Below are 72,089 nucleotides of genomic sequence, written 5' to 3'. Positions count from 1 at the left end.
ATGGGAATGAAGACTAAACGTGTATTTCTTATAAATCACAACATCGGGGCACCTTGGTGGCTCTGTCGGTTAGGCATCATGATCTCAAGGTCCTGGGATCAAACCCCATGTTTCAGCGGGATCCCTGCTCAGCAAGGAGTCTGCTTCTCCCTCTCCGTCTGCCCCTTCCCCCCATCTCTCTCAAATAAATAAATAAAATCTTTAAAAATCAATCAATCAATCAATCTCAATATCACAGTCCACCCTCTGGTCTTTGAACATGGACCCTTGACGCAAAATAATCATAAATGTCAAAAGATAATGCCACATTATTAGAATCTCATTCAGTCATTAGTAACTATCCAGTCCATCATCATATCACGTGAAAATGGCTCCCAGGGTGAAACCACTCAGATATGCAGGTGAGGGGGAGCAGAATATGTGACCCCAAAACGTGCCACTTTGGCACATGGGTTATTTTGAACCGAAGGCAATCAAGACCCAGCAGACTCCAGAAAAACTTTTAAGTCTCCCTTAACTACCTAAAATAATTTAGATGGCCGGGGCCTGACTCAGAGAAAGATCTATTACCAGAGATAACTTTTATCTGAATGACCTGTCTGTATGGCAGGGCAAATATCTCCTTACCAAACTTGTGATTTTCTTATTGTCCTGCGATTTACCATCCTCCCCTTTGAAGCCCCAGCTCTCTATGTTATTCTTAGCTCAGGATGGCATATAAGCCTCAACTGACCAACTTGCCCTTGAGTCATAGTTTTGAGGCCCCTGTACTTATGTAATTAAATTTGTTTTTCTCCCGTTAATCTGTCTTATGTTAATTTAATTATTAAACCAGCCAAAGAAACTAGAAGGGTAGAAATAAAATTTTTCCTTCCCTACACAGGCTTCCATTTCATCTTGTCAGTTTCCAAAAGCAGGAGTGATGTCAGCAAACTTAGGGCTTCACCCTTTCAGGCATTTGGTATAATCAAGCTTAGAGAGTATCATCTCTTGCTCTGAGCCTCTTTAAAGGTGTGAATGTAATATTGGGTTTCTCTCATTACATAACATAAACCATTTACTCATCCCCTTATTCTCATCTACTATTTTTCCTTCTTTCCAATTGTACCCAAGCGTTTCCACCTTTGGAGGGGACATTAGGTTCTACCAGTACAATGGTCTAGATTGCAGGCAGCAATACTGGTCTAGCGAATGCCTCCCCCTCCGTGACTCCCGTTCACATAGAGAAAGGTTACCTAGGTGCATCGCCTGGTGGGCTATCTCTACCCCCAGGCAATAGAGCTACATTCACTGTTAATCCACTTTTGCCAATTGGTGTAAAGGCAAATCCTGCCCCATCAAGCCCTTAGGAATCCTGACATAAAAGTTAAAAACACAGTTACATTTCTCGCTTAGGAATCATCCCTGCTTCCAGCCCTTGTAGTCGCAGCCCTGGTGCTCTGACCACGGCATCAAGCAGGGAAAAAAAAAAGTTCAGGTGGATGTGGGGAAGAAAAAATACCAGCACATTCCCCACCACCTCTTCCCCAGATCCACCAGAAAACCAGAAGAATCTATCCAAATGGCAACACTCCTGTAATCCTCATCATGTTGTCGCTGAGTGTGAGCACACATTTATGAACGCGTGTAAGCCAGCCCTTCAGGCTTTTTTATCTCCTCCTCCCCCTTCGTCACCCCTTCTAGTTTTAGACAACCTCCGTTTTAATTACCCGATCCATTCCCTGTTAGACTAGTCCTCTGAGGAGGATATCTTGCCCATTGATACCATGTTGGACGTGATCAGTTGTAAAGTGTATTCCTTGGTTTGAAGAAATGACGGTGGGCTGCCCAAGGTAGTGTAATATGTTCTATTCTGGTTCTTTCTCAGCACTCTAAGCATCTGCCCCTCCCACAGGGTAAGCAAAGCCCAGTCTAGAGTCAAGGACAATTCCTGTCAGGACCCACTTACAGCTCCCATTGCTGCCAGCATCGGTCTCACTTGCCGGCTATGTTCGGGCCCTTCCCACCAGGGAATCTGCCACACAGCCATCTGCAGTCTCCGTCTCCTTTGCTAACAGAACAGTTCTTGTTGACATTTTGTGCCTCAGAAGGTGCCAGGAGAATAGGTCTGGTAGCTCATCTCTGCCTTGCTGCAGACCCCCAGTGTCCACTCATCTCATGGACCCAGGAGGCCACCTCAAGGGAGCACGTGGGGATATCTGTTTGTTTGTTCCAATCACCTTCCAAACCCGGAAGGGAGTTCTTCTGATGGGTGTTGACATGTCCTACTTTAATGCACCCCTCAAATTTCCGTAGGGTTGGGGCCCCTGGTTGGCTCAGTCCGCAGAGCACGGGACTCTTAATCTCAGGGTCACTAGTGCGAGCTCCACACTGGGTGCAGAGATTACTTACAAAAAAATTTCCAGAGGGCTACGCCCCGCATGGGCATCCCTTTAAGAGGCCACATTTCCGTCGCTCTCTTGCTGATCATGTGGCCAGGCCATTGGCCACTGCCCACGAGTCAGTCAAAAGTCAAACATACAGGCTCTTATCACTGTTCAATTCTTCCATCACTGCTAGCAAAAGAGCATGCAATCGGACCACTGAGCTGATTGGTTTTTTAACTTATTCAGAGTGGTGGCCTTCCAAACAGGAGGCTTTCCACTCACAGAGGACTACCATCCACGACCCAAGCAGCTCTTTGTCGGTCAGTTGAGAGCTGTGGATAGGGCATTGTCCAGGTGACAATAGAGTCCAGCAAATTCTTCACACAGTTCCAGAGTCAATCCTAGGGAAAAGGGAAAAGGTGCTCCCTGCTCTTGAGTATCTTCTCTTTGCGCATTGCTTAGGCAGCACGATCCTGTATAAACCATTCCATTTTATTATGGAATTCTTCTGGGCTCTCCCATACCCATTAGGGCATTTCTCCAACACCATCCTAGACATTGTGGGTATTTCATGGTTTTTTTTTTTATTTAATAAAGTTTTACTTTTCAAAATGTACAGTTGGTAGGATCTGTTCATGCATCTTCACCAGCCGCTGGGGCATCACCATTCTTGGTGTTTCTGATGTAAATTACTTGAGCTCGGTGCTTTTTTAAAAATCTTAATTCCAGGGCGCCTGGGTGGCTCAGTCAGTTAAGCATCTGCCTTTGGCTCAGGTCATGATCTCAGGGTCCAGGGATCAAGCCCTGTGTTGGGCTCCCTGCTCAGTAGGGATCCTGCTTCTCCCTCTCCCTCTGCTGCTCCCCCTGCTAGTTCTCTCTCTCTCAAATAAATAAATAAAATCTTCAAAAAAATTTTAATTCCAGTATAGTTAACATACAGCATTATATTAGTTTCAGGTGTACAATATAATGATTCGGCAAGTCCATACATCACCCGGTGCTTATCATGACCCGTGCACTCCTTAATCCCCATCACCCATTTCATCCATCGCCCCCACTTACCTCCCCTCTGGTAACTATCAGTTTGTTCTCTATAGTTAAGAGTGTTTCGTGGTTTGTCTCTCTCTCTCTCTCACCCTCTCTTTTCCTTTGCTTGTTTGTTTTGTTTCTTAAATTCCACATGGGAGTGAAATCATATGGTATTTGTCTTTCTGACTTATTTCACTCAGCATTACACTCTCTAGCACTATTCATGTCATTGCAAATGGCAAGATTTCACTCTTTTTTATGGCTGAATCATATTCCATTGTATATATACCACATCTTTTTAATCTATTTATCTATCGATGGACACATGGGCTGCTTCCATAATATGGCTATTATAAATGAGGCTGTTGTAAACACAGGGGTGCATGTATTCCTTTGAATGAGTGTTTTTGTATTTTTTTGGGTAAATACCCAGTAGTGCGGTTGCTGGATTATAGGGTTGCTCTATTTTTAACTTTGTGGGGAACCTCCACACTGTTTTCCACAGTGGCTGCACCAGTTTGCATTCCCACCAACAGTGTAAGAGGGTTCCCCTTTCTCCACATCCTCATCAACACCTTTTGTTTCTTGTGTTTTTGATTTTAGCCATTCTGACAGGTGTGAGGTGGTATCTCATAGTTTGATTTGTGTTTCCCTGATGCTGAGTGATGGTGAGCATCTTTTCATGTGTCTGTTGGCCATCTGGATGTCTCCATTGGAGAAATATCTGTTCATGTCTTCTACCCATTTTTAAATTGGACTATTTGTTTTTTGGGTGTTGATTTGTATAAGTTCCTTATATATTTTGGATACTAACCCTTTATCAGACGTGTCACTTGCAAATATCTTCTCTCATTCCGTAGGCTGCCTTTTAGTTTTGTTAATTGTTTCCTTTGCTGTGAAGAGGCTTTTTATTTTGATGTAGTCCCAATAGCTTATTTTTGCTTTTATTTCCCTTGCTTCAGGAGTCCTATCTAGAAAAATGTTGCTATAGCTCATATCGGAGACTTTACTGCCTGGGCTGTCTTCTAGGATTTTTATGGTTTCAGGTTTCACATTTAGGTCTTTAATCCATTTTGAATTTTTTTGGTGCATGGTGTAAGAAAGTGGTCCAGTTTTATCCTTTTGCATGTAGCTGACCAGTTTTCCCAACACAGTTTATTGAAGAGACTGTCTTCCTTCCACTGGATATTCTTTCCTGGTTTGTTGAAGATTAATTGACCATGTAATGGGGCATTTATTTCTGGGTTTTCTTTCTTCTTCCGTTGATCTGTGTGTCTATCTTTGCGCCAGTACCATACTGTTTTGGTAACTACAGCTTTGTGATATCACTTGAAGTCTGGAATCGTGGTGCCTCCAGCTTTGCTTTGCTTTTTCAAAATTGCTTTGGCTATTTGGGGTCTTTTGTGGTTCCATACAAATGTTAGGATTCTTTGTTCTAGTTCTTTGAAAAATGGTATTGGTATTTTGATAGGGATTGCATTAAATGTATAGATTGCTCTGGGTAGCATAGACATTTTAACAAAATTTGTTCTTCCAATCCATGAGCATGGAATATCTTTCCATTTTTTTGTATTGTCTTTAATTTCTTTCATCAATGTTTTATAGTTTTTAGAGTACAGGTCTTTGACCTTTTTGGTTAGGTTTATTCCTAGGTATCTTACTCTTTTTGGTGCATTTCTAAATGGGATTTTTCTCTTAATTTCTCTTTCTGCTGCTTCATTATTAGTGTACAGAAATGCCACAGATTTTTGTACATTGATTTTGTGACCTGTGACCTTACTGAATTCATTTATCAGTTCTAGTAGTCTTTTGATGGATTCTTTTGGGTTTTCTATATATAGTATTATATCGTCTGCAAATAATGAAAATTTTACTTCTTCCTTCCGAATTTGGATGCCTTTTATTTCTTTTTCTTGTCTAATAGCTGTGACTAGGACTTCCAGTACTACGTTGAATAAAAATGATGAGAGTAGACATCCTTGTCTTGTTCCTGACCTTAAGGAGAAAGCTTTCACTTTTTCCCCATTGAGTTTGATCTTTGTTGTGGATTTTTCATATGTGGCCTTTATTATGTTGAGGTATGTTCCCTCTAAACCTACTTTGTTGAGGGCTTTTATCATGAATGGGTGTTGTAGTTTGTCAGATACTTTTTCTGTGTCTGTTGAAATGATCATGTGGTTTTTATTCTTTCTCCTATTGATGTGATGTATCACATTGATTTTTTTGTGAATGTTGAACCATACTTGCATCCCAAGGATAAATCCCATTTGATTGTGGTAAATCATCTGTTTTTAAAAAAGATAGAACTTTATTGAATATACCACAAGGGAGCGGCAGGTGGGACAGCAAAGCGGAGACTGTCTGCCAGTGAATGATTTTTTTTTTTTAAATATGTTGTTGGAATCAGTTTAATAGTATTTTGTTGAGGATTTTTGCATCTATGTTTATGAAAGATACTGGCCTATAGTTCTCTCTTTGTGTTTTTTTTTTTCTTAATCTGGTTTTGGTATCAGGGTGGTACTGTCCTCATAGAATGAATTTGAAGTTTTCCTTCCTTTTCTATTTTTTTGTAATAGTTTGAAAAGAATAAATATTAACTTTTCTTTAAATGTTTGGTAGACGGGCACCTGGGTGGCTCAGTCAGTTAAGCGTCTGCCTTCAGCTCAGGTCGTGATCCCAGGGTCCTGGGATCGAGCCCCACACCAGGCTCTCTGCTCAGCAGGGAACCTGCTTCTCCCTCTCCCTCTGTCTATTGCTCTGCCTACTTGTGCTCTCTCTCTGTCAAATAAATAAAATCTTTTAAAAGAAACTGACATAAAGGTTTGGTAGAATTTTTCTGTGCTCTGTCTGGTCCTGGATTTTTGTTTGTGGGAAGTTTTTTTGATTACTGACTCAACCTCATTGCTGGTAATTGGTCTGCTCAGATTTTCTATTTCTTTCTGTTTCAGTTTTGGTAGGTTATATGTTTCTAGGAATTTATCCATTTCTTCTGGGCTGTCCAATTTGTTGGCATATAATTTTCTATAATATTATTTTACAATTGCATTTCTGTGGTGTTGGTTGTTATTTCTCCTCTTTCATTTGTGATTTTGTGTATTTGTGTGTGTGTGTGTGTGTGTGTGTGTTGATGAGTCTGGCTAGAGGTTTATCAATTTTTGTTGATCTTTTCAAAGAACCAGCTCCTGGTTTTGCTGATCTGTTCTATTGTTTTTAAAGTTTCTATATCATTTATTTCTGCTCTAATCTTCATTATTTCCTTCCTTTGGGGTTTTGTTTGTCATTCTTTTTCTACCTTCTTTAAGCGTAAGATTAGGTTGTTTATTTGAGATTTTTCTTCCTTCTTGAGGCAGGCTGTTATTGCTGTAAACTTCACCCTTAGAACCGCTTTTGCTGCATATCAATGGTTTTAGACCGTAGTGTTTTCATTTTTGTTTGTTTCCTTGTACTTTTTAAAAGGTTTCTTCTTTGAATTCTTGGTTGACCCAGTCATTGTTTAGTACTATGTTCTTCAGCCTCCTCGTATTTGTGGTCTTTCCAGATTTTTTTCTTGTGGTTGATTTCTAGTTTCATAGCTTTGTGATCAGAAAAGATGCATGGTATGACTTCGATCTTTTTGAATTTGCTGAGACTACCGCTCGCTTCAGCAGCACATATACTAAAATTGAATTTGCTGAGACTTGCTGTGGCTTAATATGTCATCTATCCTGGAGAATGTTCCATGGGCACTTGAAAAGAATGTTCCATGGGCACTTGTTTTAGGATGGAGTGTTTTGAATATATCTGTGAAGTCCATCTGGTCCAGTGTGTCATTCAAAGCCATTGTTTCCTTGTTGATTTTGTTTGGATGATCTGTCTCTCAATGTGAGTGGTGTGTTAAAGTCCCCTACTACTGTATTACTATCGATCAGTTTCTTTATGTTGGTTATTAACTATTTTATATATGTGGGTGCTCGCATGTTGGGTGTGTAAGTACTTACAATTGTCTTATCTTCTTGTTGGATTTTCCCCTTACTATTATATAGGGTCCTTCTTTGTCTCTTGTTACAGTCTTTGTTGTTGTTGTTTTTAACGTTCTTTCTCGTGATTCACTTTTATTCTTTTTTAAAAAATATTTTATTTACTTATTTTTAAAATTTATTTTATTTTTTTATTTATTTATTTTTTAAAGATTTTATTTATTTATTCGACAGAGATAGAGACAGCCAGCGAGAGAGGGAACACAAGCAGGGGGAGTGGGAGAGGAAGAAGCAGGCTCATAGCGGAAGAGCCTGATGTGGGGCTCGATCCCAGAACGCCAGGATCACGCCCTGAGCTGAAGGCAGACGCTTAACCGCTGTGCCACCCAGGCACCCCTTAAAATTTATTTTAGAGAGAGGGAGAGACAAAGTGCATGAGTGTGAGCAGGGGGAGGAGCAGAGGGGGAGAAAGGGGAAAGAATCTTGAGCAGACTCTGCACTGAGCATGGAGCTTGACAAGGGACTCAATCTCACGACCCTGAGATCATAACCTGAGCCAAAACTAAGAGTCAGATGCTTAACTGACTGAGCCACCCAGGCACCCCCAGTCTGTTTTAAAGCCTATTTTGTCTGAAAAAAGTATTGCTACTCTAGCTTTCTTTTGACATCCATTTGCAAGATAGATGTTTCTCCACTCTCTCACTTTCAATCTGCAGGTGTCTTTAGGTCTAAAATGAGTCTCTTGTAGGCAGCATGTAGATAGGTCTTTCTTTTTTAATCCACTCTGTGACCTTACTTTTTTTTTTTTAAGTAGGCACCATGCCCAGTGTGGAGCCCAATGCAGGGTGTGAACTCATAACCCTGAGATCAAGACCTGAGCTGAGATCAAGAGTTGAATGTTTGGGGCGCCTGGGTGGCTCAGTTGGTTAATCGTCTACCTTTGGCTCAGGTCATGATCCCAGGGTCCTGGGATCGAGCCCCACATTGCATCAGGCTTAGCAGGGAGCCTGCTTCTCTCTCTCCCTCTGCCCCTCCCCCTGCTCATGCTCTCTCTCTCTCTCTCTCTCTCAAATAAATAAATAAAATCTTCAGGAAAAAAAAAAAGTTGGATGCTTAACTTACTGAGACACCCAGGCACCCGACACCCCATGTCTTTTGATTGGAATGTGTAGTCCATTTACATTCAAAGTAATTATTATTATTCTTTTTCAAAGATTTTATTTATTTATTTGACAGAGAGAGAGCACAAGCAGGGGGAGCGGCAGGAAGAGGGAGAGGGAGAAGCAGGCTCCCCACTGAGCAGGGAGCCTGATGCCGATGCCGGGGCTCTATCCCAGGACCCTGGGATCATGACCGGAGCCAAAGGCAGATGCTTAACCGACTGAGTCACCCAGATGCTCCCACGGTAATTATTGATAGGTATGTATTTATTATTATTTCGTTACTTGTTTTGTGGTTGTTTGTCCCTGATCCTTTCTTCTTTCTCTGTTTCATGGTTTGCTCGTTTTCTTTAGTCATACATTTGGGTGTCTTTCTCTTTATTCTTTCCCTATCTTTTAGTGATTTTTGATTCGTGATTACCCTTAGGTTTGTATATTAATATTCTGCATAAAGCAGCCTACATTAAGTCAACGGTTGTTTAAGTTTGAGCTCTATATTTTGAAACCACTTTAATAAGTCCTTTACTAAGGAGCCCCTGAAGGGCTTCCCCGGCCTGGGAACCTCAAATCTTTAATCTCTCAGAGACAACAGCTGGGGTTATAAACCTATAGGTGGGAACTTTCTTACGGAGTTTGATCTTAAAATCACTTTATGTCTTTCGGTCATAGAGGTAGCTTCAATTAATAATGTCTAATAGCAGGGTATTAAGTGCCCTTCAAGTGGAAATTCTCTAGTTCAAGGTCCTAGAAGTAGTGGCTGGGAGGCATTCGCAGGGTTTTGCCATAAGGCCCAATCTAAGCTCCCTGTGGGCTATCGCGTCTCTGTCCCTAGCAGCACTTGTGGACTAAGAAAGAATTCACTGAAAATTTAAACAAATAGGCATTTATTTGAGCAATCAGAATCGCAATTCGGGAGACACAGATTTAGGTAGAAACCGAAATTGTGTTCTGAGGAAAACAAAGAGAGGGCGGATTTATACAGACAAAAGCCTATAGTGTGGTTCTCTTTCAGGTCGTCTATGCAAAGCGGGGACTGAAACTAGGTTAACTGGGATTAGTTGGGTTAACATGCACAGGAGGGATTGGAACTTCTTAAATCACACTGGCTCCCTTCAAAGTGAAGTTGGGGATGATTAGGGTGTATGTGGTGAAGGGAAGTTAAGTCCAGGCTGAGGGCTTGCAGCTGGCTGAAAAGTTCAAAAGAAGTTCATGGTTTCTTCAATGAGTATGTGCATGAATTCCTCCTCCTTGATGGCCTCCTGACCCTGTTTTTACAAGAGGCTCTTATCTAGGCTGGCTTGCTCTATTTTGAAATCCTTTACACGCTCCAGCTCTTGTTCTGCACTGCGGGCTCAGGCAATCTTACTGATCCCCATTGAGCATGTGCAATTAACATTGCTTTGCAGGGCACACGGACGTGCCTTCTGGTTACAGTGTTGGGCAGGGGACACATTCCCCCGTCAGATACCATGTTCATCCCTGTAATACAATTAGATTAAAAAAAAAAAGATGGAACCACTTCCCAAAAAGCCTGTTCAAACATACCAATTCCTCTGCAAACTTCGACCTTAATTTTATCAACCCTTAGGTAGGTGTGGAAAAGTTTTCCCTTCTTCCCTTCTAGCTTCTTTGGCTGGGCTAATAATTAAATTAATATAAGACCAATCAAAAGGAGAAAAACCTAAGTTTAATCGCGGGTGCGTAAATTCCCTTCCACACGGGAAAGACCCAGGAAAACTGAGCAACTCCCCCAAAAGGTCAAAGTAATCTAGTAATCCCCTTAAATACCGTCTTCGGCTAAAGACAAAAGAAGCAAAGCTCAGTAAACCAGGGTAGGGCTGTCATGCAGATTCAAGTCAGCGTCTTCGGGGGGGGGGGGGGGGCGGGGATAAGAGTTTCTAGAGACTGAGTCATGCCCTCTTCCTGGTATGGCGAGGAAGACACTTTGACAAATGGAGATTCCCTTACACATGTAAATCTCTCTCTCTCTTTTTTTAATAAAATTTTTTATTATGTTATGTTAGTCACTATACAGTACCTCCTAAGTTTTTGATGTAAAGTTCCATGATTCATTACTTGCGTATAACATGTAAATGTCTCTTACCAAACCTAACTTCTGGTCAGTTTTCAGGCTTCACCTGTTTTCTTGAAAATGAGTGGCTTTAAATAATCCCCGTGCCCAAGAAGCACATTTTGGGGTGGCAAAGTGTGCTCCCCTTCACTTACATTTCTAAATGTAGCCTCCATTAAGACGCCATCAACAGGTTTTGGTACTACAGTTCACGGGGCTTCTGTATCAAGGAGTTCTGGAAACTTCTCCACCCCCCTGACCAATTTTATCTACTCTGGTGCAAAAGGCTTTTCAGGCCTCAGAGAGAGATCGAACCAAGGAACTCTGGCCCTTTTGTCAACTTTTTTTTTTTTTAAGATGTTATTTTTAAGTAATTTCTATGCCCAACATGGGGCTCGAGCCCACAAACCCCAGGTCAAGAGTCGCCGTCTCCATTGACTGAGCCAGCCGGACGTTTCCCCCTGGCCTCCGGGCTTTTGTCAAATTTTAACTTGATTAATCTGTCTAACCATTGATCCATGGGATTGCTGGTCAGGTTTCTTAATAGTAATCTCTACCGCCTGACTTTTAAAATTGCTTCCAACTGGGGTAAATAAAGCAGAATTGTTTGGGGCCCTTTAATATTGGGGCACCTGCAGGGGGGCGGTCCCTTCAGCCCACCCGACCTTTGGTAGTGCTGTATTAAAACCTTTGTTTTAACCCCATCAATGTCTGTTTTATTCATCCCATTTCTTAATAACCATCTAAAGATTTCCACCCTGCTGGGACAAGTCCCGAGACTCTCCCCAGTTTTGCTCCTAAATTATTTGCTTTATTCACTTGACTTCTAAACAACTGTTAAAAAATTTTCCACCTAGTCGGGGGGAGTCCTCGGATTCTGCCCTCAGAATCTCCCCATTCACTTGTTAATGAACCTAATGTTTCCATTAGCATCTGTAAGACCCAGGAATGGAAGCCGAGACTGCAAATTCAATAAGGCTTCCGGAGCTGTTTTCAGTTTTGCAACAATAAGGTTGTCTGGGGTGCTCTGTGAAAGGGGGCCCCTTAATCACAGGATTTATCTTGACCTGGGCAGTGAGCTGTGAGTCCTGTCTCAACCCAAACATGCTCTTGCACTCGCAGCGCTCAAAAACCACGGACACACCCCCATACCCCCCGTCCCCCCAGTTTCAATCGTTTCCTGGCTTTGCCCTTCCCCCACCTTGATTTTTACCTTGGGGGCGGCTTTGAGGCCAGTGGCTGAAGCTTAGACCTGAAACCTGAGCTTGGACTAGCATCAAAGTCTGACCCTGCGTTCTCGTTTACTTTTTGTCCAGATGACAATAACCGAGGGGCTGAGTATTTTGCCTTTTTTGAATTTGCTTTCTTCTTCGTTTCTCTTTCCTTCATGCAGTCAGTGAAGCAACTGCCCAGGAGTTGGATGCCTTTCTAAATTTCATTGGTAATTTTTATCTTTAGTAACTGAGCACAGCACAGCTGCGGCTCCAAACATTAGGTGACCACGTGGCCACCCAGGAATCAAACGTTCCTCCTCACCCCCCCCCCCTTTTATCCTTCCCGTTCCAAACCACTTGTTTCCAGGAGCCAAGGGCCATTCTTAGCAAATCCCACTTATCTAATACCAACTGTGTTGGGTTCCTGGACCCGATTCCAATGTGTGTGTGTGTGGGGGGGGGGGGCTTCTGACACAACACCAAGCAATTCTGATTCGATTTACCCAGAGATAGCCCCAGATTGTACAGATTAAGGGTTCAGTTCTACAAGACTGCCCCCCACCCCGGCCCTGGCCACATACACACTTCAGATGGCACTCACAAGCTCAGATTACCTGTGCTTCTGACCAACTGGCTATAAACCAGAAGTTCCCAGACCCTCCTTAGGCTCCATGAATTTGCTAGAGCAGGTCACATAACTCAGGAACATTTTACTTACTAGATTACGGGTGTTAAAAAGAAATCCACCGGCCCCAAATTGTATCGCATAGGGTTAAGGCCCCAAGTCAGTAAACCAAGACTTAATACCTAACCTAACTGCAGTTTCGACCCCCTAGTAATGTAACCTTTAACTGGTCAACATGGGAATTTCCTGGTCAGTAATAGGAAATTGACTGATAGACCCTTTCCATTCCCCTAAGGAGGGTGACCTTGCCTAAAACAATGGATTCTCTGCTAATAATGTCCTTTTTCCCCACTCCCTCTCAGCCTTTAAAAACTTTTCCCTTTCTGTAGTCCCCTTGGAGCTCCCATCTACTTGCTACACAGCATGCTGCCCGATTCATGAATCAATTAATAAAGCCAATTAGATCTTTAAAATGTACTCGGTTGAAATTTTTAAAAAATTTTTTGTTACGATTTTTAAAAGATTTTATTTATTTATTTGAGAGAGAGAGAAAATGAACTGGGAGAGAGTAGAGGGAGAGGGAGAGGCAGGCTCCCCGCTGGGCAGGGAGCCCAAAGTGAGCCCAGGGCCCCAGGGATCGGGACCAGAGCCGAAGGCAGATGCTTAACCGATTGAGGCACCCAGGCCCCTAGGCTGTCATTTTTTACTGAAAGGTTGTGGTTTTTTTTTTTCTTTCCCATTTTAAAAATTGAAATATACTTGACATTTAACATTATGTAAGTTTAAGGCGTATCCTGTGTTGATTTGATACATTTATATACTGCAGTCTGATTACCACCATAGCATCAGCTCACACCTCCATCCTGTCACACAGTTACCATTTCTTTTTTGTGGTGTGGGAACAAAGGCAAACAAACAAACAAACAAAATAAATGTCCTTACTACTTACAGCCCACTGACAAGTCCATGCGACAGGCAGAGGGACCTTCCTCTAGGAACTCAGCTGCCTCCATGTTAATGCTTTGCTAAGGGCAAAAGCAACCTTAGCTTAACATTATCCCGGCCCCCAGGATCCTGTAAGTTTCCTTTAACATAAAAATTCCTTTGGAAACTGCCTTTATCTCTACCCCCTAAGATAGATCTTAGCAATCATCCTCCAAGCATATGGCCCGCTGATACACATCTGAAGGGTCTCACGACTAAGGTTTTACTAGACAGTAGCAAATGACCTTTTCCTAACAACAGCAGCCCTTCAAGGTCCTGGTAACCCTGCTTCCAAATTCCTAGAGACTTATGTTCTCCCTAATGCCCTCCCAACTTGAAAGTATATAATTAGCCATACCTCACAACCGCAGTGCAACTCTGTCTGCCCACGGGTCCTGTCCCTGGGCTTTAATAAAACCACCTTTTTGCACTGAAGACATCTCAAGAATTCTTTCCTGACCATTCATTCCTGAACCCCCAAATTTTCACATCAGATACGATATATACCATTAGCTCTATTCATCATGCTGTGCATTTGATCTCCAGAACTTATGTACTAGTTGCAAGTTTGTACCCTTAAACGACAGGTCCCCAGTTTCCTCACCCAGTCTGCTGTCGTTTAAATTGGTGCCCCCTTAGAGGTACCGCTTTGTTTCTCTGGTTGCTTTCAAGGTATTTTCATTGTCTTTAGTTTTCAAAAGCTTAATTATGATATCTCTTGATGTGAATTTTGGGGGGGTTTATCCTGTTGAGATTGCCGTAGCTTCTTGGTTCTGTAGTTGTCTGTCTTAACAGATTTGGAACATCTCAGTATTGATTCAAGTACTCTTTTGGCCTTGCCGTCTTTGTCATCCTTCTGGAACGTCTATGATAATGAATGCTAGGTCTTTCGTGACTGTCTCTCATGTCAATGCTTTTTTAAAAGATTTTATTTATTTATTGGACAGAGAGAGACAGCGAGAGAGGAAACACAAGCAGGGGACGTGGGAGGGGGAGAAGCAGGCTTCCCGCTGAGCAGGGAGCCCGATGTGGGGCTCGATCCCAGGACCCTGGGATCACGCCCTGAGCCGAAGGCAGACACTAAACGACTGAATCACCCAGACGCCCCATCAATTCAATATTTTCAATCAGTTTTCTCTCTGTTGTTCAGATTGGTTTAATTCTATTGGTCAGTTTTCAAATTTATTGATTCTATCTTCTGCCATCTCCACTCTACTATTGAGCCTATGGGGGGAAGAAAAAAAGACAACAGGCCCCAAAATGGAGTCATTGGTGCTAAACTCACAGCACTAGATACTTAATACCTAACCTAATTGCAATTTCAGTCTCTCCCAGGAACGTCATATAAACCAGTCAGTCTGGAATTTCCTGGTCAGCACTAATGAGGTAATTACTTGTAGACCTCCATTACCCCTCGAAGGAAGGTGACCTTGCCTGAAACAATCCACTCCTTGCTAGTAACTTCCTTGTCCTGCCTCCTTCTACCTATAAAAAATCTCCTGTTTTGTACAGCTTCTTGGAGCTGCTTTGTATTTGGTAGATGGGATATTGCTAGATTCGTTAATGATTGAATAAAGCCAATTAGAGCTTTAAATGTATTCGGTTGAGTTTTGTTTTTTAAAAAGCCACAGCATTAGCTAATCAGTGAGGTTTTTATTTCCTTTATTGTGTTTTTCAGTTCTATCATTTCCATTGGGTTTAAAACAATAACTTCTATTTCCTTGCTGAGATTTTTCTTGTTTTTCATTTGTTCCACGAGAATTTGCAGAATTTATAACTGTTGAAACATTTTGATGATGGCCGCTTTAAAATCCTTGTCAGATAATTTAAACATCTGAATGATCTCTGTGTTGGCATCAGGTTTTGTTTTCTCATTCAAGTGGTGATTTTCTTGATTCTTGGAATGATGGATAATTTTCTATTGTATCCCAGGCATTTGTCTATGATGTTAGGGGACTCTGGGTCCTATTAAAATCTTTTCTTTCAGTGGCCCATTGCCCTGTTCAGGTTTAACATGCAGGCTTTGCCCTAGTTTTTGTGCTGTAGTTCCAATGGAAGGTTTTTTTTTTTTTTTTTTTAAAGATTTTGTGTATTTATTTGTCAGAGAGAGAGAGCACAAGCAGGGGGAGCGGCAGGCAGACGGAAAAGCAGGCTCTCCCCTGAGCAGAGAGGCAGATGCAGGCTCCATCCCAGGACCCCTGGATCATGACCTGATCCGAAGGCAGATGCTTAACCTACTGAGCCCCCCAGGCGTCCCCCAGTGGAAGTTTAATTCTCAGAAACTTTGTGATGTTATTTTCATCTGCTTGGGTTTTATTTTCTATTTTTTTTAAATTTTATTATATTATGTTAGTCATCACACAGTACATCCCTAGTTTTTGATGTCGTGTTCCATGATTCATTGTTTGCGTATAACACCCAGTGCTCCATGCAATACGTGCCCTCCTTAATACCCATCACCGGTCTATCCCAGTCCCCCACCCTCTCCCCTCTGAAGCCCTCAGTTTGTTTCCCGGAGTCCATAGTCTCTTCTGATGGCTGAGTAATATTCCATTGTATATATGGACCACATCTTCTTTATCCGTTCATCTGTTGAACGGTATCTCAACTCCTTCCACAGTTTGGCTATTGTGGACAATGCTGCTATGAACATTGCGATGCACGTGCCCCTTCTTTTCACTACATCTGTATTTTTGGGGTAAATACCTAGTAGTGCAAAAGATGGGGAAATATTCCATGCTCGTGGATTGGAAGGATGAGCATTGTTTAAATGTCTATCCTGCCTAGAGAAGTTTACACTTTCAATGCCATCCCTATTAAAATAGCATTTGGCATTTTTCAAAGAGCTGGAACAAAAAATCCTAAAATTTGTATGGAACCAGAAAAGACCCCCAAAGCACAAGGGAATGATGAAAAAGAAAAACAAAGCTGGGGGCATCACATTACCTGAATTCAAGCTATATTACAAAGCTGGGATCACCAAGACAGCATGGTACTGGCACAAAAACAGACACATAGACCAATGGAACAGAATAGAGACTCCAGAAACAGACCCTCAACTCTATGATCCACAAATCTGTGACAAAGCAGGAAAAAATATCCAATGGAAAAAAGACAGTCTCTTCAGTAAGTGTTGCTGGGAAAATTGGACAGCTACATACAGAAGAATGAAACTGGACCATTCCCTTACAGCATACACAAAGATAAACTCTAAATGGATGAAAGACCTCAATGTGAGACAGGAATCCATCAACATCCTAGAGGAGAACACAGGCAGTAACCTCTTCAACATCAGCCACAGTAACCTCTTTCAAGACACGTCTCCGGGGTGCCTCGGTGGCGCAGTGGGGCGCCTGGGTGGTGCAGTCGTGAAGCGTCTGCCTTTGGCTCAGGGTGTGATCCTGGCGTTCCGGGATTGAGCCCCACATCGGGCTCCTCCACTGGGAGCCTGCTTCTTCCTCTCCCGCTCCCCCTGCTTGTGTTCCCTCTCTCCCTGGCTGTCTCTGTCTAATAAATAAATAAATAAATCTTTAAAAAAAAAATCAAGACACGTCTCCAAAGGCAAGTGAAACAAGAGTAAAAATGAACTTTTGGGACTTCATTAAGATAAAAAGCTTCTGCACAGCAAAAGAAACAGTCAACAAAACAAAGAGGCAGGCCACGGAATGGGAGAAGATATTTGCAAATGACATTACAGATAAAGGGCTGCTATCCAAGATCTATAAAGAACTTCTCAAACTCAGCACTCAAAAGACTAATAACCCAGTCAAAAAATGGGCAGAAGACATGAACAGTCACTTCTCCAAAAAAGACATACAAATGACTAACAGACACATGAAAAAATGCTCCATGTCACTAGCCATCAAGGAAATACAAATCAAAACCACAATGAGATACCATCTCACACCAATTAGAATGGAAAACATTAACACAACAGGAAACAACAAATGCTGGCGAGCATCTGCTTGGTCTATATGGTGTCTCTGCTGGTTCTGCCTGAGGGGGTGGAAACGATTTCTATAAGCCAGACCTCGCAGTATCCCTCGGTGGTAGAAGGATGTGATGGGCTCCCCTGACCAGTGCCTCATGGCTGCCCGGGTGTCTCTGTGTAGGGAAAGGGAATCTTTCACGTTCAAGGTGGCATCCTGGGTCATGACGCTTGCTGTGCCTGAGCCCCTTTTGCTGCTTCCGCCTACCCGCCCCAGGACCTCTGGTCACGTGAAAGGGTTTCCCAAGTCTGGCTGCCTGGTTGGGTTCTTCCTGCTGATTTCACCCACTTGCCTTGTGCCTCCTGTTGGGAGAAGGGAATCTCAGGTCTTGGGGGCTTTCAAGGAAGGGAAGTTTTCCAGGCCCAGTCTCTTGCTGTGGCTGTATCCCTCTTACAGCCTCCCCCCCCCCCCCACCTGCTGCAGTGCTGGTGGGGGACAGCTGTCTCTGACCCAATGGAGAAAGAGAGAACTTCTCATGGTCACTTATTGTTGTTGTTAAGAGTTTATTTATTTGACAGAGAGAAAGCACAAGCAGGAGGAGAGGCAGAGGGAGAAACAGACTCCCCACTGAGCAGGGAGCCCGATGTGGGGCTCGATCCCAGGACCCTGGGATCATGACCCGAGCAGAAGGCAGACGCTTAACTGACTGAGCCACCCAGGTGCCCGTCATGGTCACTTATTGTAAGCAGGCTCCCAATCCATCTCCTTGTGGTTATTGGGCTTGCCTCATGTTGTCAGAGGGACTTCCATTTGATCCAGGGGAGAAATGAACCTGCTTAAGCTGCCTCATGTTCCTAGGTTGGGTGTCAGGAAATGCTGGGCCTGAGCTGCCTTCTGTTGGGTTGGGGGGTGGGGAATATAAGATACCCTGCAGTCGGACTGTTCCTCCAGTCCTGGGTTGCTAAATGAATTCACCTTTTTACCCCCCTTCATAGTTTTCTCTTGATGCTCTCTTGTTTTATTTTTAGGGTCGATAGTTGCACTTAGCAGGAGGGAGCAGGGAGAAACAGGTCTATGCTATCTTGTTGGGACTAGAAAACTCTATTTTTTAACCATCCACACCTCTCAGGGCTGACCTCAAACCTGAGCTTCTGTTAACTCTTCCACCATCCGCGTGACTTTGGTCTGTCCTTGAACGTGGGCTTCTGTCAACAATTCAACACCGTTTGCCATCTTTTATACATCTTCAAACCTGGCCTCTGTGAACTCTTCTACCATCCATGCCTACCTGGTCCACAACTCAAAACCATGCCTCTTTAATTTGACTATGATCAGTGGCATGGTGTCTAGAACTATGCCATTTGATACGGCAGACACCAGCCACATGTGGTTATGGAATACTTGAAATGAAGCTAGTGAGAATGAGAATTTTATGTATTTTTTAAGATTTTATTTATTCATTTGAGACAGAGAGATACACAGAGAGAGAACATGAGCAGGGAAAGAGGCAGAGGGAGAGGGAGAAGCAGACTCCCTGCCGAGCCAGCAGCCAGACGTGGGACTCGATCCCAGGGCCCTGGGATCATGGCCTGAACCGAAGGCAGACGCTTAACCATCTGAGCCACCCAGGTGCCCCTGGGAATTGAATTTTAAATTTGATTTATTTTAATTAACTAAACATGTAAAATAGATACTCAATTCAGTTACTGGAAAACTTCTCAAGTTCGTTTGGATGAATTTGTGAATATTAATCTATGTTTTCAAAATTAAATGTTATGAAATCTGAATACAAATCAAGTATTTCTGGTGGAAACGTAGTATTCCAACCGAGACATCTTGTAAGTAGAAAATACACATCTGATTTCGCAGACTTATTTACAACAAAGAGAATGCCACATATCTCATTAGTAATTTAAAAAATTGATTACAAGTCAAAATGATAATGTTTTGGATATGTAATTTAAATAAAATCCGTTATGACATTTCATTTGTTTCTTTTTCTTCCCAATCTGTCACCTTTCTGCAGGCAACAGTGAGAGGCTTCATTCTTATCGATAGACTTTGGAACCGCAACGCTATTTCTGCATAGCAACAGGGATGTTCACATTTCATTGGCCGTGGAAACTAAAGCCTGCCTCCCACAGGGAGCCATTGGCCAGCTGCATCCTTGGTCCAAAGCAACCTCAGGTCTTACCCCCACCCACTTCCACTTCCATCCTGTATCTGTACCCCCTCAGAGGATGCCCTGCCCCCTCCCTGCATTGGACAATAGGGACTTCGACTGGTTTACAGACCTGCAGCCTTATTTGAGTGGGGAGGCCAGAGCCTGATTCTTACGCTCAGCCATTCGCTAAGGGCACCTTCTGTCTACAGCTTCTCAGGTGCCACTTTGGCTGGCTCATTTCACATGGCACTGGGGTTACTACATAGTAACAGGCCACCATAGGCTGAAGAGGCTGAAGTCCAACTTCTCCTGCAGTCATTAGCTTCTCAGGTTAGACCCTGCCTCTCCTCCTCAGCACATAGCAACAGGGCCTTCTCCTTAGTAACAGGCTGCTCCTTCATCTCATTGGCCACCACAAACTATACCCCACCTCTCTTACACAGCCATTGGCCAGCTGTACCGTTTATCTACAACCCACGCACTTGGTCTAGACAAGAGAGCTCAAATTGCTGGCTTCTGTTAACTCTTCCACCACCACTGCTCATCGAGCTGGTCCTTGAACTTGGTCATTTGTTATCTAATCCACCATCAATGACTCTTGTCAAAAATCTAAACTCCAGGCCCCTTTTAACATTTTTACCACCTCTGGACCAATTTCTAACCCCATCTATTATTCTAGTCTGACTCAGAGCTCTGATAACTCTTCTACCCTCAGTGCTTTTCTGGCATGGCTTAGTGTTCAGCCTTCAATTAATTACTCCTCCATCAATGCCCCTTTGATCTGGAGCTTCATTCCAGGTCTGTTAAATTTTCCACCATCAGTGCATATGAGGACTGATCTCAAACGTGACCTCTGTGAACCCTTCCAACATTAATGACCTTGATAAAGCCTACCTGATAAAGACCACCAGGGTCACATCCCTAGTCTGACATTCATGGGCTTATTAACGTGCTGCAGCAAGGGAGACCACACACCGTAAGGACTGTGGGGGCGCTCACCCAGGGTGGCCAACTCGTTCAAGTTTGTCTGTGACGTTACTGGTTTCAGTAATGATTAGCCCTTGTCCCAGTAAATCCCTCAGTTTGGGCAAAGAAGGATGGTTGATCACCTTAGTTTTGGCAAACAAAGGAGGCAATGGGATTACCATAGGGTTTTGGGGAAGAGTTGAGTCTAGTTAAAATTTAAATGAGGGGTGCCTGGGTTAAGCATCTACCTTCCGCTCAGGTCATGATCCTGGGGTCCTGGGATAGACCCCATAGGGCTCCCTGCTCACTGGGGAGCCTGCTTCTCCCTCTGCCTGCTGCTCCCCCTGCTTGTGCTCTCTCTCTCTCTCTGACAAATAAATAAATAAAACCTTAAAAAAATAAAATTTAAATGAAGCAGGGTTTTGATTAGCCCAAAGCAAAGCAAGTTGGTATATAAAAGAGTCAGTGTTAAGTCTGGACTGTGAAGTGGATTCAGGGGCCTTTTTATTTAGAAACACTAAAGTAAAAATAGATGTGACATGTTCACAGATGCCCCTTATTTGAGCCTCTGAACTTGGGCTGGAAATTGAGGCCTGCTCTGTATGTCAAAGCGACTTCGATCCTCCAGGCAGAGTAGGGTGTTTTATTCTTATTGATGTAATTTCAAATAGCAAAGTTTCTGATAGTCTATGATTTTAGAGAAGAAGTTTCTTAGCAGGGCTGGGACTAGGGTGAGGCGCTCACCTCAAAGTGTAAAGTTTAAGCGGGCACCAAAATAACTCAGTAATCAAGGTAAATAACATTTAGTGCGATGTTTTCTTTTTAAAAATATTTTATTTTATTTTTTTGAAGAACTTATTTATTTATTTATTTATTATTTATTTGACACACAGAGAGAGAGAGCACAAGCAGGGGGAGTGGCAGGCGGGGGTGGGGTGGGGAGAAGCAGGCTCCCTGCTGAGCAGAGAGCTGGACGTGGGACTTGATCCCAGGACCCTGGGATCGTGACCTGAGCTGAAGGCAGACGCTTAATCGACTGAGCCATGCAGGCGCCCCAGTGCAACGTTTTCAAAAGTCAAAATTAATGTAAAAATCCATGATGAACAAAATACCAAAACTTTAAATGCTTGTATTGTTATCTACTGCTGCACAGCCAATTACTCTTTTTTTTTTTTTTAAGATTTTATTTATTTATTTGACAGAGAGAGAGAGATAGCCAGCGAGAGAGGGAACAGAAGCAGGGGGAGTGGGAGAGGAAGAAGCAGGCTCATAGCAGAGGAGCCTGATGTGGGGCTCGATCCCATAACGCTGGGATCACGCCCTGAGCCGAAGGCAGACGCTCAACCGCTGTGCCACCCAGGCGCCCCAACAGCCAATTACTCTTAAACATAAAGTTAAAACAACAAACATTTATTATCTTACAGCGTCTGTGGGGTTAAGAACTTGAGAGTGGCTTGGCTTAAAGAGTCTGTCTCAGGGTCTCTAACTGAGTTGTTGCCTGGGGCTGTAGTCAGCTGAGGCTGGAGGTTGGCTCATTGATAGGGCTACAGGCTAGCTGCCTCAGTTTCTCCCTGGCTATTGGCGATGTGCTTGGCACATGGGCCTTTCCGAAGGCTATCTGCCTGAGTGTCATTATGACATAGCAGCTGGCTTCTCCCAGAGTGAGTGGTATGAGGGATGAAGGGAGACACAGAGAGAGAGAGAGAGACAGAGACAGAGACAGAGAGAGAGAGAGAGAGGTGGAGAGAGAGAACAAGATGGAAGCCTCAGTCTTTTATAATCTGTTCTCTGAAGTGACAAACCATCACTTCTGACCTTGAACCCTGGGCCTCCATTAGCTATTCCATGTCTATATCTTAGGCAAATATGAACTTTTCAACATCATCAATCTCCCTGATTTGACCTAAAAACATATGCTAATGATTTTGCCAGAAATCACCATCTTGTTTTACTGACGATAAGCCCAGCCTTGTGAGCAATCTTCTACCATGAATGAACTTATACTTTTGATGGTCCTCAGGTCCAGTTCTTGAACTTGGGCCTCTGTTATTCTTCAGACATCATTTCCCCTCTGGTTTGAACTGGAACCCAGTCATGTGCAACATACGTCTGTTTTGGAGGTCTAATCCAAAGGACATTGATGGTGGAAAAGTTAACCATGGTCTAATAGTTGAGATCTAGACCAAAGAGGCATTGATAGTGGAAATTAAGAAATGCCTAGTCTCTCAGTCTATAAAAAAAGGGCACATGTGGTAAAAGAGTTAGCAGCATCTTGGATTCATGGTCAAAATACAGAGACACTGATGATGAAATCATTAATAGAGGATATGAATTCAGATCAGAAGAGTGCAAAAGGTGTTGGTAGAGTTAAGAAAGACCTAGGTTTGAGATCAGCCCAGGAGGCACTGATGGTAGAAGTTAGCACAGTCCAGAACTTGAGATGTTGCCCAAAAGTCATGACAAGGATGTTTGGGAAATTTCAGTAGAAGTGTGTGTTACAATAATGTTCTCACATTTGCCCCTCTTTCTTCCACTCCATTCACAAATACTGAGAGGGTGACGCTCTAACTCTCCAGATTGTTGTGCTGAGACCCAGAGAGAGGGTCTGAATATTCTTAGGGGACCCAGCAATCCATGCCCAAGCTTAGCTAGGGTCTACCTGTTGTGTTTGAAATGCCTTCAGCAGGGAAAAGAGCCCTCTACCTCTTGTCAGAGAAGGCCTGCAGGAGGGGTATATGCAGGAGTAGGTTTTGAAGAATGTTTAGGTTAGGAGTTCAGAGGTGAAGAACACCTAGAATTCTCTCTTCTCTCCCCAGAGTACGTAGTAGCTCCTAAATTCCCAGGTAAGAGAGGTTAAGTGGCTGCAAACTGGTTGACAGGAGGAGTTAGGGTTGTGCCTCAGAGATGTATTTTCAGCGAAAGTATGTTTACAATGTTTTCTAAATATTTTTCTATTGGCAATTTGCTTAAAAATATTAGTTGTCCATATCAAAGGTTATTACTACTACTACTACTACTACTACTACTACTACTACTACTACTACTACTACTTATTATTTCTAGCCACTAGCATTTTAGTGGGGTAATGGAGGTAATGGAGGTTGAGGGGGTTTCAATTCCCCTCTATACCTATTCCTTCACATCAAAACAATGTATCACTACGACCCCTCCCCGCTCTTCTCCAGTGGTATCACCCAGGAGGGGATCAACAATAACCTGACTTTCCCCACCTCTTCCCAGTGGTATCTCCAAGGAGAGGACTATACCACACCGACTCCTTCCCTCTCTTGCCCAGTGGTATCTGCCAGGAGGGGGACTGTACCATTCTAATTTCACCTTTCCTCCGAGTGACATCTTCCCGAAACTAATTCTGGTTTTTCCCCCCGCTCCCCACTGGCATCTCCCTTAAAGATCAGGACACATCTCCCCTGCCCCCGGCACCTCTGCTTCTGTAAACTTTGCACAAACTTACAGAACCCAGTTCCAAAGACCAACTCCTTCCGGAATGCTTGCCCTCAGGTTTCTACCCCTGAACAACGCCCCCCGCCCCCGCCTTCGGTGGAACAGCCCACTGTACGGAATGGGCGCTAAGATGGCGGCCTCCATGCAGGAAAGCCTCGGCACAGCCATGTTCCTCGCCCAGCAACGCCACTCATGGACAAGTCTCCGCAGATCCGTAACTGCACCTTGCTCAAAGTGAGTAGACCACAGCATCACAGCCCTTACGATGTGTGCGAGACCAACACCCCAGAAGGGGCACTGTCAGGGGTGAGGACAGGAAACGGAAGTGGCCCGCAGAGGACGTTTAAGTCTTGTTGGCGCGCGGCGCTAAAGCGAGTGCACGAGGTTTTATGGCGTGACAGTCATCAGTGATTTTGAGGTGATGGCTTTGTTGGCTTTTGGGAATGACGAATTGTCAGTTTGTAAGGTCCATTGGTGGGGAGTTGAAGAATCTGGTGAATGGGAATCTGTGCAGGTCAGGGATGGCGGCTCCTGGAGGAGTCAGTTTTTAGATTCCTTGCTGCGTCTTGTTGTCAAGTCTTCATAGAGTGTGTTTAGATTTTTTCCTTATCAGTCTCCCCAGAGGTGTGCTAATCTTACTAGTCTTTCCAAAGAACCAACTTTTGGCCTTGTTGATCCTCTCTGATGTGCCTTTGTTTTCTATTTCCCAAATTTCTGCTTTTACCTGTACCATTTTCTCTTTAACTTTTGGAACTGGATGTTAATTCATTAATGTTCAGCCTTTCTTCTTTGTTAAAAACCATTTAGAACATGAATATCTCTAAGAATCTCTTTAGCTGCATTCCACAAAATTTTACGTACGTCATCTTATTATTATTGAGCTTTATGTTTCTTTTTTATTATTTATGTTACTTTAATAAAATGCTTTTTGGGAGGATTGACATTTTTATTACATCTTATCCAAGGATATGGTGTATCTGTGTGACTATTTTATATTTGTCAATTTTTTTAATTGTAGAAGTTCAACTCCTTCTTGCTGTCATTAGTGATGGGTTTTTTCCCGTTTTCATATATCATTGCTATCATAGAGGAAAAACTATCTGCTCTTATAATTTTATCTGGTATCCAGCCCCTTTTCAAATTGCCCTATGAATGCTAGTAGTGGCTGTTTTTTCTATGTATAAAATCATATGCTTGGCAAAGAAAGCCACACTTCCATTTCCTTGCAGTATACATTCTGATTGTTTCATCTTCCATAGTGTGGGCTAGATCCAGCGAAACAATTTTGAGTTGTATTAGACATCCCTATCTTGTTGAGAATTTTAATGGCAATAGCTTCATCATTTTACGTTTTAGCATAATAGTTCAGGGCTATGTTTTGTAAATGATTTTTGTGATATTTAAGTGATTTACATCTTCCCTAATTTTCGCTGGAGTTGTATTGGTAATGTTTCCTGAATTGTGTCAGATGTTTTTCTGGTGTAAGTTAATAGCAGCATGCCCCCTGCCATTTGTTGATTAATAAATATTATTACTGCTGAACCATCTTCTGGAAGGAAGAAGCTAAGAGCTTCTTGTAGGAGAATTTAAGAGGGATTTTTCACCCTAAAATGGCAAAATAATTAAAGAGGGCAGAAGAGATACCTTTCAATCAGATTACCAGGTTTCCAGGGTTCCTGCCTCCACAGTCACCCAGCAGGTCCCCATGGACAAGTCCTTCGTCTGTCCACCCCATAGGGCTTTAGCACCATTCGCTGCCCCAATTCTGCCCTCCCTGCAAACCCAGATCCACCTTGAACCTAGAATTGAACACTAGGCTGGCTAGGTAAGGTGTGAAGCTACCTGTGGAGGCATTCCAGAAGAAAGGACTCTGAGGTCATTAATTTGACTTCAGATATCATGATTGTTTCCATAATCCACCCTAACACTCAGAGTGGGGGTTGCTGAACTTTGTGGTGTAAACGTGGAATGACACTGATGACATGGATACTGTCCTTTTAGGATTTCTTGGTGTGTCTGTGGAGCTGTTGAGGTTTCTCCTTACTGGAGGCTGCGGAATCTTCCATTCATTCTGACCGCAGCCCACATACCAGACTCCCCTCCAGCTTTGGAAGTGGGCTGAGACCCAGGGTGAACATGCCTGCTAATGGGAAATCACCCCAGAGGTTCCCTGCCCTGGTTCCAGGACAGCCTGGCAGATCGTTTGAGGTAAGGAGGAGGAGCCTACTTTAAAATTTTTTTCCTTTATTTTTTTAAGATAAATTTTAATTTTGAGGTAATTGTAGATTCAAATGCAATGTACCATTTACCCAGTTTCCTCCAATGGGAACATCGTGCAAAACCTTGGTACAGTATCACAACCGGGATATTGACATAGGGAACATTTCCATCATGACAGGGACCCCTCGTCTTGCCTTTTCATAGACACAACCCCTTCCCTCCTCTCCCACTCCCTCCTGAACTCCTGGCCATCACTAATCCATAATTTTGTCATTTCAAGGATGACATATAAATGGAATAATACAGTATGTAACCTTTCAGGACTGGCTTTTTTTATACAGCACAATTCTCTGGAGATTCATGCACATTGTTGAGTGTATGAATAGCTGATTCCTTTTTATCGCGGAACAATATTCCGTGGTATCAATGTACCACAGGTTGCTTAACCAACCTCTTGTGGAAGGACATCTTGGCTGTTTCTAGTTTTTGGCTGTTATCAATAAAGATGCTCTGATTGTGTAAGGATTTTGTATGAGATGAACGCGCGTGAATGCAATTGTTGAGTTGTCTGCTAAGTGCATTTCGAACAATTAATTGACTTAATTTTTTTAGTACAGCTTTAGATTTCTAGAATAATTGAGAAAATGGTACATATAGCTTCATATACTGCTCTGCACCCTCCCATAGTTTCCCTGTGATTAATATCTTGCATTAGTGTAATACATTTGTTACAATTAACCAATATGGGGGCGCCTGGGTGGCACAGTGGTTAAGCGTCTGCCTTCGGCTCAGGGCGTGATCCCGGCGTTATGGGATCGAGCCCCACATCAGGCTCCTCCGCTATGAGCCTGCTTCTTCCTCTCCCACTCCCCCTGCTTGTGTTCCCTCTCTCGCTGGCTGTCTCTATCTCTGTCGAATAAATAAAATCTTTAAAAAAAAAAATTAACCAATATGGATACCCTATTATTAATTATAGTCTGCAGTTTATAGTAAGGTTCATTCTTTGTGTTGTACATTCTTTAGGGTTTGACAAATGCATAATGACACATATCCAGCATTACAGTTTCATACAGAACAGTTTCATCTGTGCTTTAGCTATTCATCCTATCTCTCCCTCTGCTTGAACCTCTGGCAACCACTGTTTTTTTTTTTTTAAAGATTTTATTTATTTATGTGACAGAGAGACAGCCAGTGAGAGAGGGAACACAGCAGGGGAGTGGGAGAGGAAGAAGCAGGCTCCCAGCGGAGGAGCCCGATGTGGGGCTCGATCCCATAACGCCGGGATCACGCCCTGAGCCGAAGGCAGACGCTTAATGACTGCACTACCCAGGCGCCCCGTGTTTTTTTTTTTTAATTGTCTCTATACTTTTACCGCTTTTAAGATGTCATATAGTTGAAATCATATAGTCTGTAGCCTTTTCAGATTAGCTTCTTTCACTTAACAGTTTGCATTTTAGCTTCCGCCGTATCTTTTCATGGGTTTATAGCTTTTATTTTTTATCACTGACTAATACTCCATTGTATGGATGTACCACAATTTGCTTTTCCATTCACCGATTGAAGGACATCCTAGTTGTTCCCAGTTTTTGGCAATTAATGAATAAAGCTGCTATAAACATTTCTATACAGGTTTTTGTGTGCACATAAGTTTTCAATTCATGTGGGTAAATAAGTAGGAGTGCAGTTGTGGGTCATATGGTAAGACTGGCGTTGCAAGAAACTGCCAAACTGTCTTTCAAAGTTCTCCACCATTTTCCATTCAAATCAGCAATGAATGAGAACATTCCTGTTGCTCCATATCCTCGTCAGCATTTGGTATTGTCGGGTTTTTGGATTTTAACCATTCTAATAGGTGTATAATGGTATCTCGTTGTTTCGATTTACAATTCCCTAATGAAAAATGATGTCGAACATAGTTGTACATGCTCATTTGTCATCTATATATGTGTCTATTCAGATCTTTTGTCCTTTTTCTTTTTTTTTAAGATTTATTTATTTATTTGAGGGGGCATCTGGGTGGCTCAGGTGGTTGGGTGTCTGCCTTTGGCTCAGGTCATGATCTCAGGGTTCTGGGATTGAGCCCCGTGTCGGGCTCCCTGCTCAGTGGGGAATCTGCTTCTCCCTCTCCCTCTCCCCCTCCCCCCTGCTTGTGCACTCTCTCAAATAAATACATAAATAAAATCTTAAAAAAATAAGATTTATTTATTTGAGAGAGAGAGCACGTACACATGTGCACACACGCACAAACGTGCAAGTGGTGGGGGGCAGAGGAACAAGCAGACTGACACTGAGAATGGAGCCTGACTCAGGGCTTGATCTCACAACCCTGAGATCATGACCTGAGCTGAAATCAAGAATCAGAAGCTTAACCGACTGAGCCACCCAGGCACCCTGGGTCTATTTCCTTTCTGTTTTTTCCACTGATATATTTGTCTATTCTTTCACCAATACCATGCTCTTTTTTTTTTTTAAAGATTATATTTATTTATTTGTCAGAGAGAGCAGAAGCAGGGGAGCTGCAGGCAAAGGGAGAAGCAGGCTCCCTGCCGAGCAAGGAGCTCAATGCGGGGCTCGATCCTAGGACCCTGGGATCATGACCTGAGCCGAAGGCAGACACTTAACCGACTGAGCCACCCAGGCATCCCTACCATGCTCTTTTTTTATTGAGGTCTCACTGGCTTACAACATTATATTAATTTCAGGTGTACAACATAGTCATTCGATACTTGCATGTATTATAAAATGATCACCACAGTAAGGCTAGTTACCATCCATCACCACATGTAGCTGTAGAATTTTTTCTTGTGATGAGAACTTTTAAGGTTTACTCTCATAGCAACTTTTAAATATGCGATACAGTGTAATTAACTATAGTTGCCGTGCTGTACATTCTATCCCCATGACTTATTTTGTAACTGGAAGTTTCTATCTTTTGACTCCCTTCACCCATTTTGCCTAACTCCCACATCTGGCAACCGACAATCTGTTCTCTGTACTGCGAGCTTTGTTATTGTCGTTGTTTTTAGATCCCACATATAAGGGAGATCATATAGTATTTGTCTTTCTCTGATTTATTTTCCTTAGTGTAATGCCTTCAGGGTCCGTCCATATTCTTGCAAATGGCAAGATTCCCGCATTCTTTTATGGCTGAATAATATTCTATTGTGTACACACACACACACACACACACACCATATTTTCTTTATCCATTCATCTATTGATGGACACTTAGGTTGTTTCCATATCTTGGCTATTGTAAATAATGTGGCAATGAACATGGGGTGCATATATTTCTTTGTTAGTGTTTTTTTTTCCCTTTGCATAAATACTCAGAAGTGGAATAGCTGGATGGTATGATTGTTCTATATTTAATTTTTTGAGGAACCCCCATACTGTTTTCCATAGTGGCTGTACCAGCTTTTATTCCCATCAACAGTGCACAAGGGGTCCCTTTTCTTTACATCCTCACCAACTTGTCTTTTTTTTTTTTAATGATTTTTTATTATATTATGGTAGTCACCATACAGTACATCCCCGGTTTCCGATAACCAACTTGTCTTTTGATTTGCATTTCGCTGATGTTTAGGTTAGTGATTTTTTTAAAAGTAGGCTCCACGCTCAGCGTGGGGCTTGAACTCACAACCCTGAAATCAAGAGTTGCATGCTCTACCGACTGAGCCAGCCAGGTGCCCCTGAATTAGTGATGTTGAGCATCTTTTCATGTACTTGTTGGCCATTTGCATGTCTTCTTTGGAAAACTGTATGCAGATCCTCTGCCCATTTTTTTTTAAAGATTTTATTTATTTGAGAGACAGAGAGCATGCGAGAGAGAACATGAATGGTGGGGAGGGGCAGCAGGGAGAGGGAGAAGCAGGCTCCCTACTGAGGGGGGAGCCCAACACAGGGCGCGATCCCAGGACTCTGGGATCCTGACCTGAGCCAAAGGCAGATGCTTAACCGACTGAGCCCCCCAGACGCCTCTCCTCTGCCTATTTTTAAATGATTGTTTTTTGCTATTGAGTTATATGGATTTTTTATATATTTTGGATATTAGACTCTTATCAGATATATGATTTAGAAATTTTTTTGCCCTTCGATAGGTTGTCTTTTCATTTAGTTGATGGTTTCCATTGCTGTGCGGAAGCTTTTTAGTTTGATATAGTTCTGCATCTTTAATTTTGCTTTTGTTGCCTTTGCTTTTGGTGTCAAACCCAGAAAATCATCACCAACACTGACTGATGTTAGGGAGTTTACTGCCTTTATTTTCTTGGAGTTAGTTTTATGGTTTCAAGTCTTAGGTTCAAGTCTTTAATCCATTTTGAGTTAATTTTCATATATGGTGTGAGATAGTGGTCCCCAGTTTCATTTTTCTGCATGTGGCTGCCCAGTTTTTCCAACACCATGTATTGAAGAGACTGTCCTTTCTATACTGAATATTCTTGGGTCCTTTGTCATAAATTAATTGGCCGGGGGCGCCTGGGTGGCTCAGTCGTTAAGCGTCTGCCTTCGGCTCTGGGCGTGATCCTAGAGTCCTGGGATCGAGCCCCACATCAGGCTCCTCCGCTGGGAGCCTGCTTCTTCCTCTCCCACTCCCCCTGCCTGTGTTCCCTCTCTCGCTGGCTGTCTCTCTCTCTGTCAAATAAATAAATAAAATCTTAAAAAAATAAATAAATTAATTGGCCGCATATGCATGGATTTATTTCTGAGCTCTCTGTTTTGTTCCATTGATCTATGTGTCTGTTTTTATGCCAATACCATACTGTTTTGATTACTACAGTTTAGTATGGTAGTTTAAAATCAGAAAGCATGATCCCTCCAGCATTGTTCTTTTTTCTCAAGATTGCTAGTCATTAATTTACAAGTTTTGTACATGTTTTGTTAGATTTATACTTAAGTATTTCATATTTCTGAGTGATTATGAATGATTTTATATTTTTTATTTTGGAGTCCACATTTTCATTGCTAACATAGAAATACAGTGGGGTTTTGTATTGTATCTTGTTTCCCGTGACTTTGCTGAATTCAATTATTAGTTCTAGCAGGTTCTTTTTTTTTTTTTTGGAGATTTTTTGTGATTTTCTCCATAGACAATCATGTCATCTATAAATGAGGACATTTTTATTTTCTCTCCTTTATTCTGTATACCTTTCATTTCCATTTCTTGCCTTATTGCACGTTATTAGAGCTCTGGCACTGTGTTGAATAAGGATTGTAAGAATGGACGTTCTTGTCTTGCTTTTAATATTGTCTTTCACCATTAAGTATAATGTTAGCTGTAGTTTTGGTTTAGATGCTCTTTATCAAATTGAAGAAGTTCCAGTCTATTCCTTTTTTTTTTTAAGATTTTTATTTATATATTTGACACAGAGGGAGAGAGAGAGAGAGAGAGCACAAGGAGGGGGAGCAGCAGGCAGAGGGAGAGGAAGAGGCAGACTCCCCACTGAGCAGGGATCCCGATGTGGGACTCGATCCCAGGACCCTGGGAACATGATCTGAGCCAAAGGCAGATGCTTAACTGGCTGAGCCATGCAGTCTCCCTGTTCCTGTCTATTCCTATTTCCATTCCTATTTTTTGCAGAATGAGTGTTGAATTTTCTTAAATTTCTTTTTTACATTGGTGGGTATGATCATGTGATTAAAAAAAAAACCCTGTTAATGTGGTGAATTCCATGGATTGATTTTTGAACATGGAACCTGTCTTGCATTCCTGGAATAAACCCCGGTTGCTCATGGTGTAGCATTACTATCTGGTGGAATTATATTTGCTAATATTTTGTCCAGAATTTTTGCCTCTATGCTCATGAGGGATATTGCTATGTAGTTTTCTTTTTTTATACAATGCTTGTCTGATTTTGTAAGCAGGGAATGTGTTAGTTTCATGTGGCTGCTGCAACAAATGTCCACAACCTTGGTGGCTTAAAACAACAGAAATGTATTCTCTCGTAGTTCTGGAGGCCTTCAGTCCAAAATCAGTATCTCTGGGCCAAAGTCAAGGGTATTTTTTTGTTTGTTTGTTTTTAAGATTTTATTATTTATTTAACAGAGAGAGAGAGACAGCAAGAGAGGGAACGCAAGCAGGGGGAGTGGGAGAGGAAGAAGCAGGCTCCCAGCGGAGCAGGGAGCCCGATGCGGGGCTCGATCCCAGGACCCTGGGATCACGCCCCGAGCCGATGGCAGACGCGTAATGACTGAGCCACCCAGGTGCCCCAAAAGTCAAGGTTTTGGCAGGGCTGTACTCCCTCCAGAGCCTTTAGGGGAGAATCTGTTCCTTGCCTCTTCTAGCTCCTGGGGGGTTGCAGCTATTTCCTGGCTTCATCATTCCGTTCTTACGGCCCGCATCTTCAAATCTCTCTCTGTTCTGTCTTCACGGCACTGCCTTCCGAGTGTGGGTGTCCAATTTTCTTTTGCCTCCCTCTTATCAGGATCCATGTGATTGCTTCTAGGAGCCACCTGGAGAATTCAGGACACTCCTCTCATCTCAAGATCCTTAATCCCATCGGCAAAGACCCTTTTGTTCCTGCCATGTAAAGTCGATATTCACAGGTTGCCAGGATTAGGATGTGGATATCTTTGGGAGCCCCTTTTTAGCCTGTTACAAGTAAATACTAGTTTTGTAGAGTGAATTAGGGAAAGTTATCTCCTCTTCTTTTTTTCCGGTAAGAGGTTTTGTAATTGGTGTTAATTCTTTATAAGAATTTGGTAAAATTCTCCTGGAAAACCATCTGGGCCAGAGCTTGATTGATTGACTTCTTTTTTGGTGAGTTTTAAATTATGGATTAAATTTCCTTAGTAGTGCTAGGGCTGTTCAAATTATCTATTTCATAGCAGGCAGTTTGTTTTAGTTGGCGTTTTTGTTAAAGAATGAGTGTATTTTGGGGCACCTGGGTGGCTCCGTCCGTGAAGCGTCTGCCTTCAGCTCAGGACATGATCCCAGGGTCCTGAGATCAAGCCCCGCATCGGGCTCCCTGCTCAGTGGGAAGCCTGCTTCTCCCTCTCCTGCTCTGCCTGTTTGTGTTCCCTCTCTCATTGTCTCTCTCTGTCAAATAAATAAATAAAATCTTTAAAAAAAAAGGTAATATAATTCTTAAAAAAAAAAAGAAGAGAAGTAAAGTCTATTGTATTTACCCATATTTTTGTTTCCCATGTTCTTTCTTCTTTTGTGGTGTTGCAAGGTCCCTTCTTCTATCTTTCATTTTCTGTTTAGGGAACTTCCTTTAGCCATTCTTTTAGGGTAGTTTTGCTGGGCACAAATTCTATTAGTTTTTTTTTTTCATCTGAGAATGTCTTGGTTTCTCCTTCATTCCTGAAGGATATTTTCATTGTTGACAGTTCTGTCCTTTCAGCTGGAAAATGTGGTGCTACCTGCTATGGCCTCTGTGGTTTCTGATGTGAGCTCTGCTTCACTCAAATTGTTTTCTGTATGTAAGGCGCCATTTCTCTCTCATGGCTTTCCTTATGCATATTTTAAATCTTTGGTTTTCAAAAGCTTAACAATATGTCTTGGTGTAGATTTTTTTGCTTTTATCCTGTTTGTGGTTTTTTCTGTACTTCAGTCTGTAAATTTATTTTTATTTATTCATTATTTTGTTAAAATTTTATTTTTAAGTAATTTCTGCACGCAACGTAGGGCTCAAACTCACAACCCCAAGATCAAGAGTTGCATGCTCTTCTGACTGAGCCAGCCAGGTGCCCCTGTAAATTTATGTTTTGCCAAATTGGGACATTTTTAGCCATTATTTCTTCATGTACTTTTTTTCCTTTTTTAAAAAATTTAAATTAAGGGGCACCTGGGTGGCACAGTCGTTAAACATCTGCCTTTGGCTCAGGGCGTGATCCCGGCCTTCTGGGATCGAGCCCCACATCAGGCTCCTCCGCTGGGAGCCTGCTTCTTCCTCTCCCACTCCCCCTGCTTGTGTTCCCTCTCTCGCTGGCTGTCTCTCTCTCTGTCAAATAAATAAATAAAATATTAAAAAAAAATTTAAATTAAAGTTAGTTAACATATAGTGTATTATTAGGTTCAGGGTAGAGTTAAGTGATTAATCAGTTGTGTATAATACCTAGTGCTCGTTTCATCAATTGTCCTCCTTAATGCCTACTACCTAATCACCCCATCCTTCTACCCACCTCCTCTCCAGCAACCCTCAGTTTGTTCCCTCTAGTTAAGAGTCTCTTACAGGGATGCCTGGGTGGCTCAGTTGGTTGGGCATCTGCCTTCAGTTCAGGTCATGATCTCGGGGTCTTAGGATCGAGCCCCGCATGAGCAGGGAGCCCACTTCTCCCTCTGCCTGCCACTCCCTCTGCTTTGCTCTCTCTCTTTCTGACAAATAAGTAAATAAAATCTTTAAAAAAATAGTTCAACTTAAAAAAAAAGTCTCTTAGAGTTTGTCTTTCTCTCCATTTTTATCGTATTTTCTTTTTCTTTTCCTTCCCCTATGTTTATCTGTTTTATTTCTTAAATTCCACATATGAGTGAAATCATACGGTTCTTCTCTTCCGCTGACTTATTTTTCTTACATAATACACTCTAGTTCCATCCACGTCATTGCAGATGGCAAGATTTCATTCTGTTTTATGGCTGAGTAATATTCCATTGTGTATATACCACATTTTCTGTATTCATTCATACATCAGTGGACATCTGGGCTCTTTCCATAGTTTGGCTGTTGTGGACATTGCTGCTATAAACATTGGGGTGCAGGTGCCCCTTCAAATCACTATTTCTGTATCCTTTGGATAAATACCCAGTAGTGCAATTGCCAGGTTGTAGGGTAGCTCTATTTTTAACTTTTTGAGGAACCTCCATACTGTTTTCCAGAGTGGCTGCACCAGCTTGCATTCCCACCAACAGTATAAGAGGGCTCCCCTTTCTCTGCATCCTCTCCAACATCTGTTGTTTCCTGAGTTGTTAATTTAAGGCCTGTCTTCTTTCTTTTCTCCTTCCTGTTTTCTGACGGCATGATGTTGGTTCTTTCGTTGTAGATCCTTGAGGTACTTTTTTCCTCCGGTCAGTTTCGTCTCTGCTGTTCAGATTGGGTAATTTCTGTTCCCCCTGTTCTGTTTTGGGGGCCATCCATTGAATTTTTCTAATTTTAGTTATTGCATTTTTCAGGTCTGAAATTTCCATTTGGGTCTTCCTTATGTCTTCTGTTTTTTTTCCTTGTGATGGCTGATTCAACGTCTTTGTTGGATAACTTTCTGTTATCTCAGTCTTGGTACCGATTGATTTTTTTTTTCATTCAGTTTGAGATTTTTCTGGTTTTTGATGTGAGTGATTATCTGTTGAAACCTAGATATTTTTGATATTATTTTATGAGAATCTTGTTCTTATTCAAACTGTTGTATCTGGCTTCCTCTAATTTCAGTACAGCTGGGGTAGCAAGGGTACCATCTCATTACTGCCATGTCGGGGAGTAAGTCCAGGTTTCCCATTTGGCTTCCGTTGAGCCCAAGGTGGAGAGCTCATTACTTCTGGACAGGGGTGGAGTTTTTTTTTTTTTTTTTTTTAAAGATTTTATTTATTTATTTGACAGAGAGAGACACACAGAGAGAGGGAACACAGGCAGGGGGAGTGAGAGAGGGAGAAGCAGGTTTCCTGCTGAGCAAGGAGCCCAATGTGGGGCTCGATCCCAGGACCCTGGGATCATGACCTGAGCCGAAGGCAGACGCTTAACGACTGCGCCCCCCCAGGCGCCCAGAGGTGGAGTTCTAGCTTTCCATTGTGTCTTCCCTCATACCTTCCAGGGGGAGAGGGTGTTCGCCTCCTTAGCAGTGGAGAAAGTCCTGACTCCCCACTCGACCTTCTCTGATACGACTCCAGCAGGCTGGAGGAAGGATGCCTCGTTACTGCTGATTTGGGATGGAAGTCTAGTCTCCCCATGGTTTCTCGACCGAGAACACTGAGTGAGGAGGCTCGTTACTGCCCAGGAGAGATGAGCCTTAGCTCCCTACTTTGTCTTTTTTGAGACAAGCACCCCAGTGTTGTAGGGGGGATAGCACTTCGTTAGAGCCAGACAGAAGTGGAGGTAGATGCTCCCCCCTTGGCTTCTGCTGATGGGATGGAGTTGAGACCCACGGGTTTTTTGTTTTTGTCCTTTTTCATGATACTTGGCTGGAATAAGGTGGTTATCACTTTAAAGTTTTCTTGCTAGGTTGTCCCTTTCCTGGTCCTTTGACCAGATAAAGCAGACTTTCTTAGAGCTCTTTCTGCTGTGCCCATTGGCATTGTTGGTTTGCTTGCTTCTCCAGCACCTAGTCTGGGATATACGAGGTAAAAAGAAAACTCAAGGGACTCACTGCTGTGTTGTTCCTAGGTGTTTAAGTCCCCTGCTGCTCTGCCTGATCTCCAAGTGGCACCGTCTTCTCTTCTCCGTTTTACTGTATTTTGTGAATTAAATTTATTTTATTATGAGCCAGATATGGAGCAGCACAGGTAGGAAAGAGCTATTATTTTTGACTACTAAAATATATTGTATTTATTTAAGTTCTTAATTCGACTATAGTTGACACACAGTGTTACCCAAGTTTCAGGTGTACAACATCGTGGTTTGACAAACTTACACATTATGTTATGTTCACCACAAGTGTAGCTGCCATTATGCTGTGGCTTCTACTCCCGTGGTTTATTCGTTTTATAACCGGAGGCCTGTATCACCCATTCCCCTTCACCCATTTTGCCCATTCCCCCACCCCCTCCCTTTGGTAACCATCGGTTTGTTTCCTGTATTTATAAGTGTGATTCTGCTTTTTTTAAAAATTCATTTAGTTTTTTTTTTTTAACGATTTTATTTATTTATTCGACAGAGATAGAGACAGCCAGTGAGAGAGGGAACACAAGCAGGGGGAGTGGGAGAGAAAGAAGCAGGCTCATAGCGGAAGAGCCTGATGTGGGGCTCAATCCTGTAGCGCCGGGATCATGCCCTGAGCCGAAGGCAGACGCTTAACCGCTGTGCCACCCAGGCACCCCCATTTAGTTTTTTTTTTTTTTATTTTTAGCGTCCACATATGAGTGAAATCACATGATATTTGTCCTTCTCACTCTGACTTGTTTCACTTAACCTAATACCTTCTAGGGCCATCCGTGTCACAAATGGCACAGTATCATCCTTTTTGATGACTGTGTAATATTTCATTATATATACACCACATCTTTATTCATTCATCTATCGGTGATCACTTGGGCTGCTTCTGTGTCTTGGCTGATGTAAGTAATGCTGCAGTGAACATAGGGCTGCAGATGTCTTTTCAAAGTAGCGTTTTCATTTTCTTTGGGTAAATACCCTGTAGTGGAATTACTGGATCACATGGCATTTCTATTTCAAAAAATTTTTTTCTAATTAGGCTCCATGCCCAATGTGGGGGTTGAACTCATGACCCTGAGATCAAGAGTTGTATGCTTGGGGCACCTGGGTGGCTCAGTCGGCTAAGCGTCTGCCTTTGGCTCAGGGCGTGATCCCAGGGTCCTGGGATCGAGCCCCACATCGGGCTCCCTGCTCGGCGGGAAGCCTGCTTCTCCCTCTCCCACTCCCCCTGCTTGTGTTCCCTCTCTCGCTGTGTCTCTCTCTGTCAAATAAATAAAATCTTAAAAAAAAAAAAAAAAGGAGGTCTTGGGGACCTGGATGGCCTAGTGGGCTCAGTCAGTAGAGCATGCAACTCTTGATCTTGGGGTTGTAAGTTTGAGTCCCATGTTGGGTGTAAAGATTACTTAAAAAAAAAAAGATCTTGGGACACCTGGGTGGCTCAGTCGGTGAAGTGTCTGCCTTTGGCTCAGGTCATGATCCCAGGGTCCTGGGATGGAGCCCCACATCAGGTTCCCTGCTCCGTGGAGAGCCTGCTTCTCCCTCTCCCGCTCCCCCTGCTTGTGCTCTCTTTCTCTTTGTGTCAAATAAACAAATAAAAATCTTTAAAAAAAACACAGAGCTCATATTCATTTCAGATTAAAATTACAGAACTTTTACTTTGATATTTCTTTATGTATCTGTTTTGGTGGAGAGGTCATAATGACATTAACATAATTTACTTTTTGGGTTTTCCTGTAATATAGAAAATAATGGGAGGATAAAGTAAAACCAAGAAGAATGATTGCCTTTTCTTAAAAAAAGAAACTTTGGGAGTGTTACGTAAATATTTTTCCATGTCGAGAGAGTTTTCTACATAATTTTCATGGTTACGTAGCATTCCATCCTTTGAGCATCTGCGGTGGCAGTAGGTTTTCATTAAATAACACTTTGGTGGTGAAATTCCTCGATTTATGTCTTTATGCACATCCATGATTATTTCTTAAAGACATTTTTCTAGAAATTGAATTTTTGTGTCACGGGAGAAGGATCACTAAGTTGTAAGGAATTCAGTGGATGACAGTGAAATGTCTTCCTCGTCATACTCGACATGGTCATTATTAGGAGGCTGATGATTTGGGGCCATGCATGGCAACTTCTTCCTTGCTGGCACTCCACCCCACCCCAACTCTTCCTTCCCAGATCTTCCAAAGAGGAGTTAGAAGTGACCACATCCCCAGTCAGTTTTTATTTGTTCATTTATTTACTTGTTGCTTTTGTTTTCCTGTGGTTTTTAGGAAGCTTCTAAGTATAAGTAGGTAAGTATTAGGATAAAAAAGGGAGTAAAAAGAGGAAAATAGAAACATAAGTTTTAGAATGTAGGCATGCGGGTGGACAGTCCTGCACAGCTAGATACTTTGAAGTCCAGGTTGATCTCTGATATTTTGGGAAGACAGAGTAAGAAGTGCAATCAGACACATGGACTACAAGATCTCCATAAAGAAATCAATAACTCCTCCATAGTAAAGATTTCCTGATACTTGAGGGTCAAGAAATCTTTTGATCGATCTTCATATGGATGACGGAAACGGTGTCTTCGATCACAACCTCCTCATACATGCTGTCACGGCTCTTCTGTGGCTGTTTTGCTTTTTGAAAAGAGTTTTCATTCGGTGTTTGTGATTAAAACCTACACGAGTAGCTTGCAGTTGATGAGTGATAAGAGAAAGGCTAAAACATAGATTATCATCTCATCAGTTAATTAAAATGCATCTGATCCCAAAGCAGGTTACTCAGCAACATACCAGTTACTTTGTCCTAGCTTAAGAGTTTTAGAGCAAAATCCTTCTAAGCAAGACATGCCATCTAAGAGCATAGTGATACTGGGTATATGAAATACTACGTAAGAAAGCTGATGGAAGGGGTGGCGCCTGGGTGGCTCAGTCTGTTAGGCGTCTGCCTTTGGCGCAGGTCATGATCCCATGACCGGCGTCGGGCTCCCTGCTCAGCAGGGAGTCTGCTTGTCCCTTTCCCTCTGCCCCTCCCCCTGGCTTGTACTCACTCTCTCTCTCTCTCTGTGTCTCTCATTCACTCTCTCTCTCTTTCTCAAATAAATAGATAATAACATCTTTAAAAAAATAAAAGAAAGCTGATGGGAGTTACTTGTGCCGGACCTTTAGACTTTTAAGGCTTCTGACAGTTGGTTATTTATCTTTTGACTTTCCAAGTTAGAATGTTACCCCACCCCAGGCAAATATATAGATTATGGGTTACAGGTTATAGAATCTTTTTTTAAATTAATGTATAATTAACATACAATGTTATATTAGTTTCAGATGTACAACATATTTTTTTAAAGATTTTTTAAAAAATTTATCTATTTGACAGAAAGAGAGGCAGTGAGAGAGGGAACAGAAGCAGGGGGAGTGGCAGAGGGAGAAGCAGGCTTCCCACTGAGCAGGAAGCCTGATGCAAGACTCTATCCCAGGACCCTGGGATCATGACCTGAGCCGAAGGCAGACGCTTAACCGACTGAGCCACCCAGGCGCCCCAGATGTACGACATATTGATTCAGCAATTCTGTATATTACTCAGTGTTCACCAACTGAGTGACTAAGTGTAGTCACTGTCACCATACGTTATTATTACAGTATTATTAAGTATATTCCCTATGCTGTACTTTACTTTTTTATTTATTTTTTTTAAAGATTTTATTTATTTATTCGACGAGATAGAGACAGCCAGCGAGAGAGGGAACACAAGCAGGGGGAGTGGGAGAGGAAGAAGCAGGCTCCTAGCAGAGGAGCCTGATGTGGGGCTCGATCCCATAACGCCGGGATCACGCCCTGAGCCGAAGGCAGACGCTTAACCACTGTGCCACCCAGGCGCCCCTGTACTTTACTTTTTTAAAAAAAGATTTATTTATTTATTTGAGAGAGTGTGTGTGCGTACAAACAGGGGGAGGGGCAGAGGAAGAGGGACAGAAAGAATGTCAAGCAGACTCACCTCTGTGTGCAGAGCCCGACACAGGGCTCTATCTCACGATCCTGAGATCATGACCCGAGCCAAAATCAAGAGTCGAGCACTTAACCGACTGAGCCACCCAGGCACCCCCCCATGCTATACTTTTCATCTGTGTGACTTATTTATTTTATAATTGGAAGTTTCTACCTCTTAATCCCCTTTACCTATTTTGCTCATTCCCCGGCCCACCTACACTCTGGCAGCCACCAGTTTGTTCTCTGTTTATGAGTCTGTTTGTTTTGTTTTTTAGATTCCATGTATAAGTGAAATCATATGGTTCTTGTCTTTCTCTGTCTGACTTATTTCACTTAACATAATACCTTCGGGGTCCATCTGTGTTGTCCTAGATGGAAAGGGCTCGTTCTTTCTTAGGGCTGAGCAATATTCCATTGTGTGTATGTGTCTTCTTTATCCATTCATCTATGGATGGACACTGGGGTTGCTTCTGTGGCTTGGCTATTGTAAATAATGGTGCAATAAACGTAAGGGTGCAGTTATCTTTTCAAATTAGTGTTTTCATTTTCTTTGGGTAAATACCCAGTAGAGGGATTACTAGATCATATGGTATTTCTATTTCTAATGTTTTAGAGTATCTCCATACTGTTTTCCACAGTATGTGCTTGTACCAATTTACATTCCCATTAATGGTGCACTAGGGTTTCTTTTTCTCCATATCCTTGACAACACTTGTCATTTCTTTTCTTTTTGGTGCTAGCCATTCTGATGGGTGTGAGGTGGTGTCTCATTGTGGTTTTGATTTGCATTTCCTTGATGATGAATGATGTTGAGGATCTTTTCATGTGTCTGTTGGCTATTTGTCTGTCTTCTTTTGGAAAATGTCTATTTAGGTTCTCTGCCCATTTTTTATTTTATTTTTTTATTTTTAAAAGATTATATTTATTTGAAAGGGAGCTAAAGAGAGAGAGAGTGAGAGTGGGCACACAGGCAGGGGGCGGAGAGGGAGAAGCAGGCTCCCGCAGGGAGCCCAATGTGGGGCTTGATCCCAGGACCTGAGCCGAAGGCAGATACTTGACTGACTGAGCCACCCAAGTGCCCCACTCTGCCCATTTATTTATTTATTTATTTATTTGACAGAGATAGAGACAGCCAGCGAGAGAGGGAACACAAGCAGGGCGAGTGGGAGAGGAAGAAGCAGGCTCATAGTGGAGGAGCCTGATGTGGGGCTCGATCCCATAACGCCGGGATCACGCCCTGAGCCAAAGGCAGACGCTCAACCGCTGTGCCACCCAGGCGCCCCCACTCTGCCCATTTTTTAATCAGATTTTTTTTAGTGTTGAGTTGTATAAGTTCTTTATGTATTTTGCGTATTAACCCCTTATCATATATCATTTTCAGATATCTTCTCTCATTCAATAGGTCGCCTTTTCATTTTGTTGTTGGTTTTCTTTGCCGTGCAGAAGCTTTTTGTTTTGACACATGAAAAAATGTTCAAAATCATTAGTCATCAGGGAAATTCAAATCAAAACCACATTGAGATACCACCTTATGCCAGTTAGAATGGCAAAAATAGACAAGACAGGAAACAACAAATGTTGGAGAGGATGTGGAGAAAGGGGATCCCTCCTACATTGTTGGTGGGAATGCAAGTTGGTACAGCCACTCTGGAAAACAGTGTGGAGGTCCCTTGAAAAGTTAAAAATTGGGCTACCCTATGATCCAGCCATTGCACTACTGGGTATTTACCCCAAAGATACAGACGTAGTGAAGAGAAGGGCCATATGCACCCCAATGTTCATAGCAGCATTGTCCACAATAGCTAAATCGTGGAAGGAGCCGGGATGCCCTTCAACAGATGACTGGATTAAGAAGATGTGGTCCATATATACAATGGAGTATTACTCAGCCATCAGAAAGAACGAGTTCTCAACATTTGCTGCAACATGGACGGCACTGGAGGAGATAATGCTAAGCGAAATAAGTCCAGCAGAGAAAGACAATTATCATATGGTTTCACTCATTTATGGAACATAAGAAGTAGGAAGATCGGTAGGAGAAGAAAGGGAAGAAGAAAGAGGAGGGGTAAACAGAAGGGGGAATGAAGCATGAGAGACTATGGACTCTGGGAAACAAACTGAGATCGTCAGAGGGGAGGGGGTGGGGGAATGGGATAGACCGGTGACGGGTAGTGAGGAGGGCACGTATTGCATGGTGCACTGGGTGTTATACGCAAGTAATGAATCATGGAACTTTACATCAAAAACTAGGGATGTACTGTATGGTGACTAACATAACATAATAAAAAAATATTATAAAAAAAAGAAGCTTTTTGTTTCGGTGTAGCCCCAGCAGTTTTGTTTTGTTTCCCTTGCCTGAGGAACATATCCATAAATATGTTGCTAAGGGTGATGGCCAAGAAATTATTGCCTGTGGTTTATTTTAGGAGTTGTATGGTTTCAGGTCTTACATTTCGGTCTTTAATCCATTTTGAGTTTATTTTTTTGAATGGTGTAAAAAGTAGTCCAGTTGCATTCTTTTGCGTATAGCTGTCCAGTTTTCCCAGCACCATTTGTTGAAGAGACTGTCTTTTTCCCATTGTATATTATTCCTCCCTTGTTGTATATTAACTGACATATATGTGTGGGTTTGTTTCTGGGCTCTCTGTCCTGTTCTACTGATCTCTGTGTTCTAACTCACGCCCACTAAACAGGATTAAAGAAACACTTGAAAATGTAGATTAGTTGGGAAACATAAAGCAATCCTACTTCCCCAATAGAATTTTTTATTAAGTTTTTATTTACATTCCAGTTAACATACAGTACAAAATTTGTTTCAGGTGTACAATTTAGTAATTCAACACTTACATATAATATCCAGTGCTCATCACAACAAGTGCCCTCCTTAATTCCCCCAGGAGAATTTTAGTTGAATTAAATGATAAGAGAAACAACGATTAGCGTACACATTGTCCTAGTCTCAGTACATCTGTTGAGTAGAATTTGCATTCCAAGTGTTTCCGTCTTCACCATCATCTTCAGTGCTTGATCTATTACCCTTCCCTTTTTAAGTCTTTCCCTTGCTTTTCTGACACTGTCGTGGCTGGTCGTTTTTTGGTTTTTTTGTGAGTTGCTGTATGGTGCCACCTTGAGCGTTCGGATGACGTTGTCAGATATGTCTGTACAGGTAGTCAGTATCCAATTGCTAATCAATATCCAGATGACAAGTCATGGATACAGAAGTACTGTACCCAGCAGTGTCCAAATGTCTCCATCGGAAGAGTGTACCGTAGATGTAGTTGGTCTTTCTGGATGTTCAGCAAACTGCCATGCTTTTTCCCTGTTCGCGTCCAGAGGAAACTGATTTATAAAGGGAGAACCATCAGGAAGACAGGATTGAGTTATTGCAATAGTGCTTCTTTGTCTTGCATAATAAGATTCATTCTTGAGCTTCTGGGCCTATGGCAACACTTCTAGCCTCTGCAAAGCCTGCAGCGGGCCCATTGGTCTCTACCTCTGGGCCCACGCTTGCATTCTGAGGCACCTGGCGCTCTACCTTTTAAGTCATTCTTCCTTTTTTTCTTGCAGAGTAAGCACACATTTTACAGCGAGGTAGTTCCATCAGCTGGTTTCCTACCTATAAAATTTTGGAAGTCCGGCAGCCTTGTGTCACTTTTTACATGTTTAGCAGTTTATTAAAGGATATGATAAAGTAAACAAACCAACCACCAGATGAAGAGACGTATAAGGCGAGGTAGCGGGAAAGGATGCAGAGCTTCCGTACGCTCTCCGGACACACCGGTCTCCCCACCTCTACGTGTTCACCAACCTGGAAGCTGTCAGCATTTTCTCATTTTGTCCCATATCGGTGTCTTTCAGTTCAAGCTGGCAGTGTTTCTGTGCCCATAATGTTCTCAGAAGCCTTGCGACTCTCTTGTGTATGTTCCCTTTAGACAAGAGGGACCCCAAAGATCTGTACTGGACAATCCCATCTCTATTCCTGGATTTTGCTGAGATGGTTCAGGGGACCGATGAGCCACATATCTGATATTTTCAGGAAAAGATTAGCCATACCTTTGGCTTCCCACAACACTAGTTCCCAACAATGAATTTTCTAATTTTAGCATTCGTTACAGTATGTGTAGGCTGGGAATATACCAAATCATCAAGTGTTGGTTCTTTTCTGCTTCATGGTTCCTTACTCAATATATTGCTTTTGTCTTACCTTTTACTACAAGCAGCAAGATAAAAGCAGGCTGTACCTTCAATACTTTGCTTGAAAATCTCTCAGCTAAATATCCAAGTTCATTCCTTACAAGTTTTAGTTCCCATGGAACTATAGAACACAATTCTACCTAGTTTTTTTAGATTCAGTTTTAATTTAAGTTTTAAAGATTTTATTTATTTATTTGAGAGAGAGAGAGAGAACAAGCAGGGAGAGAGATAGAGAGAGAGGGAAAAGCAGGCTCCCTGCTCAGGAGGGAGCCTGATGAGGGGCTCAATCCCAGGACCCTGGGATCATGACCTGCTCCAAAGACAGATGCTTAACCGACTGAACCACCCAGGTGCCCCTCAATTCTACCAAGTTTTCTGCCAGTATATAACAAGGACAGTCTTTCAGTTTCCAGTAATATCTTCCTCCTTTTCATCTGAAACCTCACCAGAAGCGCCTTTATTTTTTTTTTTTAAAGATTTCATTTATTTATTCGACAGAGAGAGAGAGACAGCCAGCGAGAGAGGGAACACAAGCAGGGAGAGTGGGAGAGGAAGAAGCAGGCTCCCAGTGGATCAGGGAGCCCGATGTGGGGCTCGATCCCAGGACCCTGGGATCACGCCCTGAGCCCAAGGCAGACGCTTAACAACTGAGCCACCCAGGCACCCCCAGAAGCACCTTTAATATTCATATGTCTGTTAACATTGTGTTCATGATATATGTATTCTCTAAAATGATAGAAACTTCTTCTGCCATCTTTTTCACTTCCTTCCGAGCCTTCTCCAGCAGTGCCTTTTTTTTTTAAGGTTTTATTTATTTATTTATTTGACAGAGAGAGAGACAGCCAGGGAGAGAGGGAACACAAGCAGGGGGAGTGGGAGAGGCAGAAGCAGGCTCCCAGTGGAGGAGCCTGATGTGGGGCTCGATCCCAGGACCCCGGGATCACGCCCTGCGCCGAAGGCAGATGCTTAACGACTGAGCCGCCCAGGCGCCCCTTCAGCAGTGCCTTTAACGTCCATATTTCTTCCAACAGTCTCTTCAGGGCAGTCTGGGATTTTTCTGTCAAAATTCTTCTAGCTGCTACACATTAGCCCAAGCCAAAGCCACTCGCACATTTTTAGGTATTTCTTACCGCAGTACCCGACTTCCCAGTAAGAAACGTTTGTGTTAGTTTCCTTGTTCTGCCATAACTAATGACCATAAACTTGGTGGCTTAAACAACAAAAATTTCTTCCCTCACAGTTCTGGAGGCCAGAAGTCTGAAGTCAAGGTGTTGGCGGAGCCACGCTCTCTCTGAAGGCTGTGAGGGAGGGCGCTTCTTTGCTTCTTCCACCTTCTTATGGGCCGAGGCATTCCTTGGTTTGTGGTTGTATCATTATCATCTCCGCTTCGTTCTTTACAGGACCCTCCCCTTCGTGTCTGCCTTCTCCTCCTCTGTGTCTAATAAGGATTAAAGGCCCAACTGGGTCCTCTGTATCAGTCAGAGTTCTACTGGAGAAATAGAGCCAATAGGGGATATATATGTGTACGTACTTTAAGAGATTTATTGCAAGGAATTGGATTAAGTGATTGTGTGAGTTAGCTAGGCCAGTCCAAAATCCATAGGGTAGGCCAGCAGGAAACTGGTAGGAGCTGACATTGCCATCCACAGGGAGAATTTCTTCCTCAGGGAAACTTCAGTTTTGCTCTTTCAACTGATTGGATAAAACCCACTCCAGATTATCAAGGGTTAGTATTTGATTGAGTAACTGAGGATGATAGCTAGCCCACTTGACACATAAAACCGACCATCACAGTCCACCCCTTGTCACCTTGGCACCCACACGCATCACCTTAAATCATACTCAATCCCCAACTAGAATAACAGGGTCGACCTTCTGCCCAACGTAATACAGCTATCATGTGCACAACCGAAAACAGGCTAGTTATTTCGTCAGAAGAGGATGCAAAGTCATTGAGGGATGTTTACTCTTCTCCTTGGTATACTGTAACTTACAATACTGTGCTGTAAAGCTAACCATTGCTAATAGATTTTATGTTGGATGATAAGAGGATAAGAGAAGGCACAAAGCAAAAATCATTGTCTTATACACATGTTCATAACAAAACAAGGAAGAAATACTCGTAAAAATTATAGTCCTCATTTCTGTAACTGGTCATGTGGTCGTAACTGGTATTTATAAATACATTCTGCTGCCCATTCCATAGTCCCTTTGCCCTCAGCAACACCTCGGTTGGTCATGGTTCCTTACTTAGTGCAGTGACCCAAACCTTCATTCCTGCAGGGCCCAGCTATTAATCGTCTTGCCTGAACTGGGTTGTATAGTTTTCCATTAACTTTAATCACAGAGCACGATAGGGGCCTTTTTTTTTTTTTTAAAGTCGGCTCTAAGCCCAGCGTGGAGCCCAACATGGGGCTCGAACTCGCAACCTTGAGATCAAGACCTGAGCTGAGATCGAGTCAGACACATACCCGACTGCGCCACCACCCAGGTGCCCAAGGGGGCCTTCTGCATTTCAGGCATATACTTCCTCACCCCCATTGTGTAGCAACACCCCAATTTCTCTCTGGTAGTCCGAATCAACCACCCTAGCTGACACTGTACCTTCCTTTCTTGCCCGTTGTTGACGCAGAGGCTGGAGGAGCCCAAAGCCGCCGGTTGGTGGTCTTAGGTTCCAGTGAAATAGAATCACCGTGGTGTCTCCTGGTGGAAGCATTCATCCCCTTGTAACTAAGATCTCTGCACCAGCAGAGCATAAGGTCACACGGATGAGAAGGGACATTTTTGCTAGTTGACCATTACGGGTAATAGTGGGTGGTACCATTCCCGTTTCCCCCCCTTGAGTTCTCGATCCATGGCTCCTGTCTATGGGAGAAACAGTACCGTATATTAGATGCTGATTCAGAGGCCATCCAGCCTCCTGGAGGACGTTGCCTCAGCTCTGCAAGGTATGAGCCCCTAGTTGGCACTGCGGCTGAGTCTTCAAAAACGCCAGTCCACCATCCTGTCAAGCCAGCTGCTTTGGGATGGTGGGGAACCTGGTAAGACAAGTGAGTTCCACGAGCACAGACCCAGTGCTGCGCCTTGCTTGCTGTGAAGTAATTCCTCCATCAGAAACAATGTGGCGCTGGGTGCCGTAACAGCAGATAGGCATCCTGTGAGCCTGCAGGTGGTCGTTTTGGCAGCACATGGTGTGCAGGACAGGCGAATCCATACCCAGAGTAAGTGTTCCAGTACCGAGAATGTGCTCCCCTCTCCATGATGGAAGCGGTCCAGTGTAATCAATCAGGTGGCTGGCTGATCACCCCAGTGTTGGTCTCTCTGCGGGCGCCCTTGGGCACTGCGCTGTCGTAGGAGCCAGATCCGCCTTGGTGAGTGGAAGTCCATGTTGCTGGGTCCGTGCGTAACCGCTGTCCCTGTCACCACGGTCATTTGGCTCATGAGCCTCCTGGCTCCTGTCTTCGTTAGTACAAGTTGCAGACGGTTCCAAAATCATATGGGAGTGTGGCTCATAACGGCCAAAGGCATCAAGAGAGCTACGGTTCCCTTTCATGAAGATGGCAGCGAAGGTGAATAAGGAAGCGCCTGCCCTTCCTGAAGCTGAAGCCAAAGCAAAGGCTTTGAAGGCCGAGAAAGTAGTGCTGAAAGGCATCCAGTCACACAAAAAAGATCTGCCCGACATCTGCCTTCTGATGGCCTAAATGTCCTCCAAAGAGCGCCCCCCAGGAGTAACAAGCTTGACCACTGTGCCGTCATCCAGTTCCCCCTGACTACCAAGTCAGCCGTGAAGGACACGTGGCTGAAGAAGACAACAGCACACTTGCGTTCATTGCGGAAGTCAAGGCCAACAAGCACCAGATCATACAGGGCTGTGAAGAAGCTCTGTGACGTTGGTGTGGCCAAGGTCAACATCTGGATCAGGCCCCACGGAGAGAGGAAGGCCTCTGTGTGACTGGCTCCCGACTACGACACTTTGGATGTTGCCAGCAAAAACAGCATCATCTAAACTGAGTCCAGCCGGCTAATTCTAAATGTAAGTTTTTGCACCATGAAAAAAAAAAAAAGAGAGCTACTGCTTTTTGCAGTTGAGACAGCTTCCTTTTTTTCAGGATCTTATTCAAATAGGACCTTCTTTGGGTAATTTTATAGTTCGGAGCTGGCAATATCCACAGATGTGGGGCATGCGTTTTGCAGAAGCTGAGGAACCCGGTCAGGTGCTGTACCGTGTGCTTAGTACCAGCGCTGGGCAGCAAGAGTTTTGTTCGTTCGTTTGTTTTAACGTGTTCACTTACTTTACAGTTACATGTTATCACCACGGGCTGTAAATTTAGGTTAGACGAGCGAATTTCAGAAGTGCAATAACACATTCTGGAGTATACCAAAGGTTGTGTATAATGTCTGACCAAACCAGCTTGCTCGTAAGTCATTAATCATTTCCGTTATAGGTAATTTGTTAACATTTATGATTCTTATGGGAAAAATAAACATACTTCGTACGTTTAAAAAGTGTTTTTCATTTACCTTTGCATTAGTGCTTAAAATACACATTTCTATTTCAAGATGACATTTAAAAATTTTTCCAATATAACAGCAGCGTAAATATAATTCCACAGTTACAAAAGAGCTAGACGGGGATCCATAATTAAGTTATTCTCCTGTTTGCAAATATGATCCTGAAATAAACACTACTACTTCTAAGCAGTTCTTTTTTTTTTAATTTTTTAAATTATATTATGCTAGTCACCATACAGTACACCCCGGTTTCCGATGTAAAGTTCGATGATTCATTAGTTGCGTATAACACCCAGTGCACCATGCAATACGTGCCCTCCTTACTACCCGTCACCGGTGACACTACAGATAAAAGACTGGTATCCAAGATCTACAAAGAACTTCTCAAACTCAATACACGAGAAACAAATAAACAAATCAAAAAATGGGCGGAAGATATGAACAGACACTTTTCCAATGAAGACATACAGATGGCTAACAGACACATGAAAAAATGTTCCAAATCATTAGCCATCAGGGAAATTCAAATCAAAACCACACTGAGATACCATCTAAGCAGTTCTTTTATCAGCTTTTTAGGTTTGGTTTAAACACGTGCACCTATTTTCAATTGTGGGGAGGCTTAGAATGTTATATTCCATGCAGTGTTCTGAAAGGATTCTTTAATAGCTAACCAGCCCTAGAAAGTGAAGTACTCAATCAGTCCACAAAGCAGGTAGAAAAAGAGTTAAATTAACTGGAATAAATAGGATTCCTACATAACATCATTCTGCAGTGACTGGAAGTACATCGGGACTGGCACGTTGTCCTCTTTACAACTAATTTCATCAGAAGAGTTTATGAAGGTAAACATTCTACACTATCAAGTGCATTTAAAAGTGACATCTTTGGGTGCTAATTGGACTCCCCTGAATGACCTGGTTAGTGAACTCGTCACTAGTAATTTGGTCACCAGGCAGATGAAGCCTGCAAGAAAGGAAGCCAGCATTCAAATCACTATGTTATTTTCTGACCCACTCTAATGATTTATCTGCAACATGAACATATAACGTCAAAACAAGATGTCTAGCTAAAGCAACTATCACCAACAAGATCAAGACGACGTCTCTTCTTCTAAGGTTTAGGCTTTGCCCAGAATTCCTTATACATGGAATAGTCCATAGCAGGGGTCATTGCTCCCACAGCAAAGCCCTGGGCTGCCAGGCACATGTGGGTCAGGTGAACAGACGACATTTTAGTATTTGCCCCGCTCTTCAATTTATATAATCCACACTCGGTGATTGCCGCAAAACCCACCATCACAATGGGAACACATGGTCCCTGTGTAGCTTTTCAGGTAAGTTTATATGTAATCGACACCCAGCTTGGTGTTGAGTCTGGTTGGAGGCCAGGATAAATCGTGAGGGCATGCTGATACTAAATGAATGAACAAGGGAAAGGGAACGTTCTTCCTTAACGTCTCATGCCAGTTAATAATATGGAAAGAATGAGAGTTAGAAAAATAACCATTTTGAAACCAGTGAAGTAATACTTGAGCCAAGCAAGAATCACTGATGGATGTGAAACTTATTGGATGAAAGTTTAATGAGGAACAAAATATTTACATAGGCTCAAGTTATAGTCCCACAGATTACTCATTAATTACATAGGGAACATTGCTAACTTTATAATGGAGAAACCTGATAGACACCACCTTAACTAAATGACCAGGACCATACAAATTTTAATTTGAAAATTCCTCATAATCTCACCTTCTGGAGATAACCAATGTTAACAGTTGGGGAGAACCTTCGGGAACTCTGGAGTTTTTTGGCTATGACTATCCAGTTGTTCTGGAGCTGTTTGTTGAGAAGACTATTCTTTCTCCACTGAATATCCTTGATATCTTAGTCAGACATCAATTGAGCATTTATGGGTGGGCCTATTTCTAAGCCTTATTCTGTCTCACGTATATCTTTACAAAACTACCATACTGTCTTCAGCACTGTAGCTTCGTAAGTCTTAAAATGAGGTAATGTAAGCCCTTTAACTTTCTTCTTTTTCAAAATTGCTTTGGCTCTCTAGGTCCTTTTTTTTTTTTTTTAATACAAAATTTCAGAATCAGCTCGTCAGTTTCTAACTCTTAAATTTCTTTACTGATTGTAACTGGTGTTCGTAATATTTCTATTTTGAGGAACCCACTGAAATTATCTTCTTCGTGCCCTACCGTATGGTCAGTTTTTGTGACGGTTCCAGGTGTGCTCGAGAAAGAGTGTATTTCGTCTGATCTGGGTGTAATGTCCCATAGGTATAGGTCCAAAAGTTTCACCTTATTGATTATGCTGCTTGGGTCCTTTGTATCCTTGCTTGTTTGTTTGTCCACTTAATCTGTCTCGTTTTGTGAGTGGTATATTGCAAGTCTCCCATCAGAGAATGCTTCTGTTTCTCGCATTCCTATGGTTTTTGGTTTATATAGGCTTTTGCTGTGTAACTTTGTGCTTAGGCACTTTCAAGTATCGTTGTTGTTAAATCTTCATTTTGGACGGGGCTTTGAACGTTACAAAGTGTCCTCCTTTGGCTCATGAAATTCTACTTTGGTATCAGGATTTCTGTCCCTGCTTTTATATTGTTTTCATTTGGTAAATCTTTGTCCGTCTCTTTAATTTTTAGCCTTTTTGAATGACTGTGTTTTCAACATGTCTCTTGCATGGCATTGTTGGGCTCGGCTTTATGAGGCAGTGTGAAAGCTTGCGCTGGTGCATAGGCGAGGTTAGCCCGTAACAGTTCTTTGTGTTACTGTTTGATGATATACACAATTCAAATATGTTTGGTCTCAGTTCTTTCATCTGCTCTTCCGATGTAATTACCGTGTATATATGTTATATTCACTGTGTTTTTATTTTTTCTTTTTTTTTAAAGATTTTATTTATTTATTCGACAGAGATAGAGACAGCCAGCGAGAGAGGGAACACAAGCAGGGGGAGTGGGAGAGGAAGAAGCAGGCTCCTAGCGGAGGAGCCTGATGCGGGGCTCGATCCCACAACGCCGGGATCACGCCCTGAGCTGAAGGCAGACGCTTAACCGCTGTGCCACCCAGGCGCCCCTCACTGTGTTTTTCTCTTTATTGAGTGTGTCCTCTAAATTTTTTTTGGTAATTAAGAAGGTTGTATTTTTATGCTGGTAATTTCCTTTGTGTTAATACTTCTTTTTTTCTTTTAGAGAGAGAGAGCAAGTGCGAGTAAGGTGGGGGGGGTGCAGAGGGGCCAAGGGAGAGGGAGAAGGAGAGACAGAATCTTTTTTAAAAAAATTTATTTATTTGAGAGAGAGAGAGTGTGCAAGTGGGGGGAGGAGCAGAGGGGGAGAGAGAGGGAAGGGGAAAGAATCTCAAGCAGACTCCGCGTGCTGAGCTCAAGGCGGGGCTCAGTCTCATGACCCTGAGATCGTGACCTGATCCAAAACCAAGAGTCGAATGCGGACCCAGGCATCCCATGGGAGAGTGAGAATCTTAAGCGGGCTCCAGGCTCGCTGTGAGGCCTGTTGCAGGGCTGGATCTCACGATCCTGAGATCATGACCCGAGTCAAAATCAAGAGCCAGAGCTTAGCCAGCTGCACTACCCAGACACCCCTCTGTGTTAATACTTCTTATAGTACCTGTAGTCAACCCTTCTTGCTTTCTGTTTACTTATTTACTCATAAAAGTTGTATATATTTAAGGTATACAACATGAATTGATATACATATTAAAATGATTACTGCAGTTAAGCTAATTAACATATTATCTCCTACATAGTTACCATTTTTTAAAAAGTTGTATTTATTTAAGTGATCTCTACACCCCACATGGGGCTTGAACTCACGACCCTGAGATCAAGAGTAGCACACTCCTCCAACTGAGCCAGCCAGGCGCCCCCATAGTTACCATTTTTTGTGTGTGGTGAGTACACCTGTAATTTACTTTCTTAGCATTTTCCATTGCTTAATATAGTAGTATTGAGTTTAGTCTTCATGCCTATACATTAGATCTCTAGACTTTTGTTTTAAAGATTTTATTTTTAAGTAATCTCCATACCCAAAGTGGGGCTTGAACTCACAACCCTGAGATCAAGAGTTGCATGCTCCACTGACTGAGCCCGCCAGGTGCCCCGTAGATCTCCAGACTTTATTAATCTACATAACTGACTTTGTGTTGTTTGACCAGCATCTCCTCATTTCCCTCATACCCCTGGTAACATTCTACTCTGCTTCTATGAGTTTGACCTTTTTTTTTAAGAACATTTCACGTATACTTGAGATCATACAGTATTTGTCTTTCTCTGTTTCGTTTCCTTTTTTTTTTAAAGATTTTATTTATTTATTTGACAGAGAGAGAGACAGCCAGTGAGAGAGGGAACACAAGCAGGGGGAGTGGGAGAGGAAGAAGCAGGCTCCTAGCGGAGGAGCCTGATGTGGGGCTCGATCCCATCACGCCGGGATCACGCCCTGAGCCGAAGGCAGACGCTTAACCGCTGTGCCATCCAGGTGCCCCTGCTTTTTTTTTTTTTTTTAAGGATTTTGTTTATTTATTTGTCAGAGAGAGAGAGAGCATAAGCAGGGGGAGTGGAAGGCAGAGGGAGAAGCAGGATCCCTGCTGAGGAAGGAGCCCGATGTAGGACTCGATCCCAGGACCCTGAGATCATGACCTGAGCCAAAGGCAGATGCTTAACTGACTGAGCCACCCAGGCATCCCTCATTTCTTTTTTTAAAGATTTATTTATTTATATATTTGAGAGAGAGAAAGAGTGAACAAGGGCAAGCACAGAGGGAGAGGGAGAAACAGACTCTCTGCTGAGCAGAGAACCCAATGTGGGGCTCGATCCCAGGACCCTGAGATCATGACCTGAGCCAAAGGCAGACGCTTCATCAACTGAGCCCCCCAGGTGCCCCTTTGTGATTCATTTCACTTAGCATTATGTCCTCCAGTTTCATCCAAGTTGTTGCAAATGGTAGGATTTCCTTCTTTCTCGTGACTGAATAATTCGGTTGTATATATACCACAGCTTTAGCCATTCATCCATCTATGGATACTTAGGTTGTTTTCCATATCTTGGTTGTTGTGAGTAATGCCGCAATGAACATGGGAGTACAGATATCTCTTTGGGATAGTGATTTCATTTCCTTCAGATACATACCCAGAAGTGGGACTGCTGGATCATATAGTTCTATTTTTAATTTTTTTCTTTGTTTTTTTAGAAGATTTTATATATTTATTTGAGAGAGGGAGAGGGAGAGGGAGAAGCAGGCTCCCCACTGAGCAGGGAGCCTGATGTAGAGCCTGATCCCAGGACCCTGGGATCATGACCTGAGCCGAAGACAGACGCTTAACCAGCTGAGCCACCCAGGCGCCCGTATTTTTAATTTTTTGAACAACCTCCATATTGTTTTCCATAACAGCTGTATCAATTTACCTTTTTAAAAATTTTTTATTTATTTTATTTTATTTATTTATTTTTTAAAAAAGATTTTATTTATTTATTTGACAGAGAGAGAGACAGCCAGCGAGAGAGGGAACACAGGCAAGGGGAGTGGGAGAGGAAGAAGCAGGCTCATAGCGGAGGAGCCTGATGTGGGGCTCGATCCCACAACGCCGGGATCATGCCCTGAGCCGAAGGCAGACGCTTAACGACCGAGCCACCCAGGCGCCCCACCTTTTTTTTTTTTTTTTAAGATTTTATTTTTGAGTAATCTCTACACCCAATGTGAGGCTCAAACTTACAACCCCGAGATCAAGAGTCACACACTCCACTGACCGAGCCAGCCAGGCGCCCCTTTTTTTTTATTAATCTTTTATAACATCTAATTCGTCTGTCACCTTTACCTAGATAGCAGTCAATGATCTTATTCATATTTTCTCTTTTTCTTTCTATTCTCCTTCCAGTTTTAGTTGTTTTTCTACTTTGTCAGAAGGACTTAATGTTTATGCATTAGCCTTCAACCCATGCCCCCAGCCTTGCGTTAGTGTTCGCTTTACAGTAAGTATGTGAAATGCTCATTCACTGGGTTTGGTTGGCCGAAGCTCACACATGTGGCTCTTGAACACTGGAAATACGCCTGCTGTGACGGACAAACTCCATTTTCTATGTTATTCCATTTTCGTTAATTAAAACTTGAATTTAAATAGCTACATGTGTCTAGTGGCTACCACGTTGGACGGTGCAGCTCTATCGAATTCCTTAGGAAGGGCACAAGTGTCTTGGCACGCTCAGCTGTCCTCCTAATAGCCCTGATACTTGAAGAGTATCACGTATAAAGCATAGAATTTCCTTGGTTTCTACTGTCTCCCCCTAACTCTCTTGAAAAGACCGTATTACTATTGTTTTGTTTTTGAGACATTGACGCCAGTTTAATTCTCTTGTATTGGAAGTTATTGCATCTTGTTTGCGTGGAGGTCCAGATGAAAGTTTTCTTTGTCTTTAAACTCTCGTTGTTTTACTGAGATGTATCTCAGAGTTGGCTGTTCCAGGTCAATTTTCCTTGGCACCCAACGGGCCTTCGATTGCGTTGAGGTTTGTTTTATGATGCCGGCTATGTTCCGGCTCGGTGAATATTCCATGTGTACTTGAAGAAACTTAATGTCTATATTTTTTTTTAAGATTTTTATTTATTTATTCGACAGAGATAGAGACAGCCAGCGAGAGAGGGAACACAAGCAGGGGGAGTGGGAGAGGAAGAAGCAGGCTCCTAGCGGAGGAGCCTGATGTGGGGCTCGATCCCAGAACGCCGGGATCACGCCCTGAGCCGAAGGCAGACGCTTAACCGCTGTGCCACCCAGGCGCCCCTTAATGTCTATATTTTTGAGCGGAATGCTCTGCACAGTCAATTGGTTGGTTGGTGGGGTTCAGATTTTCTGTATCCCGGTGGATTTTCTGTCTCCTAGCTACTTTTATTAGGAAGAGAAGTGTTGGAAGTCAGCAGCCATAAGCGTGGATTTGCCCATTTCTCCTTTCAGTTCTTTCGGTTTGGTTTCATGTATTCTGAGGCTATTTTATTAGGGCAGTGTCCCCCACAATCCTGCTCCCCCACGATCCCCTCCATGGTCTTTTGGCTGGACAGTTAGGGCTTTAGTCTCTCCACTTCGGCACTCACTTTCTAGAACTGTGTCTGCCCTCGGGGCCAAGTGGCGGGAGGTTAGACAAGAGGCAGTGGGGATCCTTTCCACGCTCTTCAGACCACTATTCTCCTGGCCAGAGAAAAGGATTTCTACATGATGGGCTGTATGGTGACTAACATGACATAAAAAAATAAATAAACTTAACAACAAAACATAAAACAACAACAACAACAACAAAGGAAAGGATTTCTCTTGCTTAGAGTGTGAGGTGTCTGCCGCTACAAGGTTGCAGCTTGGGCTCTGGGGCTTTCTTTGCAGCAGGAGTGCATAAAAACAGAAACAAAACAAAACAGGAGTTCTCCCATTTTCTCTTTCCCACAGTACCCTCCTCCTTCAAGCTCATGTACTTTTGGTGTCCCTGCTGACTACCTACTTGGTACCCACTGGGTACCTACTTGGTACTTCTCTGAAGCTCTTTGTTTTTTCTCAGCCATCCAGTTTATTCTGGTGGCTTCAGCTAGTACTGAAATGCCATTGCCTCCCAATCCTTGGCCTCTCCTAGCCTTCCCTTCTGGGCTTCAGAATCATATATCCACCTGCCGGCAGGCTGGCTATCAGTATGTGTCATAAACACTCCAGCTGAGGTCCAAGATCTATTTTAATTTCCCCTTCTGCCAACCCGGTATCTCTCTTGTTTTGCTAATCTCAATATATGGCTCCAGCCTCAACCCATCTGCTCACGCCATTTTCCAGGGACTTAATATTCTGTGCTTTCCCCCCACTTGACAGTACTTCTGTATAATTCATAAATGTAAATATATTGTGGGACGGTCAGAAAATATTCTGATGGTGTAAGGAGTCAAGTGTCTTAGAGACCGATGATCTGTAGCAAAAAAGAGTCGAAAATCCCTCCACTCTCTGGCCCGTGAATGTCTCTACAGACCTTTATTTCATCAGTAGCCTGAACTGCTGTTTTTCTATCATAGTGTTCTGTCTGTGGTTCCGTAAGTCACCATGTGTTATTTTATGTTTTCCTGCCTTTTCTTATGCTATTGCCCCATATATATATATTTTTTATTTGACAGAGATAGAGACAGCCAGCGAGAGAGGGAACACAAGCAGGGGGAGTGGGAGAGGAAGAAGCAGGCTCCCAGCGGAGGAACCCAATGTGGGGCTCCATCCCATAACGCCGGGATCACGCCCTGAGCCGAAGGCAGACACTTAACCGCTGTGCCACCCAGACGCCCCATGCCCCATATTTTTTGAGAGAAATTATATTCTTGTTTAAGGATTCAAAGCTCTATCTCCCCAAGTGAAGTTGAATCTGATAACACAAAGTGGAATCCCGTTCCATCCCTTGTGAAAGCCTATTGCCCCTTGTACACATGTCTGGCACAGCTCCCGTAATAGCTCATTGCAAGAATGTGTTTATATACAAGTCTCTTTAATGGGGTATGAGCTCTTTGAGAACAGGCACTCCATCTTATTCCTTTTTTTTTTTTTTGAGATTTTATTTATCTGAGAGAGAGAGAGAGAGTGCACATTTGCATGGGAAGGGGCAGAGGGAGAGGGAGAAGCAGGCTCCCCACTAGGATGGGGCTTGATCCCAGGACCCTGGGATCATGACCCAAACTGAAAGCAGACGCCCAACAGACTGAGCCACCCAAGGGCCTCTTATTCCTTTTTGTTTAACCAAAAACGGAGACACGTCCAGGTACATAGTGTTAACTCGGTAGTCAGTAGTCTTTTCTTCGTGAATTGATAAATTAACACCATAGCAGGGCTGTTTTGGGGTTTCCCCCCAACAGAGTATAATATCAAGCAAGACACAGGGTCAGGTGTCCAGTGTAGCTCCTAGTTAACTCTCAGTAGTGCTCTCTGGAGAGAATTAGTTCCCGCACATCCTCTCCGTGTGTCCCATTCTGATCATTGCAGATTGTTGTTACAGGGATCTGTGTCATTTGAGGACGTGGCTGTGGATTTTACCCGACAGGAATGGCACAGACTGGACCCTGCTCAGAGGACCATGCACAAGGACGTGATGTTGGAGAACTACAGCAACCTGGCGTCTGTGGGTGAGGATTGCTGTCCGTGTAACGCCCGGTAGCATGTGCTTCCGTTCTTGGTTGCTGTAATGTGTGCAGCCTTCGTAGACTTTCACGATACTTGAGTTCTAGGTTCAAGGGTCACAGGCGATCGATCACTTTGGGGCACCAGGAAGAGTGTGTGTATTGTCACTCCCCCCAGTGAAAGGTTTAAATGGGCCCCCTTCCTTGTGCAGCTCATGAAGATGCACCTTCATCCTCCATCAGAGGCCCTAAGCTCAGACAACTTGGCCCATGTCCTGTGCCATTTCCCATTAACAGGCCTCTGCGTGGCCAAACCAGAGATGATCTTCAAGTTGGAGAGAGGAGAAGAGCTGTGGATATTAGAGGAGGAATCCTCAGGCCGCGGTTACCCAGGTGAGTGTGCAATAACCAGACATAGGGAAACAGGGGCAATAAGAGCCCAGAAATTCAGGTCAGAATACTTTGGGCAGTGTTCTTCAGTAATCTCTTTTTTAGAGGCCCTTGCTCTTTGAAAATGCCTGGAGGACAGAAGGTCTACCATGCTTCAGAGGCCTGAGTCAGACACACCAGTATTATGCTCCCACTTAAGTGCTCTGTCCTATTTTATTTTGATTTCTGTAGTTACCTACCACGCTTATCTATCCCTGCCTGCCTCCTCTAAGACATTCTTAGCTGGTCTGTCTCTCTTTAGTATTCTAAATTGCCTTCCTTCCTTCCATTGCCTTGGATGCCTTCTGTTGTCAGGCATTCGCTCATTCATTCTGTGTTCCGCCAAATCTTAAATGAGTATCGACTCTAATCTGGTCATGTTCGAGGTGTAAGGGTCCAGCAGTGAATAAACTAATATCTCTGTTCTCCTGGAGCTTGCAGTCTGATGAGGGAACGAGACCAGAAACAAATAAATAACGTTTGGTGGTAAAAAGAGAATCAGTGCAAGATAAGAAAGATAGATAATGATGGTTGCATGCTTGTGGAGAACGTGCTCAGGGAAGACTTTTTGGTGAGGTTAACATGAGTGCACCAACATCAATGATGTGAGAGAGACAGAACCATGCAGATTTTGAATATTCTGGGTGGAGTGAATAGGACGTGTCAGGCCTGGTCTGACTGATACATCCTAAAAATAGCAAAGAGGCCTGTGTAGCTTGATGGTGGGTGGTGAGAGTGGTAAGAGGCACTATCAGAGATTTAGCTAGGGGCCAAATTATGTAGTCTTAGGCTATGTTCAGCACTTTTTTATAGGCTGTGTTTTATAGGCTTTGTTAAGCACTTTAATACTGTAACAAGGGAAGCCATTGTTGAGTTTTAAGTGAAAGAGTCATCTGATTTGTTTTTAAAGGATCTCTCTCACTGCTGTGTGGCAACAGTTCTGTTGGGGGTAATGCCCTCAGGCATGATAATGACCTTCGGCGTCAGAAGATTCAAACTTTGGATCAGACTGTTGAATATAATGGATATGGGAAAGTCTTCTACAAGAAAACAGGCTTTGTGGGACATAAAAGAACACACACAGGAGTGAAAAACTTTGGGTGTCATGAATGTGGGAAAACTTACTGCAGGAAATCAAACCTTATTGAACATCTGAGAATACACACAGGGGAGAGACCTTATAAATGCGGTGAATGTGCAAAGACCTTTAGTGCAAGATCATACCTCATCGCTCATCAGAAAACTCACACAGGGGAGAAACCCTTTGAATGTAATGAATGTAGGAAATCTTTTGGCAGGAAGTCACAACTCATTCTACATCAGAGAACACACACGGGAGAGAGACCCTACGAATGTACTGAATGTGGGAAAACCTTTTCTGAGAAGGCGACCCTCATGATTCATCAGAGAACTCACACGGGAGAGAAGCCCTATGAATGTAGTGAGTGTGGAAAAACATTTCGAGTTAAGATATCCCTTACCCAACACCAGAGAACTCACACAGGGGAGAAACCATATGAATGTGGTGACTGTGGGAAAAACTTCCGTGCAAAGAAATCCCTAAATCAACATCAAAGAATTCACACAGGTGAGAAACCCTATAAATGTGGTGAATGTGGGAAATTCTTCAGAATGAAAATGACTCTCAGTAATCATCAGAGAACTCACACAGGTGAAAAACCCTATCAGTGCAATGAATGTGGGAAGTCTTTCAGGGTGCACTCATCTCTTGGGGTACATCAGCGAATTCACACAGGAGAGAAACCTTACGAATGTAATAAATGCGGCAATGCTTTCTACGTGAAAGCACGCCTCATTGAACACCAGAGAATGCATTCAGGAGAGAAACCCTATGAATGTAGCGAATGTGGAAAAATCTTCAGTATGAAGAAATCCCTTTGTCAGCACCAGAGAACTCACACCGGAGAGAAACCCTATGAATGTAGTGAATGTGGAAATGCCTTCTATGTGAAAGTACGCCTCATTGAACATCAGCGAATTCACACAGGAGAGAGACCCTTCGAATGTCAAGAATGTGGGAAGGCCTTTTGCCGGAAAGCACACCTCACAGAACATCAGAGAACTCACATAGGCCGGCCCTTGTCTTGTACTACAGAGAAAGCTCCTTTGTGAAGACTCCCATCACCATTTGATCAAGCCCTTGGGTCTTCTGGTCACCATGCACACAGAGAACACCTATAACAATTTGGCTCCTACGCTGGTGTGAAAATACATTCTGATTCCCATTAGGGGGTAGCACATTGCTGTTTTCATTTCATTTGGCCTTCCCTAATTAATGGTGAGGTGGAATAGCTCCTCACCTGTTGATTGGCCATTTGGGTTTTTTCTTCTGTGCACTGACCGTTCTGTATCCTTTGCTCATTGTTTATAATGGGCTGCTCATCTTTTCTTCTTGGTTTAAATGATGTTGTTTTCATTTTTTAATATATGAGAATATAAAAATCTTTTTCAGTCATGTCTGTTATATATATCTTCTCACAGACTGTGCCTGGTTACTTAATTTTGTTAACTCTCCTGCTGAGATTATCCATTTCAAGGTGATAATATTCTCCTAGCCTTCCCTCTAAAGTTAAGGTTTTCCTTTCGACATTTAGAATTTTTCATCTATCCCGAGAGTTTTTGTGTGTATAGTGTGAATTGTACAATATATAATACTCTATTGCTTTTCAAACTTTACATAAATGGTATCACATGGTGTCGAAAGTTCTGCAGCTTGCTTTTTTCATGATATGTTACCTTTCCAAGGTCTATCCGTGTTGATAAATATAGGTCTGGCTCATTCACTTCTCTCTCCATTCCCCTAGTGCAAGACATTTGTATTGTTTCCGTGTTTAGTATCTAAAGCTAAGAGTGGAACTGATGGGTCATGTAGAGTGTAGGCATTGTTTAAGTTATTAAGCTCTTGTGCCCTAGCTCCAACACCCCCCTCCTACACTGTGCTTTGTGATGCATGGGCCGTGACTCTACAAAACGTGTTTCTGGCTTGCCATCTGCTTCCTGTTGGGCCTTGCCGATAAGAGATACTAAATACAAACTTCGAGGATGAGGAAGGAAGAAGGGACCTGCTTCTTTTCTTCCCTTCCTATTAGCTCCTTGTTCATCTGAGCGTCAGCCCAGTGTTGCTTCTTCCCTTGGGCCGCAGCAGTTCCTCCTAGTGGTTAGTAGTTTAATCCAGGTTGTAGATTTCTAGCACTCACAGAACAGCCTACAGTGCCTCACCCCCTCAGAGATGGTAGCAGCAGCTGGCTGGTGCCACCACCTTAGAGGTATGAGTCCCACCCATATGACACTACTCCTCCAACTTTTCAATGTTTAATAATTCCAGTTCCTTCCCTTGTTACCTTAGCTCAGCTGCTTCCTGCAGCTGCTACCTCCATGATAAAGTTAATGTTCTCTTTCTGTCTTTTCAGTTACATGGTTAATAACTTTGTGACTCGTTAAAAATTCTTTGTAGTAAGTTCTTTTCATTAAAATAACTGGTATTGTTTCTGTCCCCTAGCTGGGTTCTTCTGATTGATATGGAAGTCTTTCAACTTTGTTAAATAATTGGATTTTTCCCCTCTAGGTTGTACTAATTTGACTCTCATGAGCAGTTTGAGATGAAGTTTACATTTTCCCCTATGTTCACCAGGACTTCTCATCAGTCTTTCAAACTGTTGCCAGTCTGAAAGGTGTAAAATGGCTTTAAGCCATTCTATCCATGAATATGGTTTGTCATTTTATTTTTTAAGTCACCTTTTTGACCTTCAATAGTATTTTATGGTTTTCTCCAAGAAATTGTCTTTTAAAGCTAATTTTTAATAGGAACTTTGCTCATATACCTGTATGTACATATATATTTCAAAATATAATGATGTATTATGGGGTTTATATAAATACTTATATGTAATATATATATGGATATATATACACATACATACACATACACAGATACACACTCATATATCCCCCAAAACATTTTTGTTTTATATGTTCATTTCATTTTACCCACATGTTTACCACCTTGGTTGCTCTTCATTCCTTTCTGGATTCCATCCAAGATCGTTTTCTTCTTTGCGTGGAGGTCTGTTAGTGACAAACCTCTCAACTTTGAGAATGTTTTCTTTTTTTTTTTTAAAGCTTATCTTTTTTTTTTATTTTTTAATTTTTTGGTAAAGATTTTATTTATTTATTTGATAGAGACAGCCAGCGAGAGAGGGAACACAAGCAGGGGGAGTGGGAGAGGAAGAAGCAGGCTCCCAGCGGAAGAGCCCAATGTGGGGCTCGATCCCAGAACGCCGGGATCACGCCCTGAGCTGAAGGCAGACGCTTAACCGCTGTGCCACCCAGGCGCCCCTAGTATTAGTTACATTTATCAAGATGTTATCTTTTTTTTTTAAGATTTTATTTATTTATTTGACAGAGACAGCCAGCGAGAGAGGGAACACAAGCAGGGGGAGTGGGAGAGGAAGAAGCAGGCTCCCAGCAGAGGAGCCCGATGTGGGGCTCGATCCCAGAACACTGGGAGCACGCCCTGAGTGTGAAGGCAGACCCTTAACGACTGCGCCACCCAGGTGCCCCTATCAAGATGTTATCTTATTGATTCTTTTAATCTTCTGCTCATCCATTTAAAAAGTTTCAATTTTATGTTTTAAAATTATTATTATTATTATTATGGAAAATGTCAAACATGAATAAAAGTAATCTATAGTGACAGAAAGCAGATCAGTGGTTGCCTCTGGGATGGGGATTAACTCCTAAGGGGTAGGAGGGAACTTTCTGGGGTGATAGAACTATTCTGTATCTTGACATTGAAATGTGTATTAAGTTATCAAATGAGTAAATTTGATTTGTGAACTTCATTGATATAAATTATATCTCAATTAAAATTTAAAAACAACAATAAAAAAGTTACCTGTTCCCACACCAGGAGCCAAATGTGGTCTTGCAGGAAAACCAGGAATCTTGACCACTAGATCAGATAAAAGACACTGGCAATGGGAGACTTAGTCCTCCCAAGGCTTTAGAAATGGCCTTGCTGCATGAAAATGACCTTCACTGAGGCCCTGTGATGGGTTGCGCTCCTCCTCAGCCGCCATTACTTACGTAGTGATCCCTTGCTGCCAACACTGCTGTGGGTCTTTGACTCCTAATAGCTTAAGCACAATCCCTCTTGATCCTCCATTAGCCACCACCAAAGTAATTTTTACCGCCAGGGTATGTCAGCATGGTGTCTACTAATACCCATCAAGTTACAGCACTTCTTTTCACTTCTGTTAGCCTAGAGCACAGTGTCTGTAAGATGACCTGCCATCAGCTCACAATATCTTGTCTTACTACAACTTTTTGCTCCAGCGAAGTCTGCTGACTCCCCCTTAGCTCGTAGCATCATGTCTCACCACCCCTTTTAGCTGCCATTACAATTTTTGCTGACCCGTTTGCTCACAGCAGAGTATCTTTTCACCCCTTTAGCCTCCAGCTTTGTGACTGATGATCTTCCATTAACTCACAGTAATGTGTCTTGTCACCTTCCTTTAGACCTACTGTAGTGTCTGTTGACCCATATCGTCAGTGTCTATTGCTCCCCCATTGGTTCCATACAATGTCTCCAGCCCGATGGGTTCTAATCACAGTGTCTGCTCATCCGACATTGGATGCTATCAGTATGGTGATGTTTATTAGCCACCAATAGTCAGTGTCCGACCCCCCATGAACCCACAGCACAGCACAATTGCACCAGTATCAATCTGCTGTTCCCCAGTTATGCACCAGTGTGGTGAGTCTGATCCTTCTGAGCCCCCGATACAATATCTGCAGAACTCAGATGACCTTGTTACTCTGTCTTCTGATCCCGTTTACCAAGCTTCATGATTTTTAACCTTGAGACCCAGTGGTGTCTGCTTAAAATAGCCCCGTCACTGTGTCTTCTGACACTACAGCCTGTCAGTGTATCTGCTGACCGTACACCAATGTCTTTTGACTGGTTGATTTTTAAAAAAAGATTTTATTTATTTATTTGACAGAGAGAGACAGCCAGCGAGAGAGGGAACACAAGCAGGGGGAGTGGGAGAGGAAGAGGTAGGCTCCCAGCGGAGGAGCCTGATGTGGGGCTCGATCCCAGGACTCTGGGATCACGCCCTGAGCCGAAGGCAGATGCTTAACGATTGAGCCACCCAGGCGCCCCTTGACTGATTGATTTTTAAAGATTTATTTATTTACTAGAGAGAGGGAGAGAGACTGTAAGCACAGTGGGGAGGGGCAGAGGGAGAGAGAATTTTTTTTTAAAGATTTTATCTATTTATTTGACACAGAGAGAGCGAGCGAGAGAGGGAACACAAGCAGGGGGAGTGGGAGAGAAAGAAGCAGGCTTTCCGCTGAGCAGGGAGCCCGATGCAGGGCTCAATCCCAGGACCCTGGGATCATGAGCTGAGCTGAAGGGAGAGGCTCAACGACTGAGCCACCCAGGCGCCCCAGGGAAAGAGAATCCTAAGCGGACTCTGTGCTAAGCGTGGAGCCTAACACGGGGCTCAGTCTCATGACTCTGAGATCAGTACCCGAGCCAAAACCGAGTCAGAAGCTTAACCAATTGTGCCACCCGGGCGCCCCAAAGTGTCTTTTGATTTATTAGCCACTAGCAGAGTATGAACTCCTTGAGGATGCATCACCATGTTTTTCTCTTTACAGTAGTCAAATCATTGTGTCTGCTAAATCTCCTCCCTTCAACCACTAACATTGTGTCTTTGACCAGTCAAAGCCTCAGTCACGTCTGCCGACCCCACTTTAGCCCCTATCATGGTGTCTGTTGATCCTCCATTAGCCAACAGTAGCTTCTCTGACACCCATGAGGCCCCAGCAATGTATCTGCAGATCCTGCTTAGCCACCCTCCCTCTGTCTGCTGATCCCCAATTAGCCACAAAAGCCGAGACGAACTTCCATGAGCTTCTGGTACAGTAGATGCTGATTCCACATCAGCCCCACCTTGCTGATCACCCTTTAGCCATAAGTGCAGTGTCTTTGACCCTCCTAAGTTCCAATGATGGTGTTTGTGACCGCATGAGCCCTCATCACTGTGCCAGCGGATCCCTCATAAGCCCCTGATACAGCGTCAGAATGCAGTGATGCCCCAGCAGAGTGAACGCTGACCGTAGAGGTCCTCACTGTGTATGCTGACACCATACTAGCCTCAACGCTGTGACTGTTCGTCAGTTTAATCTTTGCATCATGCTTCTCAGTCATGGCATCTGCTGCTGACCCTGTGTTAGTGTCATCACTCTCAACCAATACTGGTCACAAATACAGTGTTTTTGATCATAAGAAAATCAGCACTTAGCCCTTAGTCACTCTGCTGATTAGCCATTAAGCACCACTAAAGTGATTTTGTCTATCTCAGCATCCATTCATTTACTACCCCCATTCCTGTGGATGCTTGTCCCTCATCATTCCCTAGTACTGTGTATTGGCCTCAGGAACCTCATCATAATGTCTGGGACTCATGAGAGCCTACCCTACATTAGAGCCCTTCATGGTTCAGATGATCCTGTATTAGCCACTTGCATAGTGTCTTTGATGCCCGGTAGTCCCCCCTGGCTACGCCTGCTGGCACTGTATTAGCTCCCATGACTGTCTGTTGAATTCCCACTAGTCGTAAGTATGGTGTCTTTGATCTCTGTGATTATTTCCCACAGTTTCTGATGACCCTCGATTAGGACCAGCCATTGTTTCCTGATCTCTGTATGCTGGTTTGTTGGCCATTGTTTCAGTCCTTGCAATTGTTCCTTGGACTCTGGTGGTTCCCCAGTCCCTCAGACTGCTATTTTATTCTTCTGTTCCTTGTACTTCAGAGCTTTTTCCTTGGCCTTTTTTTTTTTTTTTGCTGCGGTCTGATCCTTAGGGTCTACCCCCTGTTGCTCTGGCTGTTTGGCAGTCCCTCTGATTATCTTCCAAACAGAACGACTATTTTGTGGTCTCTCCAGATGTTTGATGATCCTGATGTTCCTCAGGTCCAGACACTGTTCCCTTGTCGCTCCAGCTGTTTCCTTGTTTCTCTGGCTATTCCCTCAGCCTGAGACTGTTCCCTTATCTCTCTGGACTTCTCCCAGGTATTTCTGGCTATTGCGTAACATTTAGGAACGACTTCCATTTGGCCGTTCTAGAGTATCTATGGTTATCCTATTACTGTAAGGACGGTTCTCTGTCCCTCTTTGACTGTTTCACTTCACTGCAGTGACTGTTTCCTGTCCCTATAGCTGTTTTCTAGTGTCCTGGAATATTTCCTCAGCCCTGGCTATTGTCTGGAACCACAGACTGTTCCTGCTGCTTCTGGTTGTTCCCCAATGCCTGGAATACTTTACCTTACTCTCCCAGTTGTTACCTCAATCCTAGGTATGTTCACACATGCTTGTTTTCTGGTTTATCCAACTGTTTCTCACCACCAAGGACTGTTGTAGACACTGGATGTGGCTGGGGGTATTAAACAGCAAGGAGTTTCAGGCTGCAGAGGGAGCACCTTCCTTCCACGTAGCTCCCTTTAGTTGTGGCTGGTATGGAGAAGCATACCTTACAGCGAGGCTTCCTACTTCAGAGTCCTTGCGTGGCTCCTGGCAAGCTCTCTGTAGTCCTGGGGTCACTACATTTCCTCCCATTACCCTTCTAGAAAAATCCACTAAAGTGAGTAAAGTGAGTTACCCTCCACCCCAGCATTCCATGTGTCTGGGTATGAATCTCTGCTTGGGAGAGACTGATGGCTGAGAGGAAGCACGTGGGGGCTACAGCCCTGTAAGGTGTACAGCAAGGGGGGGGGTCCTGCTCAATGGGTAGCCTGGGGGCAGGCCTCTCCCTCCACTGAGTCTCAGTATCTCCCCCTAAAAAATGGACCTCACACTCCATACCCAGAATCCTTCTGAAGTCTTTGTAAGGGTTGGAGGATGATTAATGGATGTATTTTTTCAGGTCAAAACACAAAACACATTATAAAAAGTTCATGTGTAATATTCGTAACATTGATTTAATTTCTGGACAGGTAACGTAGCGTAATGAAGAACACAAATGCTGGAGCCAATCTGTATTCAAATCCTGTCCCTTAATGGTTTCTTAGATAACAACATCGAAAGCACACACTATAAAACAAACAGATAAATTAGATTTCATCAAAATTAACAACTTTTGTTCTGTAAACAATACTGTCAAGAAAGTAAAAACCCAGAGAACGGGAGAAAGTATTTACAAATCACATATCCTTTATCTAGAATATATAAAGAACTCTTATGACTCAATAATTAAAATATAAATAACCCAACTTAAAAATGGGCAAAGGATCTGAATAGACATTTCTCCAAATGAGATACAGAAATGGCCTAAGCACATGAAAAACTGCTCAACATCATTAGGCATCAGGGAAATGGGGATCAAAACCACAATGAAAAAAAATACCACAATGAGAGAGGACTTCACACCTACTAGTATGGCCAGGAAAAAAAAGTATAGACCACAACAAGTGTTGGTGAGGATGTGGAAAAATTGAACCCATCCTACATTGCTGGTGGGACACAAAGTGGTGCAGCCATTTTGGAAAACACTTTGGAAGTTTCTAAAAAACCTTAGAGTTACCATATGATTTAGGAATTTCAATCCTGGGTATCCACCCAAGAAAAATGAAAACCTGTCCATATAAAAACTTATACACAAATGTTCACAGCAGCATTATTCATAATCACCTCAAAGTGGGAACCACACAAATGCCTTTTGACTGATGAATGGGTAGTCGAAACATGGTATATCCATACAATGGAATAGTCTACAGGAATCAAAAAGAGTGATACTGATGCTGCTACAACATGGGTGAAGCTTGAAAATATTACTTGGAAGAAGTCAGTCACGAAAGAGCACATATTGCAAGACTCCATTTATATGAAATGTCCAGAAGAGGCAAAACTGTGGAGACAGAAAGTAGATTAGTGGTCGTCTATGGCTGGGGTGGGAGGAGGTGGGAGCAATGGAGAGTAGACTGCTAATGGGTACAGGGTCTCTTTTCGGATGATGAAAATATTCTAAAATTCTATTGTGATGGTTGTGCAACCGTGTGAATATACTAAAATTAATTTAATTGTCATGTTAAATGGATTAATTTTTTTGTATGTGAATTACACCTCAATCATGTTTTAAAAAGAAAAATACTATAAAAATAAAAAAGATTTTAACTAGGTCAGTATTTTAAAAATCGAGTCTTTGTGATTTTTTTTAAGGAAAAAAATTTTAATTAGTGTCTGCTTATAATTTGGACTAAAAAATTCCTAACTTTTCCTTGTCCTAGCTGTGTGTCCTTGGGGAAATGATATTATCTCTCTATGCCTCAGTTTTTACATCTGTAAAATGGAGATTAAAAATAATGCCTAACTCATAGGAACAGTGTGAATATTAAATGAAGTCATATATACAAAGTGCTTAAAACAATGCCAGGCACCTAGTCTGTAAGTATTACTTACTATTATGAGTAGTAACAGTAAATATAATTTATAACTTAGTAGTGATAAATCCTAGTAAATTATTTACAATATTGCAAATAATGTTTTATTAGGAATGGTAATTTATAATATTAGAAATAAGGTATAATACTAGGAGTAATAGTTTCATGCACACTGGCACCTTTAATTTATCTCATGATTTTGATGGTCTTTCCCCAAAACATTACAAATATTAAAATGCTCATTTGCAATGTCTTTTGTCTGATAATGATACCCAAACACTAATTTCTAGTGTGTAAATACCCACACTGGCAAATACCGATGTTTTCCAAGACTTCTGAGGACAACCATTCCCCCAAGTGGTAATGTTCCTGTTACTATTTCCACGTAAGGTCACATTCTAAGTTACTGGGAGTTAGGGCTTCACTGTACTTTTTTGGAGGACACAATTCAACCCATAACAGTTAGTTCCCCTTTGTGCAGTCCCCACTGTAGACAAATCCCCCTGTTTATAAATCTCAACTATTGCCAAAATTGCAGATGACAAATCCCCAAGCCGTTGGTAAATAATTGTCTTGAAAAGTCCCCTGACAAACCTCCCCACTGAGAAATAAAAACCATTGACATACCCATAGATGTCTGCCATTGAGACACACAGAGATAGAGCCTGAGCCAAAGGCAGATGCTTAACCGACTGAGCCACCAGTCCCCCCTGTCATTGAGAAATCTTATTTGTAAACACCCATTGGCATATTTCTTTTTTCTTTTTCTTTTTTTTTCTTTTAGAGAGGGAGAAAGAGAAAAAGAGAGAAGGGGGGAGGGGCAGAGGGAGAGGGGAGAAAGAATCTTAAACAGGCTCCATGCCCAGTGCAGGCCCTGGCGAGGGGGTTCAGTCTCCCAAACCTGATATCATGACCTGAGCTGAAATCAAGACTTGGATGCTTAACCAACTGAGCCTTCCAGGAGCCCTTTCTTTTTTTTTAAGTTTTACTTTTATTTACACCCAACATGGGGCTTGAACTCATGACCCTGAGATCAAGAGTCCCATGTTCTTCCCACTGAGCCAGACAGCCACCCCCATTGAAATATTTATTATAACCCCTGTTTGTTTGTTTGTTTGTTTGTTTGTTTGAAACACATAGGTTTTATTTTATTTTTTTATTTTTTTTAAAGATTTTTTTTTTAATTTATTTATGTGACAGAGAGACAGCCAGCGAGAGAGGGAACACAGCAGGGGGAGTGGGAGAGGAAGAAGCAGGCTCCCAGCGGAGGAGCCCGATGTGGGACTCGATCCCAGAACGCTGGGATCACGCCCTGAGCCGAAGGCAGATGCTTAACGACTGCGCCACCCAGGCGCCCCAGGTTTTATTTTTTTCATTTGTTAGTACATTTATTAAAATGGAAATTATAAAAAACTAAAAATTAATGTAAACACCAATGATATTTTGCACATAACAAGCTAGTAAAATAAACCTATATATAACCCCTGTTTAAAAATCTCTCTTTATTGGGGGGCGCCTGGGTGCCACAGCGCTTAAGCGTCTGCCTTCAGCTCAGGGCATGATCCCGGCGTTCTGGGATCGAGCCCCACATCAGGATCCTCCGCTGTGAGCCTGCTTCTTCCTCTCCCACTCCCCCTGCTTGTGTTCTCTCTCTCGCTGGCTGTCTCTGTCTCTGTCGAATAAATAAATAAAATCTTAAAAAAAAATCTCTCTTTATTGGGGCTCCTGGGTGGCTCCATTGGTTAAGAATCTGACTCTTGATTTCAGCTCAGGTCATGATCTTGGGGCCATGAGATCGAGCCCCATATTGGTCTCTGCCTGGGCATGGAGCCTGCTTAAGATTCTCTTTCTCCCCCTGTCCCTCCCCTCACCTTGCACACATGCACTCTCCCTCTCAAAAAAATCTCTCTTTATTGATAACCCTCACAATACATACTCCATTGTTGCTTGCCTTTGAAAACTATCTCTATTCTTAAATATCCACCTGATTGTGTAACTCGTTTGTGATCTTTAATGACAAATTGCCTTATTTTTTAAGCACCTGCCTATTGGCTTTTGCTCTGTTGCCCAGCTGGTTTTACAACTCTACTGATTGGTCATAATATCCCTGTTGACATATACTACGTTGGCCTATACAATACCTATTATATACGGGCGCCTGGGGGGCTCAGCCAGGTAAGCATCTGACTTCGGCTCAGGTCATGATCCCAGGGTTCTGGGATCGAGCCCTGCATCGGGCTCCTTGCTCAGCAGGGAGTCTTCTTCTCCCTCTGTCTCTCCCCCTGCTTGTGTGTTCTCATGCTCTCTCTCTCTGTCAAATAAATAAACAAAAATCTTTAAAAACAAACAAACAAAGCACCACATCTGTTGTATGTCTCCACATTCATGTATGCCTATCAATGTATCCGGATTGGTAGCTCCACATCAGGCCCCCAACCTGTATAACTCCATTGATGATCACTGGTGAAAAATCTCTTTGTTCTTAAATACTCATCAAGCATATCTCTCATGGACAACCCAATTTACAGATCTGATTTGTAAATGCCTGCCCACTGGAATTTTTTACACTGAAAATCTCAGTTGAATATACTCATAAATTTTCACATACTGGAGAATATTTCTTATTGACAGCCTACATTAACATATCTCCTCTTTCTTAAATACTTCCCAATATATCTCACACTGATGAGCACTTAATAGATACATGTTCCCGGGGCGCCTGGGTGGCGCAGTCGTTAAGTGTCTGCCTTCGGCTCAGGGCGTGATCCCGGCGTTCTGGGATCGAGCCCCACATCAGGCTCCTCCGCTATGAGCCTGCTTCTTCCTCTCCCACTCCCCCTGCTTGTGTTCTCTCTCTCACTTCTGGCTGTCTCTGTCAAATAAATAAATAAAATCTTAAAAAAAAATAGATACATGTTCCCCATTCACTAATATAGGT

General features: G+C 42.8%; 1 protein-coding gene across 3 annotated transcripts; it reads left to right on the top strand.

Moving 5' to 3' along the window:
• The first annotated feature begins 24,077 nt into the window (after positions 1–24,077).
• On the top strand, positions 24,078–62,827 carry ZNF157 (zinc finger protein 157). Of its 3 annotated transcripts, none has more exons than XM_087860295.1 (5): positions 24,078–24,160; positions 25,928–26,134; positions 58,139–58,265; positions 58,557–58,652; positions 59,599–62,827. In XM_087860295.1, the coding sequence occupies exons 2-5, from the start codon at positions 26,063–26,065 to the stop codon at positions 60,819–60,821; spliced, it is 1,518 nt and encodes a 505-aa protein (XP_087716421.1). In that variant the 5' UTR covers positions 24,078–24,160; positions 25,928–26,062; the 3' UTR covers positions 60,822–62,827. The 3 variants fall into 3 exon arrangements, with proteins under 3 accessions (XP_087716421.1, XP_087716422.1, XP_087716423.1); XM_087860296.1 differs by having other exon boundaries at positions 24,078–24,344; XM_087860297.1 differs by lacking the exons at positions 24,078–24,160; positions 25,928–26,134 and having other exon boundaries at positions 58,158–58,265; positions 58,472–58,652.
• Positions 62,828–72,089: the final 9,262 nt, after the last annotated feature.

This window comes from Ursus americanus, chromosome X (genome assembly GCF_024610735.1).
Source record: "Ursus americanus isolate L20-20 chromosome X, mUrsAme1.1.p, whole genome shotgun sequence".
Classification (NCBI taxonomy): Eukaryota; Metazoa; Chordata; class Mammalia; order Carnivora; family Ursidae; genus Ursus; species Ursus americanus.
Note: the sequence above shows the minus strand (reverse complement) of the source record. Positions and strands in the feature narration are given on the sequence as shown.

Excerpts from the sequence above, each read along its gene's own strand:
- ZNF157 (XM_087860295.1), top strand. The coding sequence starts at position 26,063 with ATGCCTGCTAATGGGAAATCACCCCAGAGGTTCCCTGCCCTGGTTCCA. Across the intron at positions 26,135-58,138 it reads AGCCTGGCAGATCGTTTGAG|GGATCTGTGTCATTTGAGGA; the intron begins GTAAGGAGGAGG and ends TTGTTGTTACAG. Across the intron at positions 58,653-59,598 it reads CTCAGGCCGCGGTTACCCAG|GATCTCTCTCACTGCTGTGT; the intron begins GTGAGTGTGCAA and ends TTGTTTTTAAAG.